We start from the raw sequence: 56,305 nt of genomic DNA on the forward strand, positions 1-56,305 counted from the left end.
ATTCACATCTCACATTTTATTACCCTTGTATTTATCATTCCAGAGTAGAGTAATATTGTTTATAACTAAAAGCTCAGTCTTTATTAAATTCACTGCACTAAACTCCTGTACAGCGCGTTACTGAAAGCAACCAAAATACCCTAGATTCTAATTTTTGACCAAAAAACTATAAAAACGTAAATTTTAGGTTTTTTACAGTTTTTTAATGCAATGCTATGCTATGCTATGCCTCTTTTTCCAAAGTGATCCCTGTGGTCGCCTTGTAACTTAAAAGTCTGGAATTTGATTTCGGCGACCAACAAGAGATGCAGTTTTTCCCCAGCTAGCACGTCTTTATTGGTAAAATAAAATAATGTTTTCCGAGAATTTTCTTCGGTTAATTACCTACATATTGGTATAATATTAGATTAGTATTTTGTTGCGACAAGTTGGCTGTTAAATTGTTTTGCTGTTTTCCCAATAAATGACTATTATCAAAGATGAATAAATCAGCGCATAGCCGTGTGCGTGTGCAGACCAAATCTTGGATTCCCCGTGTATGTCGTCTGCTCCGCTTCGAAGGGTAGGGGCTTTTGGATGTTTTAACACGGTTTAGCACTAGCAGACGACTCTTGAAATTGGCTAAATCGTGTATGTTAGCCGTGTATTCGTGTATTTGATTGGCGCAATGATGTATCCCTTTGTTTATTTTGTAATTGTTTTTATTTACCCGTTTATTGTTTCTGGATTTGTAACTGGTACTGAAATAGTACTGTAAATAGTACGGTCCATGTAAGAATTTTTTTCCTCAACTTGGTCTTTTATCAAATCTCAATATTTTCATCACATTGTTGGAACGGTCCATTATCAGAAAAATTTAATAAACTTTGACTTTTTTTAAAGGTTAATTCTTTGTATCACAGTTTTGGAAAGGTGCAGCATGACAAAGTTGACTCAACTTTGACCGTTATTAAATGTTTATTCCTTTTATCTTAGTATTGGAACGGTCCAAGAAAGGAAATGTTTCCTCAACTTGGACCGTTCTCAAATGTAATGATTTCTGTCATAATATTATCATGATCCATGTAAGGGAAAAGTTGAGTAAGCTTGGACCGTTGTTAAATAATATTGTTAATTAATAGTGCACTTCAAATATTTTAATAATTAAAACCTCTAGAGTCATATGTATATACATAAATAAAATATAGAAGAATCAACTTCAATGAGAAAGTATGTGTATTGGGCCGCAATTATTGCAGTAACCGTTACTTCTTAATCCATTATTGATTCTAATTGTGAATTCAACATCTTGTAAGTTTTCAGCGATTTTCTGGTGGAATCTGAGTTGACATTAAACTTTTGGCCAATTTTCCTTTCAAGGTAAGAAGGAAGCTTGTTTTTTTACACAGCTGGATACTGTACATGTCAGAAATGGCATCGAATAAATTATCAACAATGAAACGTATTATTGTAACATCAAATGAATTCCAAAATGTTATATAACTTACTTCGAATCATGATAATTCTTTTGCGTCGATTGGACGAATCTTCAAGTCTAACCCTACCACCACATCCTGGTGATGGTGCAACTTTAATGTACTTGCGCCTCACTTCTGCAGTAATGGTATAATCTTGCAAAAGTGTATAAAAACCCACGCTCTGTCTCTTCCCGGCAGATTCGTCCCGGCAGTGTATCCTTCAACAGCATTAAATCAAATATAAGTATCTTTATTACAACTATACTCAGTGTTTGTGGGTCTCTATTATAGTTAGGTGTTAGTGTTTCTTGTGAGACGAATCATCACACTACGCTACAGTTTCCTGGCAGTCGATATTCAACCAGGGGTGGCGGAGTGTTTTTAGGGGATTTGGTGCTATGGTGGGGTGGGATAAGCGGAAAAGCTGTTGGCTCCTACATTGGATTGAGTCTGTGAATTTTGGTTTGATTTTGGGTCGGACATTCCTTGGAAGGATTGAGAAGAGAGTGAGTCTTCGAGGTCTTTGTTCCACTAAAGCTAGCTGGATTTGTCGAACATCCTGGTTTGAGGTCTCATAGACAGGTGGATTGGGTTGGTGTTGAGGGTTGATGATGACCGGGAGGTGGTCACTACCACAATAGGGGCCAAGGACAATTTTGTTGAGAGTTGAGAGCAAATAGGGATGATGTGATAATGAGGTCGTTATTAGAGAGTTTACCGAAGGATGGGTTGATTCTGATGCCCAAATCAATAGTAATGATGAGTAATACGTGAGGGTCCCTCTCCTAGGGTGCAGGTGCGCAGTCCCCCCTCTCATCAGCTCGACCACTTTTACAGAGAAATATGAACGCTTTAAAATTTCTTAAAAAGTTGGCCTATTATGTAGGGTCGGATTTGATGGGCCTATGGGTCTATTTCAACCGGTCCTATTTCTCGGGCTTCCCAACTACACAGAGTATATAAATTATAATAAATCATCTTGAAAATCATGAACTTTTAAGTTCTCATCGATTTTTTACCCCTGCGATCCTGTTATCATCGGATCACAAATCAGAAGAACACCATTACGCAATCATCGTCATCATCCTTTTTTCTACTTTCTTCATCACTAAAACGGTCCGATTGTTTGATCGAGAACTTTTTATTTTGGAATCGAGAAGAAGAAAAAAGCGTGTGTTTCGCTCCAAATATAAATAAACGCGCCTACCGAAAAAAAACGTTATGATCAGGCCGTTCCAATTCCGAACTATCAAGATCCTGATTAAGTATCACGTATCTCCGTTTCTACATTTTTGAAAAAGAAAAACATTTTATGGAGCTCCTGCTAACTCGCTCTGCTGGTGGCTCTCTGCTCCTGAGGAAAAAGTCGAAATAAAAAAGCTTGCGAGTCCCCCGACACATTTTCAGCAAAATGCCTTTATCGACATCGCATAGCTAAGAGTTCTTCTGATGTTTCATTCGATTAGACTGCAGAGAGAGAAGAAAGAGGGAGAGTTGCAACCTGCCTTTACGTCTTGCAGCGTTAGGTTGACGTCTGAGTCTCCCCCAAGTCCGCGAGAGGAATCCAAGCGGAATTTCAAGCGCTGATGGGCTAATGTCGTGGACAAAGGACCTTTAATCTTGCGAACCATGATATTTGGTATAATTCGAACGTAAATATCGACGGAAAACTCGCCTCAATTTGGAACAAAATTTTACCTTTGGTGTAAACAAATCGCTGGAGTTAGTGATGCAACGTTGTGCTTTTTTCGGGTTCGTTATCGTTACCGTTAATATTTGTTTCTGATGTCTCAATCGTTTCGTTGTTCGTTTTGTTAACTTTAATGAGTCGCGTTTCTTCGTTTTTTTGCGACTCGATAAGGGAATAGCACTATTGTTAAGGTTTCAAATTACCCCTTTGACCTTGGAAACAGTGGAAAGAGCCTATCTTTTTTAAAAGGAAAAAATCATTTCAATCAACTAACTCGTCAATAAAAATATTTATTACATCTAACCTTTTTTATCGTTTACGCACATTGGTTTCATGGTCTACTTTAATCACGACATCATACAGGGATAGCAAGCCTTTTGGCTGTAGTAGGCCATGAAACCAAAGTACGTATACGACAACAAAGATTAGATTGAAAAATGAATTCTTTGTTTCGTTTAATTTTTCGTTCATTGTTCTCAATTTTCGTGTGACGCTAAACCTATAAAGATCAATAAAAATGATGGTAATCTTGAATTCATCTGTTTATTAGAACCACCCAAACAACCACCAAAGTACGTATACGACAACAAAGATTAGATTGAAAAATGAATTCTTTGTTTCGTTTAATTTTTCGTTCATTGTTCTCAATTTTCGTGTGACGCTAAACCTATAAAGATCAATGAAAATGATAGTAATCTTGAATTCATCTGTTTATTAGAACCACACAAACATGACACATTTTTATGGTGAACCACATGATTGAAAACTATTTCTTTGATTGAATTATTGATCTTTCTTGTCAAATTTTTAACAAGTACCAAAATCGGTTGGATAATTCAAAGCCAATTGCCAGGCGTTTTTTAATTTCTCCTTGCTTGTAATCGGCAAAGTAATTTTTGGAATGCAGGTTGTGGCGAATTGGAGATCGGCAACTCCTGCGTTCCTTCCAGGAAAAAATCCAACTTTAATGTTGTACCTGGTCGATCCTTCAAGTTCACTTTTCAGTGTGTCCAGGGGAATGAAGTGACTCCCAGGGCAATACTGGTAAACATCATTTAAGTTGCTTTGATCATCACATTTTCCCCGTTGTACGTACACCATGATTCGTCCCTTTATATAAAAAAAAATTATTATCATGTTCCAATAAATTAACCCCTTACTCTTTTATTTTCCACAGATGACAGAAAACTAGAAAAGTGTCCCATTACACACTATTCTAGAATTTCTTGTTCAATTCTGGGATTTTTTTTCCCGGCTAAGCAGAGAAAAGAATTCTTTAGCCGTAAATAGGCGAGGTTTGAACAGAGTATTCTCCCAAAAGAACTAAATAGATAAATAATTAGATTTTAAACAAAATATTAAAAAAAAAAAACATTTGTATTAATTACGTCTGCGAAATCTAAAAAATTCATTCCAATTATGAATAGATGTGTGTATTGGCCCTTCAGTTTTCGAGCCCACTCTAAAATATTAGGTTCGAAAAATCCGCATTGAACAACCGCCATAGAACATACAAGTCCAGCTGCCGTTAGTCGCGCAAATATTTCCGGATCAGGTGAACTGGTGTAGTATTCCATAAGAGTTTTAAGCTTAAAGCAAGTGCTTTCTAGGGCGTATGACACCACCACCTTGGTGCCCTCCGCTATCAATGGCAGGTTCTCCAACAATTGTAAACACTCCCAGATATTTAATCCTGAATCTAAAAATAATAAAATTTCTTGACTTATGCATGGTACTAGTATAATCACGTATAATAATGAGTTGGACGTTTTATTACCTAACTTTGGTGTCGGTTCGTACATCGTGAACATGTTACGTCGCTTTGTCCCACGATCAGATCGTGAAGGACCAACTTGTGGTGTAACCTCACATGGACGAACATACACTGGATCTCTCCGTATGTTTGCCTGGATGTTGTTAGAAGCAGAAAGTCTGGGTGATGGTAACGTCAAAGTCAAAGTTGAATTGAGTGTTGCTTATGACGCGTTTAATTGCTTCATCACTTCTTTCATTACGGCACTAGAAATACTAGCGATTTGGTCTTCAGAAAGTCTGCTGCTGGCTTCCTGCCTGACAACGTCGACTTTGGAGATGAAATTCATTTTATTAAATTTTCTCATTACAACGTGTAACGTATAGTCTAATTACATCTGTTTGGAAGGGCGCGAGGACGAACTGCAGTTACAAATATGCATGTAACTGAAAAGACAATTAATACAATTCGACTGCTTACCTTCTGTCAAATCTGTCAAATCCTGGAGCGTTTCTAGAAATTTTCGCTATTTGCCGTTATTTCCCATATTGCAAAATGAAATTGTCAACTTTTTCAACTGTGATGACTTCGGATGACCAAAAAACCCAAAAGCAGTTGAGAATTTGAGATACACCAAGAGAGTCAAAGCCAAGAGATGTTCAAGATCTCAAAGAGTTCCGGATGGAACACACTAGAAAACTTAAATAATGATTAAGTTTAAGTATTACTTAAACGTAGAACAAGCTACTTAAGTAGAAACGTAGAAGTAGCTACTTTTATCATATATGTAACCGTTTCCCCAACATAATTGTTCCGTATTACTAAAAGAGTCATCAAATAAGGTAAAGACAACCAGCTCTTCAGTTAGATAAGACAAAAAAGCCCAGACAAAGCCTCTTTTGGCACATAGAGTAAAGGATCAGTAAAGGATCAGCTCACACAGCTCACGATAATCCTTGCGTGATAGCATGGTTTTCTGTATGCAATTCGTAACCTTAATCGTCTTGTTGGAATTTAAATTTAAACATGGTCTGGTTGGCTTTTTTTTTATTTACGATCTCTCTGCCAATGCAGAACTTCCAGTTTTAATGTACGGAATCAGTTTTATCTATCAGAATCAGCAGCGATGAATTTAGATGAGTTAACAGATTATGATTTGTTCATTAGTTTTAGACACTAGATCATGTTAGTAGCATTTATACAATTTTTAGATGGAGGCGTGTCGTTAGACGATGTTCTCGCTCATTCGACTCGTCAGTAGTTGCAGCTTCTAAAGCCAACCAGGTACCCTTGATACTAATCTCTCTTCTTGCAATCGCGTTAAATAAATTAGCTTTTTAAACTTATAGCTTAAGTTAATAGACCATGCTTTTAAAACAGAATTTATTAAGTTTTTCGTCCTGTTTTGATGACGACTGATTTTGAGAAAACCTTAGGGGCACATCGCTATATTTTTACTGCATCAAGTAGCCGAATACTGAAATAAATGTTCAAGAAATCGTCGATTACGGTTACGCATAACAATATTGCCTCTTTCTACCATTAAAGGTTTTGCTGGCGTAGTTTTTGAACTTCTGACACACTTGTTCTTCCTATTGCTATTAACAACATTGAATAAGTGGAGAATGGGGTGAAACTATGTCTTGAAGTAGGATTCTCTAGTAATAATACCCAAAGGTTTGATGGCGTCAATAGTTTTTCAAAAGAAATTCGGAGTCTCTTAAAGTAAGTCCCTCCATTTAAAATTAAAATTCGAAATCATTTGAAATGTACTACAGTCTTTCAGAAAGCTCAGATTGTTCATCTCGATCACTCCTTTCCTTTCATTAATCTACGGACTACTTATTATGGCCCTGGTATATCTGGTAACATTCCAGAATTCCAGAATGGGTCTCATGTGCTGTTGCACAATCCTTTCTGGAATAAAATTGAAAATTTGAGAATTGCTTTAGCACACATTTGGCTAACTGAGTTCTACTCAATTCTTGCTGATTTTGCATGTGTTACAAGAAGCAAAGGAACTATTACGAACTATTACACTGAAGTTACACTTACAACACTCATTTAAAAGAAGGAGATCAAAGAAATTTGACATTATGCCAAGCAAGACACCCTAAGCCTTCCAATCAGACGTCCCATTTATTCAAAAGACACATAAATTACATCAGGGCGATACGAAATCGAATAATTCATCAAACGGGTGTCTTGAATCAGGTTGCTACAGATTTATCCAACTTACTTTATGTATTGATCGAAGTAAATGACTACGGTAAGAATTTATTTAAAATCTGTTAATTAAAACAGCAGTTACATCATTTGTCTCATATCTAACTTTCACAAAGGAAAATACATTACTACCCCTGCCAACGAAAAAACAGATTTACTTTTCAAATGCAATCAAGAGAACAAGGAGAACCTGAAAATAAATATCATGCTAGCTGATGGTTGAATACAATACAAATTTGCTGTAAACGTCATTCAAATAAAATTATAAATTCTCTTTCAAAGAAATTCAGAGCCTCTTTCTGCAAGTTTTTCCCTGGATTTCATGCATTTACTGGTTGCGAGAATTTCCGTACCATCCCAAACCTCTTCACTATATTCAAGTCAATTGGGTCTCGGCTCTGGACTTTTGAACTCATTCTCTGACTTGTGTAAAAACATATCATGTTAAAGTAAAACTTTTATGCTAAACTCCTAATTTAAAATCTAATTAAGTCTACGACGAGGTTCCGATAACAGCCGAAATAGGTGTAACTGCACAACCACCAGGAGTTGTGTAATTGCCGAAAAACTACCCCCCCCCCTTTTACACCCAATCCCCTTCTGCACACAGCAATCCCCTCAATCCCCACAGCACATCTAGCGGTCAGATTTCCAGCAAGGATATTTATTTACAAGTAAATATCCATTCAAGCATGATCTGACCGCTAGATGTGCTGTGTACCAGCTGGGTTTAAAGAAGGGGATGGGGAGAAAAAGTTACACTGAGGGGAACATAGCTCGAACGCCGGCCTAGAAGTTAAGTAGGCCATGTTTTAAGTAGCATTAAGTGACAGCTGAAAATGGATGAGCACTACAGTGGTGTACTCGTTAACAAAAGTGCCTTTTTATGATTTTGTATTTGTAAAAGTGCGCTACACAAAATTGTAACACATTATTATTAAGATAGTCAAGAAAGATGAAGGTGCGTCACACGGACGTGCTTCATAAGTGTGCTGATTACATCGAATAATTTGTATTACAGTAAATAAAAAAAATGAAAAAACAAATTAAGTAATAAAATCGATAATGGGAACGGAAAATTGAAATGGAATTTGTGATTAAATAAAAAAAAATATTGGCACAAGGAATGGAAAATGGGTTTTGCTAAAACGGTGATATCTTCTTATTACTTTGGCGACGCTTAGTTACTATCTTTAGACTAGATATTCGTTTCTTGTTTGCTAAATTAGATTAGAAATATTAGACCAACTATAAAAGAAAGTATAACAACATACAAAACCCTGTTTTCTTCCTTATGCTGGCTCTTTCAAGCCGTACGCCATTTTCTGCACACATCTTGTGTCTTTTCTTTCAAAACATTATTTAATTGAAAATAATTGTCATTTTAATTCATTAGTCAAACAAAACCTTGTTTTTTGTTCCAGTACCAATGCTACAGTTGGTTTGTAAGATTGCCGTCTTCTGATTTTGCGTATTTAATTCAACCACCATTGGTTAACACGAATTTTTGTGTGTTGAGTTCCGTTGGGATGGCAAATCAAAAACATTTTTGAAGCATTGAAGTTTTCGTTCATGTCCAAAAAGTGTTAATGCTCTAGTGGCAGTGTGAATTTTTCGGTCAAGATTGTTTTTTTTATGATCATCCAACCAATTCCAGGATTGATCCTTTTCGATCGAAGTATTTTCCTTTAAGGTATTTCTTGTTTCCCTTTATAAGATTCCTGTAATAATATAACAAAATTTGTTAGTAAGAAAACTTAATAAAAATAAATATAAACAAATTACCTTGAACAGAGTAAGTCTCATTCTCAGTCTCGTTCTTCTGTGTTCTTTTGTTTAAATTGTCTTCCAATAACAATTTTAGGTGTTGAAACTGTTTTTTCCCTTGAGTTACGGCTTCATCTCTCTTTCTTGCTAGATCTGGTCCATCACGATTAATTTCAGAACCTTTCAGTGAACGAGAAGATGTGACGAATGAAGAGGCTTCAATGTATGACTCTAGATGCGTATGGTGAAAGAATCTACAAATGACGCAAACATTAACAGTGAGCAAAATTTACTAAATCCTAAAAATTTGTGATATCATGTATTCGCGAAAATATTCAACACCAACTCTCTCTTACCAGACAAATATACTTCTAACTGGACACTGTCGGCTAAATGCCTACCAATATCGTTTCAAACACGTTTCCTCACCGCTTTGCTCTTGTCTTTCCGAAGGGGAATCTGTTGAACATTTTATTATCAGGTTACCCAATTTTTCCTCGCATCAGCATGAGCCTCTAATTCGTAGCGTCCTCCACCTATAGGTTAACTTGGCCCCCTGAACTCTACGTATTCATCCAATCTAAACAACTTCTCCGTGCCCTAAATGTTTTCATGGTAAAAACACATCGCCTCAATAACGCTTGACAAATGCACGACTTTACAATCATAATCCAAAACACTGTACTCCACACCTTTTTGCCATTCTCAACATGTATCCTAACCCATTTCCCTTTTTTTTTTGTTTTACTCCAAATATGTCAATCTTTACACACTAGCATTTCTCTCTCTCCCTCTGCCATTATCTCCATGTTTGCTAATGCTCCTTGAAATACAATAAAGAGGCAACTAGCAAACCTGATAACGTCTCTGCAAATAAAAAAATATCATGTACTTACATCTTGTGTTACGAGTTGGAGTCAGAAACTATATGACAGGATCAACGAGTTACTTTGTTTCCCAAAAAGTATCTTTACGTCTGTGAAGGTTATTTCAATGTTAGTCACTGTAAAATTGTTTCCCATGCAATTTTCTTAGTCATATTTCACGCCAGGCTATTACACTAGATAGACGTTAATCGCCCAAACTTAGCTTACTATAAAAGTAGAAGCAGAAAAATATGTGATGAACAAAATTTCTTATGCAAGTTAAATCTTATCTTTTTCGAGGCAATCAAGACAATAGCCATTGTATTAAAACAATCTGATTGTATGTTTTCACAAACACAATTTTGATTTTTTTCTGCTTTAGAAATTTTAATTTTCTTCTATAGTAAGCTTTCACTTCAGTTACGCCCTTTTTTACTCTCTTGATGAAGCCAACCTGATATAGCCTTTATGATGTTTGCATCCATTAGGAATTTTATTAATTAAACCCCAGGTAAAGGGATATCAACTAAAAACTAACCTATTTTTCTGAGGCACTATCAATATCCTCTTTTTACAAAACAATCAAACGAAAACAAGAATTATTATGTCTCTCCTTAATTAAATTATAAATGACAATAAAAACAACAAACACATCCTTAAGGTCTAGCACAAAGTGGATTTATTTCAGAATTATTCAAGTCGATTTCAGAAATGAACTTGTCCTTTAATTGAAAAAACCAATAGCTGAATTTCCGTAGTACTAACGGCCATTTCTCGTTGCTTTTACAAAATGTATTTAGGGAGTAATGAAGTTATATTTTTGTAATCAGAAATCATATGGATATCTACTACGGAAATGTTTTTTGGATCTGTTTTTACAATACCGCTCAGGAGACGTTGGAACAAAATGAACACGGTGGAAAAAGAATGACGAACATCAGAGGTATAAAGTGGTGCTTTTTTAACTAAATTAAAGTTCTTTAAGGTCCTAAATCCATATGGGAATTTTTTTCCACATCCCTATGTATATTTTGGGGATTTCTATTAATTGATAACTCGAAACCAATCCCCCTTCATTTTAACCCATCTAGTGATCAGCAGTTTTAAGTATAAAGAAACTTTTTCTTTTACAATTTTTTTTGTTTTATTTTTTTTATAATTGTGTCATTGTTTAAAAAGATTAAACTGAGACTGTTCCAATGCAACCAACATCACACTACTCCTTGACTTAAAATTGCTTAAAATAAAAAAAAATGTACGGGGTAAACTATTCATCCTAATATTACCAAAAAATTACTGTGAATAGAGGCGGAACACTGAAAAAAGTAAAAAAAAAAATATGAATAAAATTGGTTAATTTGTTTGGAAGATAAAGCCAAAAATAAAAATTGCCCATCACTCTCCCCTACAAATTTCATTCAAGTTCTCATATTCTGAAAACGTGGATCTTTTATTAATTCTTTATAATCTGTAAAAAATTCTCACGCAATACGGGAGTAATTCAAATAATCATCTTAGGACTTTCACTTCCAACGGCGTTTTTCATTGCTTAATTAATGGAATAATATTTTTATGAGATGGAATTTGAATACACCAAACATAATTTGTTTTCGCCCAATTGTTAAGCCATAATATAAATTCCTTATCTTTTTTGAATGATTCTGGTGTATGAAGATAAATTGAATTGTGATACTGTGATATGGTATCTAATATTTAAATTTCTGGTATCCAATCCATGCTATTTATGGGTCCACAGAAAATATAACCGGGGAGAGTGTATCCGGGAGTTTATAATGGAATTCTACTTTTGAATTCGTCGTGATGATAATTACGTATCGATTGAGAAAACATTTAGCGTTAGGAGCAATTTGAATAATGACGTTTTAAGTATTAAAAACCATGTTAAATCCCCTTTATAATAGTTGAAAACTCTTTCGGTATTTTTTCTTTTTCTTTTTTGTCCTCCACAAAGAAACAAACGTTCTTGCAAAACATAAATTTATTGAATTGTATTGAATACTACAGTTCCTAATAAAACAAAACCTTAATATTCGCCAATAAAGGCCAATATTAAGGACTTTTTTATACCCAGATCTATTTTTTGCTGGTTTTTTTTTCAATTTAGCACCATAACTAAGTATAAGTTGTTCTAAAGAATACGTTGTTCAAAGATCTGGCCATAACTTTGCTATTTGAGCAAGATCTTGCCATTACTAATTCTCTTGATCTAAAACCAAGCCGAATATTGGCCTGAATAATAAGGCCAATATTATGCTTTAAAAAGTGAATTTTTAAAACATGATTACTTTATTTCAGGGCATGAAATTTAAGCTAAACAAACAAATTCGTTCTTGGAAAATAAAATACTGTACAAATTATTGAAAATTTAAGGCTAAAGCCAATAATATTGTTATTGGCATAAAAATATGAAATCTGGCAACAACAATATTTCGGAAATTGTCTACTGCAGTCGATTGTTTTCACTTTTCACGTGTTATTTTCTTTTCTCGATGGCTTTAGTAGCAACATTTTGGAATCTTGGTCACAAGATTACTAAACATAAAAGAGACGGAAGTATCAGTGTAGGATATAGAAAATTTCGAGCTTTTTTGGGACATCCCCAATAGTGTGCGTCGTTGTTTGGGACATGTTACTAGTTCATCGGCCACACAAGTCAGTGCCAGAGCACCTTTTATGGGAACTGCTGCTACTGAAGCGTTATAATATTGAAAGCTTTAACGCAGCCCTTGTTGGTGTAACAGAAACAACCTTCCGAAAATGGTCTCACACTTTCATTTACCTTCTATCCAACTTGCCAGTGGTAACTAAAATTCCCTCCGTTTATTTATTTTATTATAAATTTTGATCTATACTATTTCTGTTACTTTTAATTATGTAATAGATTAACTGGGATAAGCGTTTTCAAAACGCCCCAAGAGGGACGTCAACTTTTGTTTCTCTCGATGGAACGGACTTTAGCATTTTTGAGCCAACACCTTTTAATGCAAAATGGTGGTCGCATAAGTTTAATGGACCGGGTTTACGCTATGAAATAGGTCTGTGCATCCGCACTTGAGAAATAGTTTGGGCCAACGGGGGACTTCCATGTGGCGAATGGACTGATCTGCGACTCGCAAGAAATGCTTTTATTGACCGTCTTCAGCCGGGGGAGATGGCCTTAGCCGACGGTGGATACCGTGACCAACATTTTTTTGAATTTACCAACGGAGATCGGCAAAAAAACGAATCTTGGCGAGACACGAGACAGTAAATAGTCGTATCAAACTTTTCTGTTGCATGAAAGAGAGATTTAGACATGCTTTGTACCTCCATCCTTGTTTCTTCCATGCCGTTGTGAATTTAACCCAATTAATGATCGAAAATGGTGAACCACTTTTTCCGGTCAATTTTTGAATCGAAAATTAAGTATCGCGTCAACTTTTACTATAAATAGACTTATTGTATTTCAAATCCTCTTACATCAGTTTTATGATTTAAGGATACTAATTCTCATTAAAGTGGTTTTACCGCAGCTTCCAGCATCAGGTCTGGATATTCTTTATCTTCGTCTTTAATACCCTACATATGTTTACTAACGAATGTGGAAAAAAGGCCTATATAAGGGTTGTACGGCCACCTTGTTGTTTGTAAAGTCTTATCTGGCAAATTTTCTCTTGGTCAAGGTATCAGGTCATGCATTTTTAAAACTACAGTTCTAAAAATACAAGGCTAATTTAGGAAGAAAGCAACTGAGTCAACGGGCTGCGTTACTACCGAGTCGCGTCCCCGTTTAGGTTGAGCCTTAGTAGGCCTAGTTGAGCCTTAGGTTGGGAAGTTTAGTTTTAACATTAGTTAGGTCAAGCCTGCCTGACTGGCTTCCTGAGTAGAAAGTTTGAATCGCTGAATCCACAATCAAAAAGAATTTGCTTTCGTTTCAGTATATATCGTTACTTTTGTCTCTTCCGAGTAGGTTGGAGTAGGTTGTCCCTTGTAGCCGAAGGTAAACTTTTAATTGGCCAACCTTCTAGATTCGTCCCCTTTATTATGTCCCCCATGTTAATTTTTATGAAATATGATGACCATGTTTTCTTTAAAATTTCCACATGTGCTTTATCATCATAAACCACTTTTGCGTGAACAATATGCTTGCTTCACCATTTTTGGGGAAATCACAACAACGTCATTTTTGACGAATGAAAGAAAATATGACTGAAATCATCTTAATATGAAATCATCTTAATCCAATCAAAATAAAGACGCAAAAGGTAATAAAGATCCCCAGAACCCCCTTGCCTAAATATCAAGAATGAGAAATGTTCAGATTCAAGGTTATCATTTTCATTTTTAGTTTTGGACATAATTTTTCTTTTCCGTTCATAAGATGGTAAACAATCCCGAAAGTTGATGGAGTTGGTGGAGTATGGTAAAAGTATTTAACGATGAAAACCATGGTACAATGTAGAGAGCTATTAATTGATGTTTGTCCTGAATAGACGATCCTTTTTTAAAGTTAATTAATACACAATAAATTAATTTTATTATATCTCTTCAAATTAGAAGAAACCAAACAAATAAATCAAGCGTAAATAAAAGATTTTACATAAAGAACAGGTATCATAACGGCGACCAGATAGTTCCGTCCTTAGGAAGTCCAAGCAATTTCAAATAGGATATCGCCAAGGTCGACATGGATATCCCTTTTATATCCATACAATGGAGCTATGTAGTCTGGGATTAGATTCATAACAGGTTTCTTCACATTGAGATTGATATTTCAAGTTTTGTTATAGTTTCTCCCAGTAATTATTTTTAAGGTTTTCCATTTGAAACCATTTACACACAAAACGATGTTAATACACACCATTTACACAAGACTCACAGTAGTCCTCATCTTTGTTCGGTCGACACAGAATATTTCGATCTCGGGGTCAAGAATTTGGTGACGAATGATCCGAATTATTCTCAAAATTTAATATCTCCAAAATCAACCTTTTTTATTTTAGAAAATATTCAATCTTAGCAAATGCCCTATTAATTGACTAGTGCAATGTATTTTACATTACACACCCCAAGTAGTTATCCCTCCCCCAAATCATTCAAAATGTAGATTACAACTCAATCAATTGTTTAAAGATTATTTTGTAAAATAATGTAGCGTCTTTATAAAAATAAAAAAATTATCAAACGCCAAACAGTCTTAAAGAATGTGTTCTCGTACAGCCTCCATTAATTTTCCATTACAAGATTGTAAAGGGGTGTTTTCACATAGTGTTTTTTTTCATTAAAACTCGTGCTACTAGAAATATAGCAAAATCAAGCAACCGTCTATGATTTTCACTTTTACACACAATCCCCAAATCATTAAAAATGTGTATTACAACTCAATCGATTTGTTTTCTATTATTTTGTAAAATAATGTAGCTTCTTCATAAAAAATAAAAAAATAATTAAACGCCAAACAGGCTTAAAGAATGTGTTTTTGTACAGCCTCCATTATTTTTTCCATGACAAGATTGTAAAGGGGTGTTTTCTTATAGTGTTTTTTCTCATTAAAACTCGTGCTTCCAGAAATATAGCTAAACCAAGCAACCGTCTATGATTTTCAATTTTGGTAAGGCCGAGGGTAACAACTGACATTTTAATCCGTCTTCAAATACAGATTAAAGAGTTTACAGGAAAAAAAGTTGTGTTCAATGTTGCTTTTTTGTAGCATGTATTTGTTTCGTCCGGTGACGAACACAAAAAGCCTCAGAACTAAATATAAAAGCCTTTGCTCAACGTTCGTTGTTCAGTAATTGAGGGATTTGTTGAATAATTCTTCTGCAACTTTCATTCCCGAATTAAATTCATGCAATCTCTTCTTCGTCATTAAAGTGGATTACAAAATTTGCGGTAAACACCATCCTTCTGAATTAAACGAGCAACAATGACAATAATGTGTAGCACTGACAACGGAATAATACAATGTTTTAAAGAATAGCCTCATCCTTACTTCCGCTCGTTGAAGATTTAATATTTAATTACAGTAAATGATAAATAATATGTCCCACAAGAGAAAGCATAAAAAATAATTCGCTTGAGTATATAGTAAGTGTAGTAAAATACAGTACGTTTTTCGTAACTCAAAATTAAGTACGAATAAAGTAGGCAATTACATTTAAAATATATACTTGTCTGTACTCAAATGAAGTCCCTGTTTCCCGTTTAACTTGAACTCATCCCTAATTAATAACTAAATTTCAAATTAAAGTTAAGTATTACCATTAACGAAAATTCTTACTCTACCAACCAAAGTAAATCCGACATTCTGCTCCATTACAAGTTTTTTGTTACACAATCACACTTTTTATACCACTACTAAAACGTTTTTATCGTTAATCGGAGAAAAATGCTTGAACTTGGATTAGTCCATTTCTGGACATTGCAATGAATATGTCTCTGTCTCAAAATCTTGCTCTCGTCTTTAAGCTTGTATCTTCCATTTAGAACAAGAATATAGCTTTGTTATGGAGGATGAAAAAAGGATTATATGTCTATACTACCGTTTAGAGGTTCATAGTTTAGGGTAGGAAGAGGAAAAATCGTAGAGATAGTAAAAAACTATAACGTGTCACTGCTTATAGATGCACCACCAAATCCTGCTCAATCCCACTCCCAAAAATAGCATTTTATTTAGTTAATGGCATTTTATTAAGAGTATTTAAAACTGCTTTTTTTACTTTCCGTTCATTACATAATCCCGGAATGCTTGTGGTTTGTGGTTAAATGTAAATCCACATCTAATGGAAATCCAATTCAATTGCAATGATTCAAAATTTCTTTGGAAATCATGAATGAAATTTAATACTTTAATCATCTCCATTATGCCTAATCGTCTATTAACTTAAGTAAAAAGATCAGCAATAAATCACTTAAAATAAACCGCTTTTTTAATACTAACCTAGCTCAAATACATTAGATTATATAACTGTCGTCAATATTTTTAAGAGTTAATGGTCGTGTGATAAAGTGTTCGATTAGCCCATAATTGAAAACGAAAGTGAAACTCTATGTAGTGAAATTTCTACTTTATCCTTCTATTACCCAGAATTTTAAAAGTAATACTTCCATTAACATGAATATGTCCACATATTCTTTTAAAAACCATCCGCAACTAACTGAGACCAATTTGATTTTTTTGTGGAAATCTTCGCTTTGGTTTGGTTTGAATATAAAACAGGTAGGTTTGATTCAAAATTTTTCGCTAAGTTGCCATTAATAAATAATTTAATTCTTCTTTCAGCGGAACATTTTGCCAATGCTTGGACAAAATATTAAACCATTCTTGCTTTCCTTTGAGTTTCAGCAAACTAAACAAGAGTCAGGATTGAGAACGGATAAAAGAAGACAGTATTGGCTTTTCGTCATACAGCCACACAGGTTTCGTCAGTTCGCGCCTTACAGTTTCAGGAAGTTTAGAATTTTTTGGTGTGATATTATTCGGTCTACTTGTGTCATATAACCGTTTCCCGATCATAATTTTTCCGTGTTACTTAAAGAGTCATCGAATAATGTAAAGGCAATCAGCTCTTCAGTTAGATAATACAAAAAAAGCTCAGACAAAGCCTCTTTTGGTGCATAGCCACCGAGAAAGTAGAGAATCAGCTCACACAGCTCACGATAATCCTCGTGTGGTAACATGGTTTTCTGTATGCGATTCGTAACCTTAATCGTCTTGTTGGAATTCAAATTTTAAGATGGTCTGGTTGGCTTTTTTTTTATTTACGATCTCTTTGCCAATGCGGAACTTTCAGTTTTAATGTGAGGTCCACCAGAATCAGCGATGAATTTAGATGAGTTAACAGACTCTATATCATGTCAGTAGCATTTAAAAACATTTAAGATGGAGGCATGTAGTTAGAAGAAGTTCTCGCTCATTCAACTCGTCAGTAGTTGCAGCTTCTAAAGCCAACCAGGTACCCTTGATACTAATCTCTCTTCTTGCAATCGCATTAAAGAAATTATAGCTTTGAATTAACTTAGCTTCAGTTAATAAAACATGTTCTTAAAAGACAACTTGTTAAGTTTTTCGTCGTGTTTTGATGACGACTGATTTTGAGAAAACATTAGGGACACATTGCTATATTTTAACCGCATCAAGTTATCGTCGAATACTGAAATATATGTTCAAGAAATCGTCAATTACGCATAAAAATATTACCTCTTTCTAGTATTAACGGTTCTGCTGGCGTAGTTTTATTGAACTTCTGACACAATTGTTCTTCCAATTGCTATTAACAACATTGAAAAAAGGGAGAATGGGGTGAAACTATGTCTTGAAGTAGAAATCTCTAGTAATATTACTCAAAGGTTTGATGACGTCAATAGTCTTTCAAAAGAAATTCGGAGCCTCTTAATGTAAGTCCCTCCATTTAAAATTAAAATTCGAAATCATTTGAAATGTACTACAGTCTTTCAGAAAGCTCAGATTGTTCATCTCGATCACTCCTTTACTTTCATTAATCTACGGACTACTTATCATGGCCCTGGTATATCTGGTAACAATCCATAATTCCAGAATGGGTCTCATGTGCTGTTGCATAATCCTTTCTGGAATCAAATTGAAAATTTTAGAATCGCTTTAGCACACATTTGGCTTACTGAGTTCTGCTCAATTCTTGCTGATTGTGCACTATTACGAACTATTGCACTGAAGTTACACTTACAACACCCACTAAAACGAGGGAGATCAAAGAAATTTGACATTATGCCGAGCATGCTGACGCCGAGTAAGCCTTACAATCAGACGTCCCATTTATTCAAAAGACATATAAATTACATCAGGGCGATACGAAATCGAATAATTCATCAAACGGGTCTTGAATCAGGTTGCTATAGATTTATCCAACTTACTTGATGTAATGATCGAGGTACTACGGTAAGTATCCATTTAAAATATGTTAACTAAAACAGCAGTTAAATCATTTGTCTCATATCTAACTTTCACAAAGAAAAATACATTACTATACCCCTGCAAACGAAAAAAAAATTTTCTCTTCAAATGCAATCAAGATAACAAGGTGAACATGAAAATAAACAACAAGTTTTGCTAGCTGATGGTTCAATACAATACAAATTTTCTGCAAACGTCATTCAAATAAAATTATAAATTCTCTTTCAAAGAAATTCAGAGCCTCTTCCTGTAAGTCCTTCCCTGGATTTCACGCATTTACTGCTTGCGACAATTTCCGTACCATCCCAAACCTCTTCACTATTCAGGTTGATTGGGTAGTATTGGCTCTGGACTTCTGAACTCATTCTTTGACTTGTGTAAAAACATACTCTAATTTAAACTCTAATTAAGTCTACGACGAGGTTCTGATAACAGCCGAAACAGATGTATAACTGCACAACCACCAGGAGTTGTGTTATTGCCGTAAAAGTCGTCGAACCACTCGTCTCCAAATTTAAAATTTGGCGAGGACTTACTGAAACTGAGTGGCAGGGCAAAATTATAAATTGAACTGAATTTTAGCAACAAAGGGGAAAAGTTACCTTGTTTGCGATATGGACTTTTTTGCTATTGCCGCTTACTTTTTGACACTTCTTACAAGTTAGATTTTCATATAGAAATCAGATTACGCGATTTTGTTTCGGTGAATATTCAAAGCATAACACAATAAAAGGCCAGTTTAAAATAACAAGGAATATTGAAAAAAATTAGCCAAGTACTACCAACTTGGCATTTGTAGGGCCATGTTCGTCAAGGAGTTTCCATCACAAATTTAAAGAAATGGATAAAAGTAGAACTTGTAAAATAAAAAAAGAATTACAAAAAGAATATGTAAATGCGTATCCAAGCAAAAGTCCAATTGCCAAACTGAAGTAAAACTTAATTCTATGTTTTAAGTATTCTGATTGTAAATACCAGACATTAGAAATATATACATATATAATATGAAGAGTGAATTAGGCGAAAATTATGTTTCAAAAAAAAAGAATCGCGGGAATTATACACTCATTAATTGAATTATCCTCCTTGAATTGTTTATCGCTACAAAAAAATCAGAAGATAAAAATCTTATGTCCGACCATGCAAAGGACAATGTGCCAATAAGTCCTAAGTTGGGTCTTTTCTTGCTACCTTATCTATTCTTTGTTGGGTTGTTAATATCGCCGCGATGAACGATGAAATCGTCATCGGGAATAAAAATTTTTGTTCGAGCGATTATCGCGCGATAGATTTCAAAATCAGTATCGATCGATAATCGCGTTTTCATCGTCGAAGCGCTAGTTTCTTTTAACTGCAGACTGTTTTTAAGTAGCATTAAACGACAGCGGAAAATGGATGAGCACTACAGTGGTGTTTTCGTCCATCCAAGTTTTTAAATACCACGGCCCAGCTGGAAAACCAGGGATATTGTTAATATAGTTTTTCTGCTCTTAAAAAAAATATGTAATAAAAATATATGCCACGTGACCGTCAAGACGACCCAGATAGATGATGGAGCACGGGCAAATCTTGGCAAAGGTCAGAACAAATAAGAGCAGCCGAGCTTATTCGAAGTTTGCATTAGAAATATACATACACATAGGAGAGAGCGGGGCTATTCCGGACAAAATTTTGCAAACTGTGTAATAGTTCACATTTCTTTCAGTAAAAGCTAATATAAGTATTTGTTTTTTGTACCAAAATGTAGCCCAGGTTTTCTTCTTTTAAAAACTTTTTTTTTTATGTTTTTTAGTTATAAATTAAGCTTAAATATAAACGGTTTAGTTTTACTGACTTTTGGTCCGGTTCCACAAAAGGGGCTTTTTCGGACAGTTTAAGACTAAATATATTTAAATAGTTTTACCCAATATTTATTATGTATAAATATACCAATCGAACCGAAATTTAATTTCCGTTTTGATGGCATAACTTTTGTGTTAGCTTAAAGTAACGGAAATCCAAGAAATCAAATGAAATGAAATAAAGTATAGTAAACATTTGTTTTCCCTTTGCCTGCGGTGTGTTTAGCACAACCCGCAATTTTTTGTATGCCGTCCGGATAACCCCGTCAAAATAAGATTGACATTTTCGTTAATTGGTGTAGCTTAGCTTAGTGGCAACGGTGAAAAAATAATAATTTTTAAACAAATAATTTTCTTAATTTAGCAATAACCTAAAAACATAGCGAAAAACAAATACTAGGTGGCAAATATAGCACATTATATAGCATGATATTTTTTTTAATTTATTTATAACAATATTTTAGTGCTAAATTTAGAGTGTTTCGCCCTGTCCCATATAAGCCCCGAATTTTTCCACGCCCACTTTTTTTCCGCAACTTTAAAAATTGGTAGCGGGTAAACTAACGACTCTAAAACAAAATTAAAAATAATGGAGATAGAAAAAAGCGAGACAAATACAATAAACATTTATTTTACAAATCGGATGATTAGGAAAGGCCCTACACGAGAAAAACAAAAACCGGCTCGTTGAGCGTGGGGAGGAGCTTAAAACACCCTTACGCTACAGTACATATTCTTCCGTCACACCAGGTGGGGCTACGCTACGCTTTGCTCCGTAACGTTGCGTTAGTGGCAGTGTGAATGTCCCTTTAGTAGTAAGAGGATCAAGAAAGCGCCGAACTTTGCTAATACGCCACAAGTGAATGAAAGAGGACCGACAAATATTTCGAATGTGGGAGGACATCGAAAGATGGGAATCAAATGTGACGCCAAGGTGTTTGACTTCAGCAGACGGTTGAAGAATGCCGGAGCCCATTTCCAAAGGTAGAGGGGCAAGTTTGTGGTCCTGATGAGGTGAGACGGCGTAGAAGAGGAGACACTTGGAAAGGTTGAGGTTGACGTGTTGATAAAAAAGCCATCGATCCCGAAAAATTAAAATTGAAATCCGAGTCGAAATTGTGCCTTTCATGTCCGTGTTTTAGTCACATTACACGCATTCCTGTGGCCCATAGTCTACTCTAATAACGGCCACACGGAGGCGCGGGCTATCTCTCTCTGTAAGCCCCGCCTAGTCACGTGATTGTTACTTGTCTGTACTTGTTGGCCCACCTCTTTTACTCCGCCTTTTTTGGACATTCAAACAACTCCAAACAGAGTAGGCTATTATTTGGACAATACAGGCGAGATAGCTCGCCGGGTGGCTGTGATTAGAGTAGGCTATGCTGTGGCCATATTGTATTTTTTTTAAATCATGTGGTCCTCAGTTGACACATCGCGCTCACTTGTATTAGACAAACATGCATTATTTACTATATTAAATAAGCTGAAATAGGCACATCCCAACAGTAATTTTTATGACTCGATTAACCATTGAAAAAACACGTCAGCGTAATGTATGCACAATGATTCGGACTTTGGGCGACAATTAACTTGGAAGACACTGAACTATAAGCACAGCAGGATCGTCTGACGTTTACTACACGTTTATAAAATTAAATTTCAAATGAAAACTTAACTTACAGTAAACTTAACATTTTTTACTAACTTGGCACGGCATTACTGTCTAGCAACGATAAACAGGAAGAAATACAACAGGTGGTTGTAAACAATTACTAATTGTTTTTAATTCGTGAACATTACATCAAACTATTTATTACACACACTATTTCATCTTAAAGGGGATTCCAGATTTGTTTTTAACTAAATGAGTAATCATATGTTCATCTTATGTATTTATTAATGGTCTAAAAAGATGTCCGTAGTGTAATACTTTTCTGAAGAAGCTGTTGTATAAATAAATAATGTAAATAAATACACTCATTAATTACTGATAAGCTATTGACCATTGATTTTACAGCTAAATTTGTTCAATCAAATGTTTCAAAACCATAAATCAAACATTCACTCGTGTTTAACTGTTTTTTAATCACAATGCGCAATTTGAAAAGAGAAAGTATGATATTGTGAGCGGAATAAAGTGTATCCGAAGGCCTCTGCTTTGTCATACTCCGTGGCACTTGTAGGTGGTGAGTCCCAGTTTTTATAACTTTACACCGTGCAAATTTCAGGAAAATTACTCGAGCTAAAATTTGTTACCCCGAGGCAGTGTGAGCTAAAGACTGGGTGAGGTGCTATTGTGCGGGACAGAGTGCAAAGCTGGGTTCAAATAACCGAATCCCAGTACAAAATTTTTGCTTGTTAAGACGGGGAACATTTTATATCAGGGCAAATTTTCTGGATCAGATGCACATCTTTGGTAACCAAATCAAGACAGTTTTTCATCCGGCTAACATTTTAGGCAAATCTCGAAATATTAAACATAAGAACCTATGTAAACATATAACGTGTGAGATGCGTATGAGACTCACTGACTGTTTCCAACAAGAGATCAACCTTACATTACCGGTTTCTGAACATGAAAAACCATGATTGATTAGAAACAGATAACAGTAAAAAAAAAATAACCAAACACAATCAAAGCAAATGGAAAACCAAGAACCAGATCAATCATTTGTGGGAAGATGAGCAGCTTTACACCTGCGCTGGTTTCTCAGCTCCAACCACGACCATAATCTTCTGCATGAATACGGTGAAAGCAACTGTAAAAAATGGAGAAGATGGATTTGAAGGTAAGAAGACTGATTTATGATAAATTTGTACTGTAAATCGTAAACAAACAAGGTGAAGACAGGGTACTTACGAAATAGGGTTTAAAAAAAAAGTCACTCGGGGCTGACTACAACCATCATCTTCTGTAGGGTGACAGTTAATGAGGCTGCCACAATAACAAAAAATAACAAAAAAGATAAAATAAACAAAGGAAATAATAATTTAAAAAAATACAAAATAAAACAAGCTTAACCAAAGAAACTAATTCAAATCGTGCAAAACATCGAACTACATCCACTACAGTTAAAAAGTATCGATAAGAAACTTACCCAGAGCTTTGCGGATGCAGTGTGGCTTGTTTTCCCAATAAATGAACACAAAATATACGGGAACGCCCGTAAATATAATCAACGCTCCGTATCCTATTTGCCACAAAGAGAATATTCGTGAGTAATTTTGAGATTTCGTGGATAAATTCTGGTAAACGGTGTCATTATTTACCCGTATCAACAGGAGATGCAATACACGGGACCACCGTGATGAAGATTGTAGCGATAATGTAAATAATGGGGAAAAAGAGGTTAACTCGAATCGGGCGCTCAAGATCAGGACGTTTCCATCGCAGATATGGGATACATACTACTGCTAAGCCAATGCTCAACTAAAATAAAATTTAAAAAAATTATCACATGTTATTCTGAATAATGTGTAACCTCTTTCGGTCAATTTCGTTATCAACCATTGAAACCTACCCAGGTTGCAAATCCAACGTAATTGATAAGACTGTAGACGTTATCCGAAGCTAAGTAAATGAGAGAGAGCATCGCTATGCACAGGACAGCAGGAGTGGGGGTCAGCCGTGTAACTTGAATCATGGTAAGAATTTCCGGCATTTGTCCTTCACAAGCTCCAGCATAGAACAATCTGCATCAAAATGAAAAAAAAAAAAAAAAAAAAAAAAACGTAAGAAGGCAAATAAATTAATTTATGATTACTTTTTTTTTTTTTTTTTTTTGTTACCTAGATGATGTTAATAATACACCATTGACAGCTCCAAATGTTGACATCGCCACGAACACGGGAATGATCCATGCCATAGGCCCATACAGGCGTTCGGCGAAAGTCTTCATGCAAATAACGCATTTCGCAAATTAACAAAAGAGGAAATTAGTTTGAAAAAATAATAGTAAATTAATCTAGCGTGAAACATCTTTACTGAGAACATACCACCGCAACTGCAGTAGACCCTCGCACTTCAAGGGGAGATAATGTAGTGTAAAATGCTACATTTGTAAACACGTAAGTAACAGTCACCGTAATGAGAGAAATGGCAATAGCGCGAGGTAGGTTTCTGATGTTGTAAATTGATCAAATTAAATATTACCCAATAATAAAACAATGTTGTAAAAGCCTACCTGACAGGATCTTGAAGCTCTTCAATAATGAAATTCAGATAATTCCAACCATTGTAGGCGAATAATCCCGAATAAAACGCCAAAGAAAGCTTCGTAATGTCAGTTTCCGTGTTTTCGAATGTAAAATATTCAGTGTGACCTACATTAAAAAATTTCAATAAGAACAAACTTAACTGACATGGCTGAGAGAAGAAAAAAAAACTTTTGTTGATAGTTTCATAAAGGACTTAAGCTATGGATCGTAACATAGCGTTTGCAATATAGATTTCAAACCTAATTTTCCTCTCTAAATCGAAATATTCTCCGTCTGAATCCGAGTCGAAGTCGATTTAAAAATTTCACGGAACGTAAAACATATCGCCAGGTGGCAGTAGCATAAAGGATATAAAATAATTTCCTTCCCGAAAAATCAATAAATAACCAAAACAAAGAGCCCGAAGATCTTCTCCAGTCAACACAGCGTGACTACGACAAGAAAGACAATTCAGATGCAATAGTTTGCAGTACAGTTTTTCACAATAAGACGTTGCTGAGTAGTACCACGTGCACAAGAGCGATAGTGGAGCAGAGCTAACGTATTGCTAGTACATATAGAAAAAAGCTGATAGGTTCACGCCAAATGAAACAAACGACGACGATGAATAGACTCCGCTATCACACAGTCACATACAAACGCGGTGCCGAGGCGGAAATGTTCTCGCTCATAAAGTTTAAAAAAACAACCAGATATTTTTACAGGGTTTTTCCTAACAATTGCACCATGTCGAAAAGAACCGTAATGACATACAACGGGATTTTAAAAAAGAAACCCGTGATCTTAAAATGTCATGTTGTCAAAATATGAACTTGTGATGCGACAGACGGATCGCAAGGGAAGCAATTAACGTCTACAATTGGTATGGATAAAACGGTATCGAGGACATCCGGATGCAGTCAGTAAAAGCTTGTAAGGGATAGGGAGGAAAGGGGACAATGACAAATGCAAACCAATCGATAAAGAGCACCAGTTCTCTTTCTGACGTCAGTACCCATAGCATTGTTTTGTTTCTTTGAATTCTAAATCTAACGGAGAGGGAATTCCAAAACATTTTCGGGGGGTAATTAAACTACTTCCTTATATTGCATATATTTAAGAAAATACGAGACTAAAACGTACCGGTACAAAGTTGGTAGACGCCAGTTCCCATGATAATGAACAATGCCACTAGTTTGGCATATGTGAATGTATCCTGTACGAGAGTCGACCATTTCACGTCCCAACAGTTGACAAACGTTAAAAGACCTAAATCATTCATTCATTTCAATTAATGTTGATAATGATCAATTAGATAAGCAATAATTACAGATGCAGGCAGCAGCTAATAATCGAACCTAATTAAATGGAGGAAAAATCAATTGTTGCGTGTATTCGATTAATAATTCTTGCAAAAAAACATACCGATTCTGTTGGTGGACTGCATTCTGGAAACATAGGCGTTAAAATATAAATGGAGAAGGTCAAGGCTACAATAGCCTATAACGTAAATACAAAAAAAGAATGGAATTGTATTTAACGAGTTAAGAAAATTGAATTTGAGCTTTACAAACCTGTGAGCAAGGTCTCACAATCATGCATTCAACCCATAAACGGATAAATGCCAAGAAAGGGCCAAACGTTTCCATGATGTAAGCATAATCAGCACCCGATTTCTTTATCATACATCCCAGCTCGGCATAGCAGTAAGCTCCAATCATCGAGAAGATACCTATAATGAGAGCCAAGAATTCAACAAGGAATATAAATTTAAAACATTATTTGCGGAAGTGTGAAAACTGTTGTCAATTCAATTCGCAATAAGAAATAAAGAGGCGATCTTACCCGAGACAATCCAAACGATCAAAGCCATATTCACACTTCCCGTTTGAACCAACACACCGGTTGGAGAAATGAAGATCCCTGAACCGATGATACTGCCGACGATAACGGTGACGCCTTTCAATTTACGATCGAAGTATTGTTTGAACAGATCATTCATTTTTCTTAGAAATTCTTACCGTTTATGAGACTCATCTTGGCTTGAAGCCTAACAGCGCCTCCCTCAGGTTGATCCTTGTCTTTAGCGGCATGTTCCTCATTCTGTGGAACTTCAGCGTATTTTGTTCCCGCTTTTTCCTCCATTTGTCAGAAAATTGAATCCAGAATGCAACTAGTATTGGGTGATTTAATTTGAAAAAAATATATAACTATTTGCAAGTTGTTATCATTGTTATTAAATGTGATTCGACGTTCACAACAACTGGAGTAGAATTTAACACATCTATAACTCGGATTAATGACGTACAGTACTGTAATTTGTCCTTCTTGCATTTAACACTAATTCAAATGTAATAAGTACAACAAAAACATAATTGCAGAATTCATGACAATCTCAGTAAATCTCCGTTTTGATCTGCAAAAATCAAGAAAAGTGTGCCATAGTTACCTAACTAATGATGAATTAAACTTTCGGTAGACGCCGTCAAACACAGTAACGAGGTGTTATTGGAATTAGAATGAAGAAATAATACGCCGAATAATAATCGCTGAACACTACGACAAGACACGTCACGCTTGACTGAACTTCCTGATGACGCTAGTGTAATGAAAGAGCCGTGGCCGTTGTCCAAAGAAGAATGAACTTCTGGTTAAAATCACCAAATTCACGAGCAGCGTCTATAACCTAGTACGATATAGAGGTATATGCACTTGACTGGTTGGTGGTTACGCACGCTTACGCTACGCCCCCAAAATGTGACAGAAGGAACCAACTTCTTTCCGCTAGGGGCGCTAGGTATTTCATGGAATTAAACGGTTTAGGGAGGGAGGCCCAAGATTCTGTAGGTCTTGCCTCAACCATGAAGGAGGAGAAAAAGGAGGCCCTGCATCTTTCAAACAAAAGTGTTGAATTGCCATTGGCAATAAATTGGTTTCTTTTTTCGTCACTAGATGCCAAGGACTCCTTTGAGATGTTGTCATCGTTACGACGTTTTAGTATTTATTTAGTCTGCTTTACACTTTGTTAGAGTTTGAATTCAATTCGTGCGTTTTAACAAGCGATCCGCCACTCAAAGAGACCGTTTTGGGGGTTTTTGATTTAGCGGAAATCGTCGCTGGGGGTTCTAAAAATAAACAAATAGATGGGTTTTGTGCAAAATTTTTCGCTAAGTCGATTGCTAAAAACCGCAATCGCCTAACTTTTGTAGTTTGGGATATATTTAGAAAAAACTGAGAGGGGGTAGCCGAAATTTGGACTTTTTTTCGTTTTTTGTGCAGCAGTTTTCTCGTCAACTGCTGCACCTAAAAATAATCCAATTGGTTTAAAATGATGAGATAGCCCGTCTCTTCAAACCATTTTAATGTTTTTAAAATATTCGGCTTAGAAGCCGAGATATTAATGATTGAAATTTTGAAAAAAATTTCCAAAAATTTCTTCGTTTTTTGGCCATGCCGGCCTTTATCCCGTAAGCCACCTAGCGCTCGCGAAAGCAAAATTTCCCCCTCTTTGCCTTTAGGGTCTGTTGGGGTGACCACCCCCTCTCGATAGGTGTAGGCTGACGTTATGAGGGAGACCACCCCAACAGACCCTAAAGGCAAAGAGGGGGAAATTTTGCTTTCGCGAGCGCTAGGTGGCTTACGGGATAAAGGCCGGCATGGCCAAAAAACGAAGAAATTTTTGGAAATTTTTTTCAAAATTTCAATCATTAATATCTCGGCTTCTAAGCCGAATATTTTAAAAACATTAAAATGGTTTGAAGAGACGGGCTATCTCATCATTTTAAACCAATTGGATTATTTTTAGGTGCAGCAGTTGACGAGAAAACTGCTGCACAAAAAACGAAAAAAAGTCCAAATTTCGGCTACCCCCTCTCAGTTTTTTTAAAATATCTCCCAAACTACAAAAGCTAGGCGATTGCGGTTTTTAGCAATCGACTTAGCGAAAAATTTTGCACAAAACCCATCTATTTGTTTATTTTTAGAACCCCCAGCGACGATTTCCGCTAAATCAAAAACCCCCCAAACGGTCTCTTTGAGTGGCGGATCGCTTGTTAAATCATCATAATGGCACACATCTGTGAAAAGAATAATATATCGATGTCATCGTTCACAGAAGAAATAAAATCAATAGAAAAAACAAATGCTGATTTTCTTGTTCTTTGTAAGGATTATCGTGAAGATGATTTACTTAAACTGATTCAGGCTACCATTGATCAAGGTGCGGATGTCAATCAAACTGATGCTAATAAGAATAATGGAATTGAATTATTGTGTGAAAACTATAATGTGAAAGATTTTATGCCAATAATATCTTGTATTATTCAAAGTGGGTTTGATATCAAGAAACACAACTCTTCAGTTCTCAGGTCTGTACTAGACAGCTCAATGGACCAAAGGCAACAGAATGAGGTGTTGAGACTCCTGACTCGATATGGCCTAAATTTTTATTTGCCCTACAGCTTAATCAAACTCCGTAAAGGAGATGGAAGCATCAGAGTTAAATTCATTAACTATTTAATAGTTAGCAAAATTTCTTTAGGCTGGCATGAGGAATGTCTTAGTTGTCAACAGATTTTGTGAGTGAAGTTTATCTTATAATTTGTGTTCAACAAGTAATTAATTTCTTTTTTTGCTACACAGACTGATTGACAAATTTGGTAGAGGAGTACTTCAACATCAATATAAGTTTCTCAATGTTTACAGAAGCTTTGATATGTTACAGTTTGCACAGGAAACAGCTGATTCAACTCTATCTGAAGAAGAAGTAGCAAGAAGCTGTCCTAGTGATGCACTGATGAAAGAATGGAAAGTTGATGGAGATAAAAAAACAATTTTGTATCAAATCCAATATGAGTTGAAAGATTTATGTGACAATAGTAGATTTAATTGTAAAAACTATGAGTTGTATCTAAGAACTATTTGTAGTGCTGCTGAGTCCTTGAACCATGGAGATGTAGTTGAAGAAATCAAATGGAATTTTCTTCTACCTTTTGATTTTCCCCCGCGTCCGCTTAAACTAAGCAGCAGTCAACAAGAATTAGTGAATGAATGGGACAAAACACTTGAGAATTGGTCCCACGAAGAAAATGATCAAGATTTCGGGGAACTATTGGAAAGCGATTCGCGTGTGGACTACATTAACTTATATAATTTCGATAATAAATGTCATGATGTGTTGAAATTGTAAGTTGTGGATGGAATGTAAATGACTAAATGCTATCGAATAAAATCATTTCCCGATATTGCTGGCGCGCCATCTGAGACCAGGTTGATTTACGAAGTTCCTCAGGAACATCAGACTATCAGAGACATCTCTTATCGAATCTCTCGTATACTTTATAAACCCATTTTAACACAAGATGTCTCTGCTACTATTAGAATCGATGCTTTTTTTCTTTTGTATTCTACTAGACCGCGAATATTTAAACGGAAGTCATAGAAATCGGTAGTGATGATTAATGCCTGATTAAATAAAAGCATAGTAATTCCAGTTTATTTTTAACGACATTTTCTCTTAGTGTACAATCTTTGTTAATTATTAGTTTGAACACTAACTTTTCCTATATAGGAAAAGTTAAAAAGACCAGTCTAACCTGGTCGTTCTTACTAAATGTTCTTCGTTTTCCAGGGAATATTTTAGGCTATATATTAAAATAAACTTAAGTTACGCAGTTTATTTAACTGAACGATCTCTTAATCAGTTGCATTCTTCCGGTGTGTACTTGTACTTCTAAATCCAGGAAGGGACTTGAAAAACCAAGAAATAATAAAATATGGCTTGTTTATCCGTTTTGCCGTGACGTTGTTGGCAGAATGACAAATTTTCTTTTGTTCTACAAAATTTTCTGTTTGATGATTTAAATTTTTTTTCTTTATTTGCAAGATGAAGGTTTTTCGCATCGCTTTTATAAACCACGGTTAAAGTTAAAAAACAAAAATAAATTCACGAAATGTTGACTGGACGATAAAATAATGTAAACAGCAATTTGTATTGACTAATAAGCCACGACGATAGTAATCGTTTGTTATTGTTAAATGTTTGTTTATCAGATTTAGAATCATATGTGGTTATACTGATCATGTAGCAAACTGCAAACCATAGTCTTGATTCCTTAGAAATACTTTTGAAACAATTTATTATTTACATTATTTTTTTTTCTTCAGTCCATCTAGAACGTCAAGATCAAGAAACATGTAAGTCGTGGAATGCGGTCTAGACGACAATTTTGTATGAATACAGATAGAGTAAATTTAGAACACTAGCATTCAAAAACAATTTAACAAAAGGAAATCAGACCAGCAAGTATCAAAATATGTCATTGTTGTAAGTGGCCAGCGGTCTTCTGTTATTCATATTTACTTGTTTTCCAAATATGTTAAGTGAGCGGGGAAAAGACACAAGTAGATTGGAAAGAGTTATTTGAGGAGAATGTCAGAAGGGCAACAAAAATTATCTAGTAGATTAGGGCTTTCCGGGGCTTATGCATTTATCGCTCATAGGGTCTACTGATTTCTTCGTAAAACACCAAAACGCACCAAAGGGACCTTCGCTTTTTTATTGGTATTCCAACACACAAGTCTTGACGTAAACTTCCTGTATTATCTGAACATAATTAATCGTGTCTATTTTGCAGGATGCTAGCAAGAAGGCATTCCAAGAATGGTGATGAAATCCGCAGCTTATTTGGCAATGTAAGATGAAGGGAAAAACACAAAAAGGCTCGGAGCAACTTTCGAAAAAATATACAAATGCGATATTAACCTAGACAAAGCAATAACAGGTTTACGTTGAGGCAGTTAGTCTTTCCTCTTACGTAAGAAGTAATAGAAATTCGCCCTTTAAAAAAAACACAAGGTAGAATACACAATCAAGCCAATGATTGAATTTTTACACAAACTTTGAAATATAAAAATTTGTTTTAAGTCACGTCCTTGTACACATGGCGCCATGAATTGATTTCGTTTTCGTTATTTCGTTCATTATTTTTTCACAAATCTGAAATTCGCCAAATGATTGACCCGGGTCGGTTGGTAACCCGGATTCTTTCGCCACAGATCATGGTTATAATATTTTTATGGATCGCAATAGTTCTTATTATAATTCTTCCGGTTAACATCGGTGTTTTCCAATTTTGATCCCGAAAGATTTCAATTCCAAGGATTCAACACAGCCAGTCATTTTAAATTCCGTAAAATTTGTCTCGTTTTGTTTTGAGTCCATTACAGAATGAATTTCATTCCAGCTAATAGTAAGCGTTGTGACAGTCTTACTTTTCACATATGTAATCAATTAATCATCTACACCATTGGCCAGCACCAGTCGTTCGTGCAACATTTCATCTATTTTTAATGGCTAAATAATCCTCCGGCTAAAATAATTGCGGAATCAATTTACGACATACGAAACGAGACATGTCCAAAGACTATAAATTGAAGTCGAAATCAGCGATGCAGGGAAGACGCTACCGAAATATGTACGTCAATGAATGACCGATGAATGCGAGCGCAATACAGGAAACGCCTTGGACCTATGAATGCAGAAGGGAAAAACATCCGAAGGTTGCAACCAATCTAGATGACCTTACAATTTTATGCTTGTGTTTGCGTCAATCTGGAACGCGAGATTGTTTCCAGACAACTTGATTATTGACTACACCACAAATGCAGAAAAGTCCAAATTTTTGTCAGTCTCGAAAAACCAAGGTTGTATAACATTCATTTGATCATTTAGCGCCCTTTAAAGACTACAAGTGTGTGATTCTAAGAACCCTTGTTTGGCATACACACAACTAAATATGGTAATATATGTGCACGAGAAAAAGGGTAGACTATTGAAATTCATTTAACTATGGTCACGATGGAATGCGCAAAGACACTGGCTCTGTTGCAAAGAGGCTAAAATAGAATGTCGAATTCTCTAGAATTCGAAGTCGACCAAGGATATCCTTGAATTGAAACAAGGGCCAGCAGCCAGCTCTGTCTCTTCTTTTGATGTTGCAGTCAATGAATAAATACAAGCTATATACATTTTAATTAGCAAAATAGAATTAGAATATAATAAGCAGAGTAATGTCATTTTCGAACGTGTTAAATGGAAGCAATGCAAAAGAAATAAAACCAAGTGACAAAACCTAATCGTTTTGTAAGAGTCGGAATTCGGAATGTGGTGGATATGTTTGTCGTTGGTTGACGTGGAAATAAAAAAGGAATCTATCCGAAATAGAATAACTGAATGACGAAGGTTGGTTAAAGGAAAGCGAGGGTTGTCTTGGAGGATGAACATTTCTTTGTAGGGCGCTGATGGAACAAAATATAGGCAACAGCATTATGCAGCATGCGCTTTCTGTGTTGCCCTTCCATCCGGTCGTGGGTTTAGTTATAGAACCCGTCGATGAACCTGTGACCCAGTGACCTAGTCCACTGGAAAGGAACACAGAAACATCCCATCACAAATGGAGGAGACCAAAAATAAATAAAAATAAAAAAGTATAAATATAAAAAAGAGTGGGGGAACTAGGAGCCTAGGACAAAAAAAAAGTTCCACCTACAGTTTGGTATTTTCTGTTAAATATACAATATACATGCATTTTGGTTGAAATGGGGGAAAGAACTAACGGCCGTTGTATATAAGCAGAGGAGAAAATGTGTTATCCTCATTTTCTCCAATGCGATATGAGCTGGCAACCTGTCGGATATCGAGGGTAAGGCGAGTGCCGTTTGGAAATGGAGGTGGGAAATGGAAAGTGAACGGGTCTTTCTCGTCGAGGAAGAGAAAACAAGATGTGTCATTGGGCCCTCCATAAATACGGTCAACCTCGACTATCTGTTACAGTCAATATGGGGGTCTGCTCTCTGCTGCTAGCTTGATTTGACAAGACGGGAAGTATGCGACTATGTGTGTATATAGAAAGGTAGGTAGAAATCATTTTGGAAGGATAGACCCCAATTTCATTTGGTTTTTGGTGTTCATATCCTTGGACGAAGGGATTGGTCCTCGTGCCACACAGCAGCGCTATAAGGGAAGGTCACTTTCTGGAGGGGCTGAATAAGGGATTGATATATCACTGATATATAGCCCAAGCGAAAGGAGATCTATAAGATTCTATAGGAGCTAGAGCTGTACTATAGTATAGTATGGCGCATAGCCGTTTGCATGGCCCAAGTTTGGCCGGCTACCTTCCTTCCCAAAAAGCTAGTTTCATTGCTATTTATGAAAAGAGAAAGGAAAGTCGATTTCACATTAGAGAAGTTGACGTGTGCCCTCCTAGGCGGTTGTGTGTGTGCCCCCTTTCACCCGACCAGCAGCAGCTCGTGCGCCTGTTGCTCTGACTTTTACCAGGAAGTCTATGGCTCCGGGGGAAGGTCACATGTTTCAAACAGCAAAACGCCATTATAACCAACAAGAAAAGAAAGAAAGAAAGAGTCTTGGAACACAAACTCAGTTTGGGATATTATACTGCGACGAACACAATTCATCGGAGGTCGGCTGATCTTTTTGATCTCAACACTTTTATGGAACATGTCACGAAATTCAAACTAAAAAAAAAAGAAACGGAATAGTACAATTTTTGATCAACGATTTTCTTGCAAAAAAGGCTCACGTGTGAATATATAACGCAATCACGGTCAAGGGCAAGGCCTGCTAACTGAATGCGAGTCACATCCCGGAGAATGATGATAGGGTACAGTGGGGCTGTCATTAAGCATCTACTGTATTTCTCAGAATTTCGAAATCTCAGCATGCATTATCGCGGAGCATTAGCCTACTTATTCAGACCCCCTTTTTTTTTCTTTTACTGCATGCAAAAGAGTAGAAAGTTATATTTTTTTTTTGTTGATATTATATCGTCGATGCCTTTAATCGGTCGATAATAGCGAAGGCACCACGCGGATTGTGTGTGGCACTCGGTTGGTTTTTGCGCTAATTATCTTGTGTTTCATTTTGTTCGTAATAACGTATCTAGAGTATATAGAGTGCGGTTGCGATTGTGTGTTGTGTGTGTAGAGCACTTGGATTATTAGTTTGGTGCGATGAGACCAAGTGTGGTTCGTGAAAGCTGGATGAGCCGCAGGACGAAGAAATAGTTGGCGGTTGATTTTTCAGTCTCTTTTTATTTTTATTTTTATTTTTATTTTTTTTTTTTATTTATTCCCGTCGTGGTGAAAGGTGAAAGGATATACATATGTCCACGAAAACGAGCCAACTTTGAAAGTTTACTCCGCCAAAAAACGTTGACGGGGCTTCCAATCCGGCACGCGGCTGAAAATTCTGCGAATCGATTTCATTTGTTTATTTCGTTTTGTTTTGTCTGTTAGCTGCAATTTTTCGAAACCGCCAAGGAATATTTAATAGATAGCTAGACGTGTTTTTTTTTAATATCCCGTTGGAAAAACGTGGACGTCTCGTCGATTCGCCGAAACGTCGCTATAACTTCAAGTCAATTTGCCAATATAACAAATGGTTTTATCATTCGAAATAAAACAAACGCATTAAGTGTGTGTGCAATAGACAGTGTCGCCTGTCTCAGAACATAGGTCGGGTTTATAATATGTTTTGGGATAACGATGTACGTGCGTCTTTTCTCTTTCTCTCGGTCAAAAAGAAAAAAAGAAAAAAGTAGTCGCCAACTTTCCCTTTTTACGAGACTTAATGAACGGGCCCGACTTCTGAAGAAAGAAAAAAACGGCCATCCAATTTCCATCAACACGTAGGAGAGACGAGAGAGAACATTAACGTTCGCTTTTCTTTTCGTTTAGGGAAGACTCCGGCATCATGTGACCCATTGCCCAATAATGGGCAAGGTGGAAAAGAAAAAGAAAAAACAATGAACACTTTCCCATTCTCTCTCTTTCTCTCCGGCATTCTGGCCAGCACCTATAGAAATATTATTTACAATACGCGTGCGAGACTCGGCGAGAAGCAGTTGCTGGAACTTTTCTTCGGCGCAAAAGTTATTCCTACAGCGGCTACTACAGGGGGAGAGGGGGGGGCCTTATTTATTTCTTGATGGTATTTCACATTTGCGTATTTATTAGTATGATATTATTTCGAGGAATTATTTCGAGGAGAGAGAAGAGGCGGCCGGCGGCCCAGTTATTTTCACAACTCAAGGACGCCGTGTGTGCTGTTGTCTATAGTATAACTTATTGTGCGCGCATATTCTTTTCTGTTTAAATATATCCATGTGTCCATTTAATTTAGCAACCAGTTCTCACTTTTTCTTTCGATTTTTCCTTTAATAATATATTATAAGTTTGTTTGGTTTGGTTTTTGTTGTCAGAGACGTCGTCCCCTCTCTTTTTAGGCGCCTTTTTCATCTGTTTATTGGCATGCACGGCATTTGTCCGTTTCTCTTTCACAAGGCATCGCCATTATATGCCAGCAAGGCAGCCAGCCAGCCATTCAGCCAGCACCAGCCAGTCAGCCAGCCGCTAACCCGGTCCGTTACCGGTACACAAAAATACCGGTCTTCCCATTTTCCTTTTGATTTTGATTCGACTTCTTCTTTCTTTTGATTCGTTGCGCGTTTCTTGGCGTACTCGATCCGTCGATCGCATTTGCTGCGCCAGAGAGAAAGGATGAATTCGGCATTCGGCATTCGACGCAGCAGTTCTTCCGCGCCTGGCTGGCGTGACGCAAGCACGTCATGATCGATCCTCGGGATATATAATATTATTGTTGTGGTCGGTTGTTTTGATTTCTTTGGACTATGTCGGTGAAGGCCGGCGGGTGATGGCGAAAGTCCTGTTACAATAAATGACGCCGTTACCTTATGAATTCCAAATGAGATGATGAACAAAAAAAAACAAATACAGAAAACAAGCAAAGACGAAAATGAAAACGAAAGAAAATGATTTCAAATCGAGGGAGAGTTGCCCAATGAAAATTTGATATTGGCCATTTCGTCCCCTTGCATAATACGGATACCGCTACAGGTCTCTAACGCATTTGTCATTCTGTCGCGGGAGGACTCTGCATCACGTAAGATGCAAATCCAAGTGCAAATCATATTTATTTATCTCTCTCTGAAGAAGTCTGCAAGAAAGAAAGAAGCGAATAGGAAAACTCGAAGCGCAACAGGAGAAGGAAAAGAAGAAGGAAAGAAAGAAAGAAAGAAAAGAAAAGAAAGAAAGGAAAAAGAAAGGAGATGGCTTTGATCTGTGTGTTCAACGGGTTCTCATTTAACGAGGACTTTCGAAACTTTCTTTCCTTCTCCGCTTGGTTAAGGTCACCTTTTTTTGCTTTTCCTACCTTCGCCATAGAATGGCAAAGTTCTATTACCAACCTTTCGCCATCTTCCAGGCCAATGAAATTATTTTTCAATTATCACTTTTTGGATTACATTCATTCAGCATCCCCGCTCCGCCATCAACCAACCAACCAAACACGACCAGAAAACGAAAAACGAAAAACAAAAAAAAATCACGAAAAAGAGTTTCCAATTTTGGTGTTGTCGAGGTGTATTTTGCCTGCAGCCCGTCTTTATATAATCACCGTTATCTTTGCATCACTCTCACCAGCAGCACGGATGCAGTGCACAAACACACAGACGCGTTATTATATTAAGGGGGACAAAAAGTAGGTTACGTCATGTCATGCGAATCGAACTCTCGCCAAAGATTCTTTTTCTGTTTATGTTTCTGTTTCTTTTTATTTTTGTTTGTTTGTTGTTTTGTTGTTTTTTCTTTTCCAATCCAGTCGATTGGGTCTTCCATAAGTCTGGGAGCCAAAGACATGCGGTTCTCTCTCTGTTCCGGGGTTGTGGAACCCGGGGGGAGAAAGTTGCTGGTCACGAGCAATTCAGCAAATCAGCCAACAGCAAGACACACAACACACACACACACGGGACTACTAACGCGTGTGTACGTATATGCGTCATGGCGTCGGCCGCGATTCGTCGGTCCATCTTGGTCCAGCCAAGCGTTGCCATTGGTCCGTGTCATTTGGAAATGAGACGGCGTCATCAGCAGCCAACTTGTGGAGCATTTCAAGTCCAACCGCATCCTAGTCCCAGCAACGAGATTCAAAATAAGGTGGAGTCGTTCCAATCAGTAATTCCATCTCTCTTCGCCCGCAACATCATATCCGAAATGGAGCCAATGAATCTCTGTGATATTGGCTTACTTAGGTTTTGTTTGATTTCAGTTCTTCATGTCGGCTTTCTTCTGGTTTTTTTATCTTTTTTCTTTTTTTTCAAATGGTAACCTAGATCTTCTACTGTATATAGTACTGGCGTTTGCCCGAGTGAAATGGACGATGCCCAGTCGATAATGAACGCCAAAAGCGGCTGTGTGCTGATGTGGTGGCTTTGGCCAAAAAAATAAACTCAACTAAAAAAAGACAACAAAAGCCAAAAGGGGGGAAAACGCAGATCCAAGATCATTCCGATTTCGGGAGAAACCATTTCGGAGAAGAAACAAACAGGGTGACAAAAAAGTCAAAGAAAAAGAAATGGTCAAAATCATCGCTGGATAGTTTGAACACGTTTTTTTCCAACCCAATCCTGTCTTTGTCTATGTTTTTTTTTAGGGGGGGGGGGGAAGGATTTGTCTTGATTTTCTCATTCAGCGATAATGCGGGCACGGGATCACACGCATATTATTAGCCAGTCACGTCAACGGTCACGCTCTCGTTGTTTGTTGTTGGCATGAGTTTGCTACTTCCGCACCCAGCACCCAGCGAGCAGCGAGCAGCGACGGGGGCGAATAACGTAAACGCGTCCAACGGCGTGCGTGAACCTCTCAGGGGGAGACGAAAGTCGAAAATTCTAACGGATTTATTAAGGAAAGAAAGAAAAAAGGGGGTGACACGGTGATCTCAAATTCACGTATCAAGTCCCAGAAATAGACTGGAAACCAAAATCTAAAATCTAAAATAAAAGGGGCCATTTCGACCTTGGTTGATATCGCGAGGCCATCAGGTCACATAGGCTATAAGAATAAGAATCTTTTCGTTGCAATCACCACCACTGGGACTGTTTTGGTCGAAAATTTCATAGACTCACATAATCTACCTAGAAAGAGAGAGATTGGAATGGATTGCTGGTGTGGCACACAGGGAGGCGATTCATTTCATTGGGTTTTTGGGAACGACTGCAACTGTGTGTGGAGAGGAGACTCTCTCCTTATTCCCAAAGACGAAATGAAAGGGAAAAGTGTGCGAGAGAGGAAAGAAAAGTTGATGGACTAGTCTCTTGGATAGATTTCCCATTTTTGACCATATTCAGTTCCAGGCTTGGTGGCTTGGGTACTATAGCTGTCTAATGTCTAATGTCTAATGTCCATCCATCTGGCATTCTGGCTGCTATTGGTTTCCATTTTGGCCAATGCGAACATTCGAACGGTTTAGACCGGCAGGCGTTGCTGTCCGTTTCCGTTAGCTGCCATTTTTTACGGGACATTTGGACGCCTTGAAACTGATATGGCGCACGAATTACGCACTTGATAATTTACCACCGACTTGTACAGTTAAAGCCGTTAGGGTCAAAGACGGAAGTCTGAGACTATGCATCACGGGCCCTCTCGGTTTTTGGCGTGAGAAACAGTTAAGGTTCAAAAAATAAAATAAACGCCATCAACTAGGAGCAAACGCGCTCAGCACCTATAGCGTATACTAGTGAAAAGGTAAATAAATAAATAATAATGACATGCACTCACGTAGGAAATGTGTGGGAAAATAGCGTGGCAAAAGAATCAACATACCCAAGAAGATGATGGGGGTCGACAAAAAGGCGAGGGCATTCGGCCAAAAGGCCGAGCTATAGCTAACGCAGCAAACTGGTTCATACGGTCATTGTCGTGATCACCTCATCGTGTCTTCATCTATCTCTTTTTTATTGTCTACTTTATATACGTAACGTATAGGAAAAGGAAACGAATGAGAAATCATAAAAACCAAAAGAGCCAATGATGATCCTTATTTCGATTCCACAATGACGATATAGAGCGACCTCGAATTCGACCTTTAGTTTTCTATTTATATGCCTAGACGCTCTTTCGGCCATAAGCCTATAAGACCGAAAGACGGAATTAAAACGGAGAGGGGGGTTACAGCAGCAGTACATGTGATATGGGATTAAAAAGAGACGAATCTATAATTCCCTGGGCGAAGAGACTATCGAGAATGAAAGATGGAAGAGAAAATGCGAGAAGAATCCAAGGAGAGAGAGAGAAATAGAAGTAGAAGTAAGTAGCTGAATAAGAAAAACTTGAAAAGAAAGAGAGAATATACAAAGACAAAAAGGAAAAAAAAAGGAAAGAAGAGATGATGTGACGAAGAGATATAGAAGAAATACTGGTGGGGGCAGCACAAGGCATTATGGGGGCCAGGCCAAAGCCGAAAGATCCAATACGGCATGACCGGGTATAAAAGGAAAGTGGGTGAGTGCTGGTAGTACTGTGCAGGTAGAGAGACAGACAAGGAGGTACATCGACAGCGGGGCTGAGAGTTTTTTTCCCAGCACCAACAACGAACTGAGAGCATCAGGCCAGCAGCTACAGGTAGTAGCTCGACAGTGCATCGGCTCCTCGACTTCAGTCGGCAGCTGTTCTTGAACCGGAGTGCACGGTTCCCAACACTCCAGCTCTACTCGCCGTCATTTTGTCGCCAAAACAGTCAATCCATTCCGCTGTGATCATGAAGTTCTTGTGGACTTCGCTTTTTACTGTTTTTCTCGCTTCCGGTAAGTTTTTTTTTCCAGTCTTTTCTTTGATTTGCTTTTAAGTTTTCCTTTGATTGTTCTCCAACTTGACGTTGAATATTTTTGTCCGTGTCCAATAGTTTTGGTTGAGGCGCAGATTAACCAAATCCGTAACGCTCAAAACGCCGCTGCCAACAACGCTGCCCGTCGACCAGTTGGTAAGTGTCATCTTTTATTTTTTGGGGTAATTACGACGACATTCATTGGCGAATTCCGACCAACACGGTCGGATTGTTATCAAGCGTTGCGCAATAATGATTGCCCGACCAATAAAAATGGAAATCAGCAACAACAACAACAACAACAACAAAAAGAAAACGATTAGAAAGAGAGAAGGGAACGGATGGAAGAGAAGGGAGACAATGATCGAGGCTTTTTGTATACGCCGATGGCCAATTTGTTAAGACTTTTCCGAGTATCTCGAAAGAGGCAAAGAGAGAGAGAGAGAGAGAGAGAGAAAAAATACGCCGGACGTGTATAGAAAGTTGAGAGAAAGCTACTCACCATTCTATTCTAACTAGTGATAGCTCTAGTGATGGCAGTTGACTCGAACGCTCAGATCGAGGGCAACACTGCTTCTTCATTCAAATAACTTTCACACGCTCTTTTTCGATGGCATTTCTCCTCTGTCATTTCAATTATTGCATTTGGCCACAAGAGTTAAGAGTTGGAGTGAAATCTCGGGCAGTTGTTGTTCATCTTTCTCTATCAATTGGCTATTTGCAGAGGCCAACGCGACACCGGCGCCCACAATCGTCGATGACGACAGTTTCGAAAAGGAATTGTGCAAAGCCAAGGAGGCCGGCGAATGGTTCCGTCTGCAGGCCGGCGAAGGAGACAACTGTCGTGATGTCATCCAATGCACATCTTCAGTACGTGATTTAGATTGGCCCTTTTTATTTATTTTTTTATTTTTGTTTCAATTTCAATTGAGACAAATTGGTCTAAATGGTCTAAATGTACTTTGTTGAATTAGGGTCTGCAAGCCATCCGTTGCCCGGCTGGTCTGGCCTTCGACATCGAGAAGCAAACTTGCGACTGGAAAGAGCAGGTGAAGAACTGCCTCATCAAAGAGAAAGTGCGCAAATTGAGGCCAATCCTGTCCACCGACGAGCCCCTCTGCCAGGAAGGCATGTTGGCCTGTCACGACGGAACTTGCATCGAGCGCAGCCTCTTCTGTAACGGAGTGCCAGACTGTACCGACGGATCAGATGAAAACTCTTGCGGTAAGTTACAACCACCCATAGGCCATAACCAATTTACCAGATTTTGAAGTTTGGACGATTTAATCATACCCCCTTCCGATCTTTTCCTTCTTTTCTTTACCCGTAGATTTGAGCAACGATCCCAACCGCGCCCCGGCTTGCGATCCGGCCGTCTGTCTGTTGCCCGACTGTTTCTGCTCTGAAACCGGCACAGAAGTGCCCGGCAAATTGGACGCCAAGCAGGTGCCGCAGATGATCATGGTGACTTTCGACGACGCCATCAACAACAACAACGTCGAATTGTACCGCGACATGTTCAACGGCGTCCGCAAAAACCCCAACGGCTGCGACATTAAGGCCACTTTCTTCGTCTCCCACAAGTACTCCAACTACTCTGGCGTCCAGGAAATCCACCGCAAGGGTCACGAGATCGCCGCTCACTCCATTACGTAAGTTTTCCCCCTTTGGCTTGGTCTCTATTCCAGGTGTGGCAGTTCTAAAAACGCTTCCGCTTTTGTTTTTGAATTCATTACAGTCACAACGATGACGAGTCTTTCTGGTCGACGGCTTCCGTTGACGACTGGGCCAAGGAGATGGCCGGCGCCCGTCTGATCATCGACAAATTCGCCAACATCACCGACAACTCGATCGTGGGCATGCGCGCTCCTTACTTGCGCGTCGGCGGCAACAACCAGTTCACCATGATGGAAGAGCAGGCTTTCCTCTACGACTCGACCATCACGGCTCCCCTGCAGAACCCGCCGCTGTGGCCGTACACGCTCTACTTCCGCATGCCTCACCGCTGCCACGGCAACTTGCAAAAGTGCCCGACCCGCAGCCACGCCGTCTGGGAGTTGGTGATGAACGAGCTGGATCGCCGCGAAGACCCCACATTCGACGAGGATCTGCCCGGCTGCGCCATGATTGACTCTTGCTCCAACATCCTGTCGGGCGAGCAGTTCTACGCCTTCCTCAACCACAACTTTGACCGCCACTACACCCAGAACCGCGCCCCACTCGGCCTCTTCTTCCACGCCGCCTGGTTGAAGAACAACCCCGAATTCATGGACGCTTTCCTCTTCTGGATGGACGAGATCCTGGCCAAGCACAGCGACGTCTACTTCGTCACCATGACCCAGGTCATCCAATGGGTCCAGAACCCGCAGACCAGCTCCGAGGTCAAGAACTTCGAGCCCTGGAAGGAGAAGTGCAGCCCAGTCGGTCCCTCCGCCTGCGCCGTCCCCAACTCCTGCGCCCTCACCACCAAGGAGCTGCCCGGCGAGACACTCAGACTGCACACCTGCAACCGTTGCCCGCCAAACTACCCTTGGCTCAACGATCCTTCCGGAGATGGATTCTTTTAAACAAATCCACCATCCCCTTCAACAAAAAACAAAAAACAAAAAAATCCACAAAAACAAACAAAAAAAAATTATTTCTTCCAACTTTACAAATAGCAACAAATGGCCTCGATGACGAGGACAGAGGTGAAACTGTACACTTGAAAATTGTTAAGACGGAGACGAAAAAATGAGAGATTAAAATACAATTTAAAAATAAACAAAAATTATAGCTCGTGCCGTCATACAATCTGGAACAAACCAATCAAATGGCTGGCTGGATAAGCAAAATATCTTTAGCCGTATAGCAGCTTCGTTCGTCTTTTGACTCTTTGGTGCTTTTTGAACAAAACACAATAGTTTCTTTTACTTTTTAAAAAATACTCAATCGAAAAAAGAAAAATTATTGATCATTTCGAATGTTTTGCATTTTCTCTTTTCACAGCAAACAACAAACATTCCAGATGTTTTCCCCCCATTTCCCCCCCTTCGAAACCGATTTTGTATTCCAGCAACACATTTTTTTGGAATTGTTTGTGGGGGATGATGAAATGATATCTTAAATTTTTATTTTTATTTTTTCAAAAAATCATTGAATTGAAATATTTTCGATTTGTGATGTTGGGGTTGCTCGGTTTCTTGTTTGACGGGAACTCTTGTTACCGTGACATCGTTGTAAAATATATGGAATTAACACACACATACCACAACATATATCCTCTAGAAGAAATGGTGAAACTATTTCGAATCGCTCTGACCCTTATTATACAATGAAACTGCTACTCTACCTAACATTCCTGGGCGAAATGCGATAACCAGTTGGGAAGAAGACAAAAAAAAACAAAAGAAAAACAAACAAGAAATATTTGTTTGGAATGGTTCCTGTAGCTTTTGAGTATGACGACGGGTCAGAATAAGTTTTAGGAATATGGAAATGGAATAGTGTGTTTAGTGGTTTGTCGTGATGGTCAGAAAGGAAATGAGGATGTCGTTTTCTTTTATTTTTCCGGGTGGACGGAAAAGATAATGCGTAAGAGTGGACGGGGGGGTGAGAGCCAGCCTGAAGTGGAACACGGTCGAGGGCGTGCCTTTTGATATTTCCAGAAGCATCTAGGACATCCTGAGACGACGAGAGAGAGAGACGGGAGAGAGAGAGATTGAGGAAAAAGCGACTGCGCTGGCCCGTTGGTTGTGTCGCGTCCATTATCCACCACATCTCGCGTTGCCTATCGGAATCTATTCCGACTTGAGAAAGGGGGCAAATGGGAAATATAAAGACGAGATGCGTTTGAGATAACAACCCAAAAAGTGGCCAACGTGCGCGGCCTGGCCGCTTACCCGAAACCTCTTTAACCCCGAAAAAAGTCGCATCGTTTAGAAGTAGGTCAGTCGTCATGCGCCAGCCAACAAAATGCGCCTGTACATACAACATACATACAAGAGATACAAGATATGTAGAGCCCAGAAGACTTTTTCTTCTGATACGCATCCTCCTCCTCTCATCAAACAATCAAAACTAGAACGAAAAGTCATCTCTTTGCATATTGACTCAGACTACATGGACGGCACAAGACCTGGATATTACCAGGCGACCGGATTACCCGCTAAAACCAATTCTCTCCATTTTCTATCAGGAAAAATGAATTCCAAAAAGGAACAAAAAAACACCAATCGCTTGTAGATGTGGTTCTCGTCGTGTCATTCAAGATTCAAGAAAGTGCACGACAAAAAGGCGCTGCGCGTGTGCAACATCAAGACCTTTTTTTTAAATTTCATTTGATTTTTTGTTTGTTTGTTTGTTTCTAATGTATTCGAAATAAATGGAATTTTTTGGGGCTGACGGCTACCTTTCTCCTGCGCCAAAGTGTCCCCCCACAGGTTATAGTGGCGGGGTCACGTGACTGCCTTTCGCTTCCGGGATTGGTGGTAGAGAATTGACCTCGTCGGTTCGGTCTCCCCTCTCTCCCTCGTTGTGCCAGTTTTCAAATGGACGCGCTCCATCGTTAGCTGCTACACAGTCACGTGACTGGTTAGAAAGGAAAAGATGGAAAGTCGATCTATGCTGTATCAACTCATACACACACACACACACACACACACACCATTTGGATACGTGTTGCTCTCTCTCTCTCTCTCTCTCTCGCTCTCGCTCTCCGCCATCGAATAATAAGACCGAACAAAGAAACAAGCCATTCCACCGTGTTAACACACGGGCCATTTGGTGAGAAAATCAGATCACTATGACGTCACCATTTCCAATGCGATGGGGAATTATGTGCCATCGCGCCCACGGAGAAAGTATCGACGATAATACAATCCTGTTTTGTATTTTTCATTATTCCTTGCGGCCTTTTGCAAATCTCCCCCCCAACAGAGTTCCCATGTTTTCTCTTGGCATATTTTTTGTTCTAGTTATGGTACTGGGTACAACACACAACCATCTTTTCGCTTCCGGAATAGCAAGATATAGTTTAGCCTTTACCAACTTATCTTTTAGCCGTAAGTTACATAATAGGCGATAATGGGTGTGGTAGGTAAATGAAACAACATGTTTGTCACTATAGCAAATGACCTCTCTCTCTCTTTCTGTTTGAAAAGCAAGAAAAAATAATAGAAAAACTCTTGTCGTCCTTGGTCGGAGGAAAATCCTTTCCCTCTCATTTCGTCGAAATTTGTCGCTGACACTGCCGCTATTGGAGAAATTGGAGCAATGTCAAACACACTGATGTCCATAATGCAATCCATGGCTGAGTGATGTATATGGTCGCATATTACAAGCCAACCGAAATGAAAATCGGGAAAAGATTGACATCGCAGATATGCTGGCGATATCGAATCTCAAATCGAATCGCATATTGAATTCATAGATGAATTACCGTTGTCAAAATAGGTTTATAGGGGGTATCATATATTTGATTGGTTTTCTCTTTTTAGCGCAATCTCTTGTAACAGTTATTTTTTTCCCCCTCTATCATGATTTATTATTTATTTTACTTTTTTTTTTTACTTTTTTTTTGTTCCTTTCAACTGTGAAATCCAGTCCTTGATGGATCGCTTTCTTTACAAAATAAGGACCGGTTGCTTAAGGTTCTTCTGGTATTATCCATAACTGTTGAAAGCACTGGAGGCGACGTTGCAGCGAAAATAAATTACAAGTCCCCATGAGTTGCGTATTAGGTGATAAGTTGATCGTAGATAAAATTATGGCATTGGGCCAAAGTGATAGCTTTCAACCTTGAACGGATTCAAAACATCCAATGTACGGGTCTGGCCTTATTATTGAATTCCCAGATGGATCAGCCAGGAAACAGCTTCCCTACTGTTCAACTTGTCCTTGTTCAACGGTATCAAGTTGATGGCATCTTTTTGAATCACTTTTCTCTCTTTGTTCTTTCAAACCCCCCCCAACTTATAAATCCATTATGTTGTGTGAGAGAGTCCCAGGTGAGCCCGGCCGCTTGTTATTTTTGGTCGGACAACTTTTCCGAGACGGGTGAAAGTGGAGGAAGAACGGACCAATGGTGGGCGAAAGAAACTAGTGGCTTATATAGCGGAGAGAAAAGGCGGAGAAAGAAGATGGCCGACCGGTGAGCTTAAGTTTTTTGAAGGGAGCCGTGGGAAACCGACGGGGCTGCAAAAGGAGGAGGCGCCCCAACACCCACAGCGAGACGGGAATAAGAATGACCAACTTGAACCCCGGGTATAAAGCCCAGTGGGTGGGAGAACTTCGGGAGGCAGTTGTAATTTGGAACGCGCGGCGTTCGAATCACCTGAACGCAACACAAGCTCTTTGGACTCAACTTGTCATCTCTTCCATTCTTTCTTGACATTCATTTTTTGCGCATTTTCATCCGAAACCCAATTTCCTCTTCAATCAAGATGAAGTCCATCTGCCTAGTGCTACTTCTCGTTGCCGGTAAGTTTTGACGACTTTCTCATTTCTATACGATTCTCTTGATTGTGCTTAGAATTGACGCGCCCAAATGATTCTTGTCGAAAAACACTTTCACCAGCGTTGTTGCCTCATCGGTGACTCGGCTCTTGATTTAATTGTTTTTGCATTTGCATTTGTTGAAGCTCATCACGTAGACCAACGAAATTAGAAATCGTGCCAACAAAAAATGAGTTGCTGTTCATCATCAGATTGATCGTCAGCCGAATGCGTCCTGAATTCAGGTCATTCTTGATTTTCTGGAAGCCAAAGAGCCGAAAGAGCGATGACTAACTAGTAGTATAGATGACAATGGAGAAAGCTCGAGTTCACAAGTCTCGGTAAACTGAGCCTATCGAGAGAAATGGACGAGAGAGCTGTTGTGCGATAGATCCTTTCACTTGGCATCTCTCGCGGTAGTTGACCCGCTTTCTCTTTAATTTTTCTATCGCCATTTCACACGATTCCAAGGCTGCGATCCGAGAACCCATAACCATTTCTATCGTTCCTAGAAACAGTGTCGTTGCTTTCTTTTCATTTGAATGGGAATGCATAATAACATTAATAACATTGAATGGATTTGTCTTTATCATATTTTTATTTGTTCCACCAGGTTTCAGCCACGCTCAGGAAGCTGCCCAGACCCCTGAGCAATTGTGCGAGGACAGACCGCCAGAGGAGTACTTTCGACTTTCCACCGAGGGAGATTGTCGTGATGTAGTGCGTTGCGATCGAGCTGGAATTGCTGGTGCCATCCGTTTAGCAGCTGTCCGTTGCCCGGCCGGTTTGGGTTTCGATGTTGAGCGACAGACGTGCGACTGGAAGGCCAAAGTCACCAACTGCGACAAACTTGACCGTAAGATTTTCTACCATTTTGATAACCAAAGAAAATGGAAGATTTACTAAATCAAAACAACTGGTTCAATGATTCAGGACCCCGCAAGGCTTTGCCCAAGCTGAAGACTGACGAGCCCATCTGCCCGGATGGTAAACTCTCGTGCGGTAACGGAGAATGTATCGACAAGGCTCTTTTCTGCGACGACAAACCCGATTGCAAGGACGGATCTGATGAAAACGCTTGCAGTACGTGTTTTACGTGCACAACTCTTGGCCTTAATTAACCGATCTGGGTGTTCATTCATTAATTTGATTTTTTTTTTTTTTTTAATCTTCAGGTGTCGACTCTGACCCCAACCGTGCCCCCGAGTGCGACCCAACTCAGTGCAGCCTTCCCGACTGCTATTGCTCAGCCGATGGTACTCGCATTCCCGGCGAATTGGAGGCCAGCAACGTCCCCCAGATGATCACGCTCACTTTCAACGGCGCCATGAACACCGACAACATTGATTTGTACGAAGAGATCTTCAGCGGACTTCGTCTCAACCCCAACGGCTGCCAAGCTAAAGGTAATAGCCTGAATTAGTTTTAAAAATCTTTTCTACTCATTGACTACAATTGTCTCATTTATTTCTAATAGGAACCTTCTTCGTTTCGCACAAGTACACCAACTACTCTGCCGTCCAAGACTTCCACCGCCGCGGACACGAGATCTCCTCTTTCTCCGTCACCAGCAAGGACAGTTCCAAATACTGGACCGATGGCACCTACGACGACTGGTTGGCTGAGATGGCCGGCAACCGATTGATCATTGAGCGTTTCGCCAACATCACCGACGGCTCCATCATCGGCGTCCGCGCTCCTTACTTGCGCGTCGGCGGCAACAAGCAATTCGACATGATGGCCGACCAGTTCTTCGTCTACGACTCGTCCATCACCGCCCCTCTTGCCCGCGTTCCCATCTGGCCGTACACGCTCTACTTCCGCATGCCTCACAAGTGCATCGGCAATGCCCAGAACTGCCCCAGCCGCAGCCACCCCATCTGGGAGATGGTCATCAACGAGCTCGATCGTCGTGACGACCCCACATTCGACGAGTCCCTGCCCGGTTGCCACATGGTCGATTCTTGCACCAACATCGCCACTGGTGAACAGTTCGGTCGCATGCTCCGCCACAATGTCGACCGCCATTTGAGCACCAACCGCGCCCCATTGGGTCTCCACTTCGGAGCTTCTTGGCTCAAGAGCAAGAAAGAGTTCAAGAATGAACTCATCAAGTTTATGGATGAGATGATTGCTCGCAATGACGTCTACTTCGTCACCATGTTGCAGGTAACCCCATTTTTTTTTTTTTTTTTTTTTAAACTTCGAATCATTGATGATGAACGAAAGAAAAACTAACCACACGTTCGTTTGCTACAGGTTATCCAATGGATGCAGAACCCCACCGAATTGAGCGCTCTGAGGGACTTCCAAGAGTGGAAGGAGAAATGCGACGTTAAGGGACAGCCTTTCTGCTCCTTGCCCAATGCTTGCCCATTGACCACAAGGTAATTAGTTTAGCACATACAATTCATTGGAAATGTTTCAGCTCATCAATATTTATTGATTTTTTTCCCCAATCCAACAGAGAATTGCCAGGAGAGATCCTCCGCCTTCACACCTGTATGGAGTGCCCGAACAACTACCCATGGATCCTCGATCCTACCGGTGATGGTTTCTCCAACTAAACAACAATAAAACAGGGCAACCAAAATTTTTAAACCTGCAAAAACCTTATCCTTTAAAAGTGGGAAAGGATCATATTTTTTTTAATTGAATTTTTTTTATTGAATTCTCTGCACGCTCTCTCTCGTGTCCGTTATTATTTTGTGATAGTTTGTTTACCGCATTCTTTTTATATGGAGCACAACCCAAGGCATTTAATTTTGAAAAAGTTCTTCATATTGAAACACCCTGAATCTATTTGGGCTCTCCTGAGATTGCATTGAATTTATCAACAAAACTCACAATAGCAGGTACCTTTGAAAGCCTCAAGTATACATAAAAAAACAACAAAAAACTTTGACAATTCACAAAAGTTCTGCGAGTGAAATCTTCTAACGCTTCATCTTATGTGTGATGTGAGCTGTGTATAAAAAAAATATAAATCGAACAAAATATCAAATGTTTTTACATTTATTTTCTTTCAAAATAGAAAACAGTCTCAGTAACGTGGACTTGCAGTTGAGTGAGTCATGACTTACTGATCAGCAGATCGATAGATAAGATATCAAAAGATTTTACGATCATACGATTAGAATAAATAAAAGAATAACCAACCAAAAAAAAACATAAATGCAGTAGATTTTATATCGAAAAGACGATAACGCTTCCCTTTTTCCTTGATGAATCAGGATCAGACTGATAAAAATTGTTTTTATTTTATCGAAATCGACGGTAGATGGTGGTTCACGTAATGTGTTTTGACAAGGCAGAAGAAGAAGACAGAGGAAGGGGAAGTCACGGTACATTATTTTGTGTGGTTTTCCGGTTTCAGTAGTTCCTTTCGTTTCTGTTCAGTCTTGTTTCATATCTCTGTATTTACTGTTGTATTGAATAATTTAGCTGATACGTCATATATCTCGTCTATATATACGATGACTCAGTCAAACAGTAACAATGTGGTGTATTTGCAGACGGCATTGAGAAATTTGGAAGAACGCTACAAGAAACTTCAAAATCGAGTTGAATCTTTGCAAGTGGAAAATGAAAGACTTGTCACAAGTCGTACAGAACTTGTAGTTGAAGTCGAGCGATTACAGGATCAGCAGATCCGATTGAGAGAAAGAAATTTAAGACTTACACAAGAGTTTCATTCCAAACAACAAGAATGCTCACTCCTTGCAGAAAAGCTGACAATGTTTGCCCGTGGCAGAGTTGGCAATGCATACAGAACAGACTCGGAAAGCTTCAAGTCAGATCTGACAGAAGTTAAAGAAGATCTTGAAGGATCCCATGACAGCCTTGTAACAGTTGAGCTTCATGGTAGTGCTGATTCCAGACCCAAAACACTTGATGTCACAAGCCGCACATATTCAGAACCTAATCTTAGTGCTATTCAAAGAGAATTGGATATGGTCCGTAAAGGGCTTTGGTCTCCAGCTTTAGAAAATGGAAAAGGTGTAATTGTCGAAGAACTTTCATCTAAAATACTGCACAGTTTAAAAAGAGGACAAGGTGAACTTGAAGAGCAGTGCTCAAGAATGATGGAAATTCAACAAAACTCGATGGAAGCAGTTCAGGAACTTTCTATTCTATCAGATGAAACTGATGATACAGATCCCCTGGATCATGTTCAACATTGTACACAGGCTGCACTTGCTCTGCAAGAAAAGCTACAAGGTCAAAACATAAAATTGCGTCATCTACATCAAATATTGAAAATTACATCTGGTAAGGATAAATTATTTGTATATACTTTTCTGTTTACTCTTAAAGCACAAATATTATTCTTAGCCAATGAAACGGGAGCAGCAAGTGTCGTAACGCAAACTAGTTTCGATATGCATGCACCAGATTTGAGCAATTCGTCGGTGTGGAAAAATATGAACCTTCAGGATCGCATTTGGTACAGTATTTAATATAAAGCTACATAATCAAGATATGAAATTTGACTAACCATTTATCGTATTATTATTTTCAGCCCTCTGTGTGAAAATATTTTTTCTACGGTTATATCTCAAGACGAATTCGTTGATCACGTAATGTCACATTTTGATGGGGAAGGTCATATGCCTGACTTCGAAATTCTTAGTATGAGTACTTGAATCAATTACTTCTGTGATATTTTGAAAATTCCGAAAACTTGGCAAAAATTAATCAACGAAATACTTCCTTAAATTCTGTGGGCCTTTGCAATTTTTCCTGTTCAACTTAAAATCCTCCTGTTATTACTACAAACAGAACAGCTATTTATTACTATCGTGGTTTAAGCTATACTATGGTTTTATTTATCGGTACCTTATTAATAAACTGCGTTTTCAAATCTTGCAGCCTATTGATATGGAGGAATCTAGTTATTTAGTAAAACTCTTTATTTCTTTAGCGCATTTTACTATTTCAACAAGATAAAAGATGAACTACAGTTTTTAAATATTTTATTTATGATCCAAATCAACGTAAACCATATAAATTGAATCAAGCAAATAGTGTTATCTGCGGACGGGATACGGGGATAGTTGCATTAATTATATTTTTAGAATTTCCCTGCATTTTTAAAAAATTATTTGCCAAAGTGTGTTACGATTGACTCCGCTCGGTAGCTTCTCCATTGCTAGGCCGATAGTTCTATCGAATTCAGGTGGATGACCACAAGAAACTGAATCCATATAGTCAGTCTGTAAATAATTAGTAAAACACCGTACACCTTCGTCTTCCTTCTCGTCTTGAACTGGTCCTAAGGCATCTGTTTGACGCTAATAATTGCATATCGCATTTAAACAAAGGTACTACTGATAATAAACTTTATATTTTTTTTACCGTTGAAATGGAATTCCAAGAAACGCCAAGTTCGGGATTCCGTATCTGTGTGAGATGCAATGATTGAATTTCTTGGAAGATTTGTTTGAGTCGACTTGCTGGATCTATGCGAAAACCCAGAAGGTATCGTCCTCCGTTATTCTCCGTTGATTCTATTACCAGAACTTTGCCAAATTTTGAGTCTCGTAGGCTAAACTTTAAAAGACGAATAGGGTTAACTCGATTTCATCTCGCTAGCTTATTCATACTACCTGTGCGATTTGTAAGTAAGGAAGAGAAATGTTAAAATATTCATTCAAAGTAGCGAACCAAACGACTCGAACATTTGTAATGATGAAACAACCCAAATTTCCCTTCAAATGATATCATTTTTATATATTGAGATCATTGATGTAAGGTTTTAGAGTGGATCAATGGACATTGAACAAATAGAGTCAGTTAAATTCATTACAAAATCACCTATGATGAGATTTATAATCTAGGATTTAAAAGTACCTACTTGGTTGTTGGCTAAATTCCAGACTCCCTCGACCCTGTTACATATATGTTCAAGCGGCATTACTTTCAACTGATTAGCGTGAATAATATGGTGTCGCAGTCGCAGTTCACGAAACGGCTTTGATGCAACATAACTCCTAAAAATATCAAATAGTTTTGTTTTCATAATAAGTGTTGATAAGACCACACATGAATAGTGGGAAGCGATAAAATATTTTACATGACATACTTATGGATTTCGTTTAGAATGACAGAATAATTCGTTTTATTCTCCAGTAAAGGTGTGAATAAGAATTCGAACCTTCCATTTCCTACTTTGGCCAACAGATACAATGCATCAGTTGAATTCAGTTTTTTCTGGAAACAAAGGACATTAATAAGTCATTCCTTTCTTCTAATGTGCCATAATAATATGCTAGTTTATTATAATTACGTTCTTTGCTGACTGAGAAGTAATTGTAACTAAAGTGTTGTATCCAATTGCTATGAACAGAATAGTATTTATTAAATATTCCATAACTAAAGAAGTAAATAATTGGAAAATAACACCTAAATAATATACTCACTCAAATTGAGCTTAGCAGTTTTATTGGAAAACCACAACAACCTCAAATTTGTCATAATTAAACAGCCAGCTTCACCGCTGTTTGCTTTTGTGTCTTCAACTGGTTCTACTCGTTCAAGAACTGATTCGCCAGTAACCGTAGCCAAATAACTAATTTTAAAATGTGCGATCAAAATCATGATATACGCAGTTTATTCAAGATATTTAAAAAAAAACCTTACCTTGAACTCACATCGAACCGAATTTCATTTTCTTGCCAATACGGCATGATTTTCGATAACAGCAGATTTATGATAATGATTAATGTGAGGTTTTGTCCTCTAGTGCTAGTCTACGTTTTGGTTTCATCAAACGATTTGTTTTCACTGTGGGTTGCCATGGTGCGCTGCATGGTCGACGCACACGCACTTAACGGTTTTAATAACGAAATCCACGAAATACGTGTAAATGCTAGATTTAACAGTTTATTACGTTTTACGGTTTTAGATTACTCAATTAAAAATACGAGCTCCAGTCAATTATCTTGTATTTGGTCAAATTTTCTTTCCGTTCTGCCACATCAGTATTTAAATTATTCCAATTATCGCGCCATATTTCTTGCAGAAGACCGACGAATCTTTTGTGTTTGGGTTACGCCGTCGACTGCTTGGCTTGACGTTGTTATTGAATTTGAATTTGACTTTCTTTTTTCATTTTTCATTTATTCTAGTTGCAGTTTCCAATTTCCATTGATTTGATTAGCAAAAGTATATTTAAAAGTGAAATACTATTTGTTTTGTTACTAATAATATTAGTTTTAGCAGGCATACTTGTTTCGTGCCTTCCTTCGTTTCATCCTTCATGGTGGGACAACGGACACGTGTTCGTAATGTTGTAATCTACTCGAATAAGGAAACACGCGACACACAAAATAGGGGTGCTTACACGAGTATATTCTACTTACACGAAACACGATACCGCGAGTGAGCCAGGTGTTTAAGCCAAAGCTCTCTCTCAACTTGCTTACGACAGTAAGTCTTACAGAGACGCACTCGTCTCAACTACTACACGAGATCTACCGACTGCCCTTTCGTGTGCCGGCCGTCACATGACAGTCGCGCCCACTGGCGGTCACAATGGCAATCACAAGGGCCCTCAGGGCACCCATACAGTACAGAAAGGGGTTCATAGATGGAGTAAGGAGACAGAGGGGCCGTCTGCAACATTCGGCCCTTCCTGACTCGATTTGGCAAATATATACAAGGGAAACAAACAATCAACAAAAGAATAAAACTTAACATGCCAAGCGTAAACTTTGCAACTTGTCAAATCGAAACTACACTTGAGACAACAAACAAAACAAAAAAAAAATAAATAAGAGGGGACTTAAACTAATCCTTTCCTTTCCCTGATTTTATCCAACCCAAAAAAAACTTAAGATGGGACGGGATAAAAGATAAAGAAATTAAACTGGACAAAACGTACTCAAAATAAACTAGCGAAAAATAGTCGTTGACAAGGGGAGGAGGGAGATATACATGAATTATGCAACGAAATTCTTCATCCAGCCCGGACGAACTACTTTTCTTCCGGCTCTCGTTGTCGTTGGAGGAGGTGGCGCCACGACTTCATTCGGCGGATCGATTGTTGAACTAGCGGGGGATGGTGTCACCACATCATCTTCTTCAGCGGCTTGCTGGACAAAGCTGTCATCTTGTTCGTCCGGCATCCGATCATCCGGTTCGTCTGGCCAATCGTCCCATTCAGGATCTTCTCTCGGGTGGAATTTACGTATTTGGACGACATGCGCGTTAAAACGACGAAACTTCTTCTTTTTTCGCCGGGCCGGCAGGTCTTCAACCAAATATGTTGTCGGGCACACCTTTTTAACGACTTGATAAGGACCAACGTACTTTGGTAATAACTTCTTAGTTTTGCCTTTCTTCTTCAGCTTCCTACGAACGAGCACCAACTCTCCAGGGCAGAGATCTTTCACTACTCTGCGTCGAAGATCCACCAGGCGCTTCACTTTCTCTTGTTTTTTCACTATCTTCAATCGGGCCGCCTCTCTCAGCTCCTTGACTCGAGACAGAAAGACGTCGAATGATTCTGGTCGTTCTTCTGGCCACGGAAACTCGTTCTCTAGGGCAGTGAAGGGCAAGCGGCCATACACCAACTGGAACGGCGATATCTCGGTTGTACTTTGCCTTGCCGTGTTGATGGCGAAGATTGCTGCTGGCAAATGGCGATCCCAGTCATCATGGTCAGTATTGACATAGGCAGCTAGCGCAAGGGTCATCGTCCGGTTGACTCGCTCAACGAGTCCAGATGTTTGCGGATGCTCTGCGGTTGCAAAAACGTGCTGGGTCTTCCATTCGTTGACTTTTTCTTCCATCAGGTGGGAGGAGAAGGCAGTTCCTTGATCACTGATCATTCGCGTTGTTCCACCATGGCGAAAGTTGATCTGGTCTCTCACAAAATCCACAACCAATGCTGTTGACGTGTCGGCCACTGCGGCTGCTTCTACATACTTCGTTAGGTAGTCGATAGCCATAATAATGTGTTTCTTGCCTTCCGACGTTGCCTTAAATGGCCCGAGATGATCCATGCCGACGGTGTGAAATGGTCGATCTGGCGGTGGTATGGGCTGGAGTTGACCAGCGGGTAATCCGGGGATACATTTATGAAATTGGCAATAATTACAAGACATAACATATTTACGGACACTTGACCGAAACTTCGGCCACCAATAACGTTCCGACACTCTTGCAATTGTTTTGTCTATTCCCATATGGCTAGAGGAGGGGTCATCATGAGAAAACTCTATTATCTTTCTCCTTAAAATTGACGGGACACAAAGCAAAAATTTACGCCCTTGGGTGGGATTTTTCCTATACAAAATTTTCCCGTGAATTTTAAACTGTTCTGCAATTTTACCCGGTACTTTTGAATTAAGACAGGTGATAATGGGACGCAATTGGCTATCCAGCTGCTGTTGG

General features: G+C 38.4%; 6 protein-coding genes and 1 long non-coding RNA gene across 11 annotated transcripts; 5 read left to right on the forward strand and 2 right to left on the reverse strand.

Moving 5' to 3' along the window:
* Window positions 1–22,437: 22,437 nt before the first annotated feature.
* LOC124321206 (large neutral amino acids transporter small subunit 2-like) lies at window positions 22,438–27,496 on the reverse strand. Of its 3 annotated transcripts, XM_046784109.1 has the most exons (15): window positions 27,179–27,494; window positions 26,751–26,902; window positions 26,575–26,688; window positions 26,304–26,461; window positions 26,155–26,229; window positions 26,060–26,087; window positions 25,873–25,998; window positions 24,717–24,855; window positions 24,529–24,652; window positions 24,322–24,425; window positions 24,054–24,225; window positions 23,803–23,962; window positions 23,631–23,723; window positions 23,393–23,467; window positions 22,438–23,291 (listed from the first exon to the last, which is right to left on the reverse strand). In XM_046784109.1, exons 2-14 carry the CDS (start codon window positions 26,872–26,874, stop codon window positions 23,415–23,417), a joined length of 1,470 nt encoding a protein of 489 aa, XP_046640065.1. In that variant the 5' UTR covers window positions 26,875–26,902; window positions 27,179–27,494; the 3' UTR covers window positions 22,438–23,291; window positions 23,393–23,414. The 3 variants fall into 3 exon arrangements, with proteins under 3 accessions (XP_046640065.1, XP_046640064.1, XP_046640063.1); XM_046784108.1 differs by lacking the exon at window positions 23,393–23,467 and having other exon boundaries at window positions 26,751–26,906; window positions 27,181–27,496; XM_046784107.1 differs by lacking the exon at window positions 23,393–23,467 and having other exon boundaries at window positions 27,179–27,496.
* Window positions 27,497–27,653: 157 nt separating this feature from the next.
* Window positions 27,654–29,939, forward strand: LOC124321207. Of its 3 annotated transcripts, XM_046784113.1 has the most exons (4): window positions 27,654–27,784; window positions 28,782–28,948; window positions 29,090–29,306; window positions 29,371–29,939. In XM_046784113.1, exons 2-4 carry the CDS (start codon window positions 28,795–28,797, stop codon window positions 29,915–29,917), a joined length of 918 nt encoding a protein of 305 aa, XP_046640069.1. In that variant the 5' UTR covers window positions 27,654–27,784; window positions 28,782–28,794; the 3' UTR covers window positions 29,918–29,939. The 3 variants fall into 3 exon arrangements, with proteins under 3 accessions (XP_046640069.1, XP_046640067.1, XP_046640068.1); XM_046784111.1 differs by having other exon boundaries at window positions 27,663–27,784; window positions 28,782–29,306; XM_046784112.1 differs by having other exon boundaries at window positions 27,663–27,781; window positions 28,782–29,306.
* Window positions 29,940–35,789: 5,850 nt separating this feature from the next.
* LOC124325131 lies at window positions 35,790–36,527 on the forward strand. The gene is made up of 2 exons (XR_006915414.1): window positions 35,790–36,181; window positions 36,301–36,527. It is a non-coding gene; the product is annotated as an uncharacterized LOC124325131 (long non-coding RNA).
* A 3,577-nt stretch (window positions 36,528–40,104) lies between these two features.
* Window positions 40,105–43,053, forward strand: LOC124320754 (chitin deacetylase 1-like). Its single transcript, XM_046783637.1, has 6 exons — window positions 40,105–40,412; window positions 40,511–40,588; window positions 41,157–41,302; window positions 41,407–41,656; window positions 41,763–42,084; window positions 42,171–43,053. The coding sequence occupies exons 1-6, from the start codon at window positions 40,367–40,369 to the stop codon at window positions 42,997–42,999; spliced, it is 1,671 nt and encodes a 556-aa protein (XP_046639593.1). The 5' UTR covers window positions 40,105–40,366; the 3' UTR covers window positions 43,000–43,053.
* Window positions 43,054–46,696: 3,643 nt separating this feature from the next.
* On the forward strand, window positions 46,697–49,905 carry LOC124320937 (chitin deacetylase 1-like). The gene is made up of 7 exons (XM_046783848.1): window positions 46,697–46,891; window positions 47,520–47,762; window positions 47,840–47,989; window positions 48,082–48,312; window positions 48,384–49,075; window positions 49,166–49,293; window positions 49,374–49,905. Exons 1-7 carry the CDS (start codon window positions 46,855–46,857, stop codon window positions 49,471–49,473), a joined length of 1,581 nt encoding a protein of 526 aa, XP_046639804.1. The 5' UTR covers window positions 46,697–46,854; the 3' UTR covers window positions 49,474–49,905.
* Window positions 49,906–50,189: 284 nt separating this feature from the next.
* On the forward strand, window positions 50,190–51,772 carry LOC124320940. The gene is made up of 3 exons (XM_046783851.1): window positions 50,190–51,178; window positions 51,242–51,353; window positions 51,429–51,772. Exons 1-3 carry the CDS (start codon window positions 50,383–50,385, stop codon window positions 51,550–51,552), a joined length of 1,032 nt encoding a protein of 343 aa, XP_046639807.1. The 5' UTR covers window positions 50,190–50,382; the 3' UTR covers window positions 51,553–51,772.
* Window positions 51,461–54,185, reverse strand: LOC124320942 (Bardet-Biedl syndrome 5 protein homolog). The gene is made up of 8 exons (XM_046783853.1): window positions 53,549–54,185; window positions 53,329–53,477; window positions 53,196–53,245; window positions 52,992–53,119; window positions 52,764–52,899; window positions 52,516–52,617; window positions 52,265–52,459; window positions 51,461–52,200 (listed from the first exon to the last, which is right to left on the reverse strand). The coding sequence occupies exons 1-8, from the start codon at window positions 53,593–53,595 to the stop codon at window positions 52,000–52,002; spliced, it is 1,008 nt and encodes a 335-aa protein (XP_046639809.1). The 5' UTR covers window positions 53,596–54,185; the 3' UTR covers window positions 51,461–51,999.
* Between the last annotated feature and the right edge of the window lie 2,120 nt (window positions 54,186–56,305).

This window comes from Daphnia pulicaria, chromosome 1 (genome assembly GCF_021234035.1).
Source record: "Daphnia pulicaria isolate SC F1-1A chromosome 1, SC_F0-13Bv2, whole genome shotgun sequence".
Classification (NCBI taxonomy): domain Eukaryota; kingdom Metazoa; phylum Arthropoda; class Branchiopoda; order Diplostraca; family Daphniidae; genus Daphnia; species Daphnia pulicaria.

Coding starts and splice junctions, on each gene's coding strand:
- LOC124321206 (XM_046784108.1), bottom strand. CDS start 26,874: ATGGAGGAAAAAGCGGGAACAAAATACGCTGAAGTTCCACAGAATGAG. Junction 26,088..26,154: donor GCAGTCCACCAACAGAATCG/GTATGTTTTTTT, acceptor CCATTTAATTAG/GTTCGATTATTAGCTGCTGC. Junction 24,653..24,716: donor GAGCTTCAAGATCCTGTCAG/GTAGGCTTTTAC, acceptor TTACAACATCAG/AAACCTACCTCGCGCTATTG.
- LOC124321207 (XM_046784111.1), top strand. CDS start 28,795: ATGGCACACATCTGTGAAAAGAATAATATATCGATGTCATCGTTCACA. Junction 29,307..29,370: donor CTTAGTTGTCAACAGATTTT/GTGAGTGAAGTT, acceptor TTTGCTACACAG/ACTGATTGACAAATTTGGTA.
- LOC124320754 (XM_046783637.1), top strand. CDS start 40,367: ATGAAGTTCTTGTGGACTTCGCTTTTTACTGTTTTTCTCGCTTCCG. Junction 40,589..41,156: donor CGCTGCCCGTCGACCAGTTG/GTAAGTGTCATC, acceptor GGCTATTTGCAG/AGGCCAACGCGACACCGGCG. Junction 42,085..42,170: donor ATCGCCGCTCACTCCATTAC/GTAAGTTTTCCC, acceptor AATTCATTACAG/TCACAACGATGACGAGTCTT.
- LOC124320937 (XM_046783848.1), top strand. CDS start 46,855: ATGAAGTCCATCTGCCTAGTGCTACTTCTCGTTGCCG. Junction 46,892..47,519: donor AGTGCTACTTCTCGTTGCCG/GTAAGTTTTGAC, acceptor TTGTTCCACCAG/GTTTCAGCCACGCTCAGGAA. Junction 49,294..49,373: donor GCTTGCCCATTGACCACAAG/GTAATTAGTTTA, acceptor CCAATCCAACAG/AGAATTGCCAGGAGAGATCC.
- LOC124320940 (XM_046783851.1), top strand. CDS start 50,383: ATGACTCAGTCAAACAGTAACAATGTGGTGTATTTGCAGACGGCATTG. Junction 51,179..51,241: donor AATATTGAAAATTACATCTG/GTAAGGATAAAT, acceptor TATTATTCTTAG/CCAATGAAACGGGAGCAGCA. Junction 51,354..51,428: donor AACCTTCAGGATCGCATTTG/GTACAGTATTTA, acceptor TATTATTTTCAG/CCCTCTGTGTGAAAATATTT.
- LOC124320942 (XM_046783853.1), bottom strand. CDS start 53,595: ATGCCGTATTGGCAAGAAAATGAAATTCGGTTCGATGTGAGTTCAAG. Junction 53,478..53,548: donor CGGTTCGATGTGAGTTCAAG/GTAAGGTTTTTT, acceptor TTTTAAAATTAG/TTATTTGGCTACGGTTACTG. Junction 52,900..52,991: donor ATTCTAAACGAAATCCATAA/GTATGTCATGTA, acceptor TGATATTTTTAG/GAGTTATGTTGCATCAAAGC.